Raw genomic sequence first — 67,499 nt, 5'->3', positions numbered from 1 at the left:
TAGATTTAAATCAATATGGTTTCTGGCAGCAGTTTCTCTCAGTTTTCTCTCAAACATGAACATGGTTTGGGGTCAACAATATAACAAACCTGAATAGTTAGTTTTCATTATAGTCGGCATTTTACAGTTATTACAGTTTTATTTATTTATTATTATTGTCACACTCAGTATTTTAGGATAAAACATGAAACTGAAACATTTTGGTGTCTAATAAAATACACACTTATGACCACGTGACTCTGACTGGCTCCTGAACCAGCACAGAGCTCAAACAGTTACCTCTCAGTAAAGCTGAAAAGCAAACGCAGATTTAAAGTCTGCTGCCCTCTACTGGTTAAACCTGGTGTTACAACAGAGCGGTTGCTTTAAAAATGACAGCACTTGAACCTCTACTAGAAGATGTCACATTTTAAATCAGTTATCTTATACTTTCAAATTAGGTACAACACATAGATAGAAAAAAATCAATGACAGTAAAAGGATCACCAGTGTGTGGATAGCAAATTTCCCACGTGTGGGACTAGTAAAGGTTTATCTAATCTAATCTAATCAGGAGGTTAGAGTCACTAACAGGTGAGATTTTACTGTTTATCTCACCTGGTCTTGGAATAACTGGGAGTTGCTGGAATAAAGCCCGTCTGTCCCTGATCAGCCTGCTGCACATCATTCTTTATAATAGAGTAGAATCTGCACATTTTTTCACCATCTGACTGTACAATGTAAATAGATCTAAATCTAAAGATATGAAAAGGATCACAGATATGTACACATCCAGGTCTTTAAGACATCCTTGTAACTAATTGATTAGCATCGTCTGGCTTCATCGATAAAGATAACTGGGTATCTCCATTGCAACGAAAATAGGTTTTCAATGCCTAAAGGAAGTGTGTATAACATAAAGCATATTGGCTGGAGCACAAAACCCTGTAATTAATTAGTTAATAGTTACTTCTTCAAAAAAGTAACTAACTGAGTTAGTCATTGAGTTAAAATATTCTTAAAGCAACTAATTACTAAGAAAAGTAACTATTGCGTTTGTTTAACCCTCGGATGTCCAGGGTATAATTGGCTTTTGATATTACCGCTACATTACCCCTTTAAAAACTTGCCTTGCCTTGTTTAGGTGTCATTCTTTTCAGCACAACCTCACATGTCTGAATTTGACATACTGTATTAAAGTAAAACTGCATTGCTCGCGTGCTGGTTTGGCCTATCAATGGCCTATCAACACAATCTAAAACTTGGTGTGTAGTTTGAAGTCAACACTTTTAACACAAAATTGGAGACTCAGGGTTGTCTTGGGTTGATGTAGCATCTTGTTGCTATGTCATCTTAAATTGGTCATGTGATTGGTTTACCATGGCTACTATATTCCTCAGCCAATCAGCAGCACTCATGTGCACTCGCGTAACTATAAAAGCAGTAAAAGTGTTTGTCTCTTAGTAAAAATGAGAGCAGCCCATGATGATAAAAACATGTCAGTTTCCAGCGAGACAGTAGGAAGCTAACAAAGCTGCTAGACATACAAAACATGAGGTAAATTATAGATTGTATATAAAAGAAGGACGGCATCGATGTGATATCAGCTTAATATTTGCATGATGGTAACTTTCATGTTGTTTTTTTTCCTTATAGACGGAATTGACCATTTTTGAACGAGATAATGAAGTGATGAAGTTATCAACTAATTCTGGTGACCAAGCTGCATCCATTAAAAATAATTATGAATAGAAGATTTAACCTGGGTAAAAAGCACACAAAGACAGCAACCATTATTTTGTGCTGTTGTGTTGTTTTCCACAAATGTGGTAAAAAGTACTAGAATATTTACTGGTATCAAAACATCATTAAAATCCAAAAACAAACAAACTAAATTATTGAAACTTCCTTGTGTTTTAATCAGTAACTGTGAACACACAACTCTTCAATCATCCATCAGGGGGTGCTGCAGCACCTTCAGTGCCTCCTGCTTCCCTGACCTTGTGACGTTTCAGTGTAAAAATGGCCGCAACATGCACAAAGCAGGATGCAGATGAGAAGATGAGGAGGGAAATGTGTGGCAGAAGAACAATAAAAAAGCAACAAAGGAAAGAGGAAGATTTGCACGTTCATAAACCAGAAAAGCTCATTTGGATTAATTAAGCAGGTTATGGAGATGACAACAATTTTACAGCTCAGTGTACATTTTAGTCTTTTTTTTTTTTTTTTTTTTTTAGCTGAAAGTGGATTCAAACATTATACTGAGGGGGGTGGGGCACCTTTTTTTCTTCATATGTAGTTATAGAGTTCCACAGGGTTCTGTGCTGAGACCGATGCTATTCATCTTGTTATTTTTCCTGGCAACTATTTCATACTTCATGCTGAGATTATATGAAATACAAAATCACTACAGTTGGTGGAGGTGGAGCAACCCTGTATGTGGAATTTTATCTGTTTAAAATGCAAAATAAAGTGGAGATGGAATTTTTATTGCTGATTTGAAATGGGACATTTAGCAGGTAGCATGTAAAAATGCAACCAAACCCTATTCCTGCCTTTAAATGGGGACGTGGTGGACATTAAAAGGTTAAATTGTTGCCATTGTTAAAGCTGCTCTGCTGTAACACCAAGTTTAACCAGTAGATGGCAGCAGACTTTAAATATGATTCATGTGCATTCCTAGTTTCACTGAGAGGTTTAACAGGAGCAGCTCTGAAACGGTTCAGGTGATGTGGCCCCGAAGGGTGTCTGGCATGAGTCACATGTTCATTTATAGTTCATAAAACATTTTTTTAAAAACGCACAGCTTACAAGGAAATACATTACTTGTACTTCCTACCTTTGCTTCCTGTTAGTAGTAGCAGCATTTTAAATTATGTTGAGGAAGCAATGAAAAGAAATGTTGCTCAGGAGAGGAAGAGGAAGGAGAGATGAGAGCGTTTGAGCAGTGTTGCCAAAGGTCAACGCCTAAAGGATGAAGCTCTTATAGGTGAGTAGTTTGTGTTTTTGTAAAGGTCTGAAACACTGTTACCACTTATATGTTGAATATTTGTAGTTATACTGTAATATATGTGTAATATATCTAGATGTTGGTCCACTGGAAAACATTTGTTGAATGACTATTACTATAAATGAGTGAACCTTTTTGGTAAGGTGGTACCCATCCGGTCCGTCTGTGAGGACCTGTGGTTAACGGGCTACTTTCTTTGTCCCATGCTTAAAAACAGCTGTCTTTATGTTACTTTAGCATGGTTGAATCTCTATGGTCTTATGCTAGCCTGGCTGAAGAAAATGCTATGAGTATTAGATTAGATACATGTGGCTGTTCCCCTGACCTTTAACCTTAGTTGTTGTCCATGGTGCTGATCAAAAGCTGGAATGATTCTATTGATATTATTGATAATTTTTTGAGTGACTAAGGAAAATAAGAATAAAAGCTCTTCAGTCTCAAACACAAACACATCCTACACTGCAGCTCTTCTTTTTAGTTTGCAGCTACTGAATGATGTCCCTGCTGTTTTTTAGCCCGTGGTTGTGTTTCTTTATGTTCTACTAAAGAGAAGCATGTATCGGTTAGCCACAGTCGAACTGACTCTTGGTGAAACCCACAACCACAAAACAAAAACAGGGTGCTCACTGTTACCCTCTGACTACAGAGGGTAACAGTGAGCAGTGGTGCACATGAGCCATTAGTAGATGGGTCCACTGTGGTTATAAAGGGATGGACATGGTCAGCAACAATACTCAGGTAGACTGTTGGGCCTGCATCCCTAAATGCGCTTGATTTCATAATTTAAAAAAAAAAAAAAAAAAAATCAGATCATAAAAACATTTGCAGGAGGACTCAGTTATTTGTAATAATAAAACAGAAATAATTTCCACATGCACAGTGCAAAGAGGACTCAATGATTGGGACTAAACAGCGGTGAAAACCATTGGTTGGAGATGCTAATCAAAAAAAGAGAAAGCTTTAGTTTGTTAAGGAGCTTGAAGATTGGACCGTGGACCAATGGAAAAAGGTCATGTGATCTGATAAGCCCAGATTTTCCTGTATGATGGGCGCATCAGATAAGAAGAGAGGCTGATGACGTGACCCCATCGTGTTTCCTGTCTACTGTGTGAGGTTTGGGGTTGCTTTGGTTGGTCAGGCTGATGTTGAGCAAAGTTATGTGGTCAAAATAATGAGGAATCAGGATTCACTGTCAAAACTAATGGTGGAAAGAGGATGAGAGATCATTTTTGCTCATGGATTGACCGCCTCTAGAAAGACCTTAAATACAAAAACCTAAAGACCTTGAATACACCGAGAATCTTTGAGTTTAGTTGTCCAACCCTCCCATCATCAGTACAATAGTTTAAAAACTACTTTGGTATGATATAAAAAATATACATGCTCTGTCATTTAGGTTATCAAAGTGAGCGTGGCATTTTTGCCCATGCTGTGTGTTTTCATGTTGATGTCTGTGTGTCTAACACTCTGGGCTACACTACAAAACAATGTTGTTATCTTTTGTTGTTGTTTTTTCCACACCATTATGAATAGAGTAAGTGATGTCTTTTATAAACCACAGAAACTTTTCTTTTTTTAAGTGCCTCTGCAGTCAAACACAGGGTGACCTCAAAGAACTGGGAGGAGTGACTGTGAAAAAGGGTGAGGACCACAAAGCTGCCATCTTCCTCCATTGCAGATTGAAGCACTTCACCACAGACAACAAAGCAAACATGTTCTCACAGCACAAACACTTTTCCGGCCCAACCAGGAGAAACTGTGGTTAGAAGTCTCATCATCTTCAGACTACAGTTAACTGTAGTCAACAACAGGACGTTGCTGCTCCGCTTTTACATACAGAACTTTCTGAGGAGATATAACAACTTCCACACATGAACAAATCTGGGTACAGACAGAAAATACAGAACTTATAAAAAGTTAAATGATTCATTTAACTAAATACTTGTCTGTTCAGTCTGCCTCTTTAGACGTCTCACAGTGATGACAAATATCTTGCTAATCCCGATCACAACGTGTTTGTTTAACAATACCAAAAAGCAGACACACCTGGATCTCATCTGAGGTACTTCTGGATTTATTGCTCAGTTACAATGCAGCTAAAAGTCACAGCACACCTGACTGTGTTTGAGCCAGATTGTGAGGTGGACATGTGTCTGAGCTAACGCGGAGCCTAAAAACTGTGATCTCGATGTGATATTTTTTAAATACCATCACTCCTATGTTGCATGTTCTCTGAATTGAGGAGGGGGCCTAAGGGTACATCTTTCACCATCTTAGAATGCTGAGATTGCAGCCATTCCCCATTCTCTGTGACTGGTACTCATGGCCATTGGTCATTAAACTTTTGCATATTAATGATCAAGGAACTAACCTCCCAGCCCATTGTTCCTTCAGTGGGCTGGTTTCAGTCATTATGCAAATGTGCTGTTTATAAGATTGGGGAAATCTGCAATCAGCTGAGACTGAAGAACGAAACGTTTCTTCCATTGAAAATGCTACGTCCAGATGAACAGAATCAACTTTTGGAAGAAGGAAGGAAGGAAAACAGTGAACAATACTGGAAGAACGTGCTCAACATGCATACTCCAATAGATATGTCTGAGATCAACATGGGGTTAGTATCTTCTGCAAGGATAGTTGGCATTCAGACTGGATCAAACCACCAACCTTAGTAGGTGACCTGCGCTTCCACCTGAACTACTCCACCTTCTATGCTTACGGCCATACCACCCTGAGCACTCCTGATCTCAATGTGATATTTTTTTAAATACCATCACTCTTATGTTGCATTAATGTTCCCACTGTTAAGACCTTAGAAGCTAATTTAACCATTCAGCAGCCAAACTGGCAACACCTGTCCTACATAATGGTGAAGTTCTGTGCTATAAAACTTTATCTTTTAGTACAAAGAAGCGGCTTGTTGCTGCAGCATGTTTGCCTGTGCTGGATTATGGAGATACTCTATATATGAATGCTTCTGCTCAATGTCTTTGGTTGATACTGTGTATCGTGCTTCACTGAGGTTCATCATTAACAGTAAATCTCAGACTCACCACTGTGAGTTATACTCTCAGGTAGGACGGCCTGCTTTGGAAAGTCAGAAGAACTCTCATTTATAAAGTTTTATATATAAGGCGATACTTGGGTTGATACCTTCTTATATATGTTCCCTGCTTGCAATGAAACATGCTGGTCGGATTCTCTTCGTCCGAATGGTTACTTGTTACTTTCTGTTCCATTTACCCGAACTGAATTTGGTAAAAGAGCTTTTGTCCATTTAGCACGCTCAGTGTGGAACAAACTGCAGAGCGAATGGAAAATGACTGAATTCATTTTATTAAGTGCTTTTAAATCTAAACTAAGAATCCTTGAGGCCAATTTCATAACATGCAATTGTTTCAATTAGATTGATTGTCATTTTAACTGATTTTTTTTATTTTTATTTGAATTTTATTGAGTGTTGTTGAACTTTATTGAATTTTACTTACTTTATTTTTCTCATTTATTTCTGCATGTGTGTTGTTGCTGTCTGTGGTAAATGGTAAATGGTCTGTATTTGTATAGCGCTTTACTAGTCCCTAAGGACCCCAAAGCGCTTTACACAACCAGTCATCCACCCATTCACACACACATTCACACACTGGTGATGGCAAGCTACATTGTAGCCACAGCCACCCTGGGGCGCACTGACAGAAACTGACTGTGTTTAATTAAGTAAATTCTGTAACTGTGAGACAACCGCTGCCTATCTTGGCCAGGTCTTCCTTGAAAAAGAGGTTTTTAATCTCAAAGGGACCTTCCTGATTAAATAAAGGTTAAATTAAAAAAAATTAATAAAAATATCAAACAAACCAAACAGAAACTTCCAGAGCTGAAAAATGAACTGACAAAAACTGCAATTCTTCCTCCAGTGTTTCAAGAGTGAATCCGTCCCCTCAGACAACCACATTTCCAATGCAGTAATCCAACAAAACAACAAGTACACTGACCAACATCTTTACTACGAACAGAGTGAAAATGTGTGAACCCCCCCCCCCAAAAAAAAAGAAAACACAAAATGACCTCCTCTTTGTCTGACTGGTTGTTGTTGATGATTGGATGTTTTGATGTTGTACATGACATGAGTGATGATGTCATCTTCTCCAGTTTCTTCTTGATCTGATGAAATGATCCAATATGGAAAATAGTTAAATTAAATACCTAAACAGATATTCGCTGCAATGTCGGCATTTACAGAGAGGTAAATAATCAGTAAAGTGAGCTCCATCCAGCATTAAGCATGACTGAATTAGAAGTCACCTGGATTTAAATGGCCTACCTAGAAAGGGGTTAAATGCAGTGCATGTGGGAACTATGGATGGACTGATCATTGTTCATTACTGACCGAATGTTTGTAGTAGCCTACACACTGAATTTTTGTATGTAACCATAGAAGTATTTAGGTGTTATCTCTGAGCATTCTCATTCCCAACACATAACATAACATGTTGAGGACACACACTAAAGCCATCTATTCCAGCCCTAAATGTTTAGATTCATTCCAAACGGCTCTCATACCTCCAAAGGCAAAGCATACAGACGATTTGTAGATTTGGTATGTTATGTCTTGGAATGAGAATTTGTCAGTTATATATCTTTATTTCTTTATTTAAAGTTTAATAGTTATCGCCATGGATGTAAATGGTAAAATAAAGAAATACTGCTGTCTGGGGTATAATCATAATGAATGTGAACTTTATTCTACTAAACAAACTCAGACATGAAAGATCAGGAAGTCTGAGTCTCACCTTCAGGTTTCCTGTGAACACATCGTCTCACCAGCAGAACCAGTAACACCAGTAGAAACACAACACAGACTAATCCAACAGAGATTAACACATGAAGAAGAACAGAAGAACCAGGGGGAATGGCTGATGTTGGGATAGAGGTGGATGTAGATACATGTGGAGTAGATGGAGATGTGGTTGTAGATTTCCCTTAAATAAACAACATGTAATCATTAGTTTATTGTGAATGTTGAAACCTGCAGAAACACAGACAGGTGAGTGTGTCACCTGTGACAGTGATCCAGCTGGATGGAGACTCTCCATGACCGCTGATGTCACACTTGTAGAGGCCTTCATCAGACCTGTTAACATGCTGGATGGTCATGTGACCTGTAGGCTGCTTCCTGATGAGGGAGCCATCTTTATAGAAAGCAGCTGGGAGGTTGGAGGAACCAGTCTTGTTTTTACAGAGCAGAGTGACGTCATCTCCCTCCATCACAGGGAGGACAGGACTCTGCAGGATCACTGATCCACCTCAACACAGAGACAAACTACAGCATTTCATCCATTTACACACAGCTTCATCAACACTAACTCCACACACTCAGCTTACCAGTGACTGTCAGGTTAACCATGTTACTGATGGGACCCTCTCTGGACTCACACCAGTAAACTCCACTGTCCCACATGAAGATGTAGCTCATGTTACAGGAAGAACCATCTGCTTCTCCCCACCCACCTGTACACTGAGTCCTATGTTCTGTGCTTGTGTTTCTCCTCAGAGTCCATCCAGCAGAGCTGTCGTCCTCCTCACAGCTCAGAGACACAAAGCCTTCTCTAAAGAACTGGGAGCTGCTGGGACTCACAGTCAGACGAGCTGTGAGGATGAAAAGAAACAATCTGCTAATCAGTTTTTCTTTAGATGAAACTGAGACAGAGAGAATTGTTTGACTAATCCTTCATTTCAGCAGTTTTACATGTGAGAGCTGTCAGATGAGCTGTGAGGGTTAAAATGAAAAACTGATGATCTGTTAGAGTTCACATTGTGAAACATGAACCCAATCAGGTCATATCAGTGAGCATTTCTCAGGTTTAAACTGTGACAGAAGAAGGTTACTGACCTTGGTTTGTTGTGCAGCTCAGCAGTGAGATCAGAACTAAAGAGAAATGACACTCAGGTTGATTTGAGGTGAACATAAAGAACAACTCCACACAAACAGCTGACAAACAAACATGTCTCACGCTCATTTTATATTTATGTGTTTAATTCTGTCGACATTTAGAAAACAAAAAGCTGAAAAAGGTGGTAAAGAAACTACCAGCCTTTTCACATCCTGCCTGCTTAGTATCACCACTTAACCTCATATGTCTCATGTCAAAAAACATTTTACACCACATTTTCTGGATCTTTATTTTTCCTCTATGATTGTTACTGAAGTATAGTACCGAGAGAACTGTTCATTCTCATCTCCTCCAATTTGAACTTTTTTTAATCTAAAAAGCAGATGTTAAAGCACTCATTATGCTTATATATACTGACTACACTGTGAGTCTACGCAAACTCTCCACTGCTTTTAACTACTCCAGTAAAGTAATTTTTCCACTGTGCAGCTGTGTTGATATTTTGAGTGAATGATTTGATCTTTTCACTGCCTGCTGTGTTTCCTCGACTCCTGAGCAAAGATAAAGAGTCAGTTCAGACCTGCAGTTGGTCCTCATGGTGTTTTGAACTTGAATTCAGCCTGATTTGTTTTTCATGTCTTCTCCTCCATCATCAGTTATCAGGAGAGCAGACAGTCAAAGTACAAGAATTCAAACAAACACAGAGATTCTACTTACAGAGCAGACACAGCACAGATGTTTCCTTCATCGTCCTTCTCACTCATTTGAGCTTTTTTTCATTTCTGTCACTGACACCAAGTAAAGCCCGCCCTCTTCCTCTGAGCACCAGCTTTCTATTGGTTCAAACACAGAGGTGGGTAATTCACTTGTTCAATTGTTCAATCAAACCAGGGACGCTGCTGTTATAGAGCTGAACTGGAACCATTCAGACACTGAGGCCCTCTGAACACATTTTAATTACAGCTGTGCAGAGACACATGCACAGGTCTGAACCCCAAGGGTTTTCTGGGGTTCCTGATGGAAAATGACATGCCCAAAATGAATTTCTCTGCAATTACAAACTCTGTGTGAACAAGCTTGCTGTCAAAATAAAGCTAACACTTGTGAGATTTTATCAGAGGTATAAATATTACAGCAGACATTACTATATCAAAGTTACTGAGGCTGGAACACCATTTTTAGATTTGACGCTAAATTTACAGCACATTTTCTCATCCAATCACATCTGTAGCCAGGCTGAAAATGATGATTGTTGAACGAAATGGTGCTGAAGCTTTATGTTACCACTGCCGTGTTCAGGAAAACAAGCGATAGATTCAAGATTCAAATTGTTTTTTGTCATGTGTCACAAGAGAAAAGACACGTCTTTGTGCAATGAAATTCTTTCTTTGCTGTCTACCCACAGATTCTGATTAATATATGCAATAGAATAGTACAAATAAATATATGACGACAGAAAATGAGACAAAATATGAAGATTTGAAACAGATGTGTGCAAAAGAGCTGAAGCTTAATATGCTGGCTTAATATGTAAGATGACCAGAGGTGCAAAAAACTTATTATTACTGTTCAAAAATAAGTCAGCAAGAGTCTGACAGCAGTGGAGAAGAAGGAGTTAGTGAGTCTGGATGTTCTGGATTTCACACTTCTAAACCTTCGTCTTGAGGGCAGACGTCTGAACAGTCCGTGTTGGGGGTGTGTGGGGTCACAGAGGATGGAGGCAGCTCTCCTCTGGACTCTGCGATGGTAGATGCTCTGCAGAGAGGGCAGCGGTGTCTTGGTGATCTTCTTCAGTTGTTATCACTCTCTGTAGGTGTTTGCAGTCCATAGCAGTAGTGTTGCCGTACCATGCAGTGATGCAGCTGGTCAGTGTGCTCTCCACAATGCAGCTGTAGAACCTGCTGAGGATCTTGGCCGACATACCAAATTTCCTCAGCCTCCTCAGGAAATACAGCTGCTGCTGAGCCTTCTTGACCAGCTGTGTGGTGTTCAGTGTCCAGGTGAGGTCCTCAGAGATGTAGACGCCCAGGTATCTAAAGCTGCTCACCCTCTCCACTTCAAGGCCCCGGATAGACAGCGGTGGGTAAGGCCTCTTCTTCTTCCTCATGTCCACTATCATCTCCTTTGTCTTCTCAGTGTTGAGGGTGAGGTTGTTGTCCTCACACCATGACACCAGACCAGCCACCTCTCTCCTATAAGCCTCTTCGTGCCCTCCAGTGATGCGACCAATCACTGCAGTGTCATCCGCGAACTTTAAAATGATGTTATCTTTGTTGGAGGTGACACAGTTGTGGGTGTACAGAGTGAAGAGGATGGGGCTGAGGACGCAATCTTGTGGGACGCCAGTGTTTGTAATAATGCTGGCTGAAGTCCTGTTGCCGATCCTGACAGACTGACGCCTGCCAGTCAAGAAGACCTGGGGTGCAGGCCAAGTGTAGACAGCTTGTGAGTGAGTTTGTGTGGGATGACAGTATTGAAAGCGGAGTTGTAATCAACAAAAAGTACCCTGATATATGGGTCTTTGTTTTCCAAGTGGGAGAGTGAATAGTGAAGGGCAGCAGCGATGGTGTCTGACGTGGACCTATTGGACCGTCAGACATACTGCAGGGGGTCCAGAGTGTCTGTCATGTTGCTCTGGATGTAGGCCAGCACCACTCTCTCAAAACACTTCGCAATAATTGGAGTGAGTGCAACTGGTCTATAGTCATTCAGGCAGGTGGCTGGGCTTTTCTTGGGGAGAGGGATGATGGTTGTGGTCTCGAAGCATGTGGGGACGGTGTTCTGGATGAGGGAGAGGTTGAAGACGGAGGTAAGAACCTCCACCAGCTCATTGGCACATGCTTTAAGAGCCCGTCAAACTCTGTATGTTGTCTGGTCCTATTTTTTTTCCCCCCGCCTGTCCCGTTTGGCTCTTTTGCCATCAGAATTATTGTCTAAAGGCGAAGAAAGATGCCCAACGGATTTACTTTACCAAATGGACCATCCCAGCCTTGCCGTATTGGTCTATTTGATTCACCTTTGCTTTTATTGTTTATTTTCTTTTATTTTCACTTTCTAAACACGGGACAGACTTGACTGGGGAAAAGAAACGGGAGAAAGAAAGAGGGTGAAAAAAACAGCGGGGAAGAGGAACGGTGATAAAGGGCATAAAACAAAAACCAACAAAACAAACAGACAAAAAAATACATATATAAATCTCCTGGATCGCCTGTTGAGAAAGAAAAAAGAGAAAACAAGCAAAAAAAAAAGAGAGCAATATAATAAACAGTTATCTGGTCCTGTTGCCTTGCGGGAGTTGATCCTCCTCAGGGCTTTGTGCACCTGGTCTATTGTGACCGTTGGCGGGGGTGGTGGTGGGCTCTTGGTGAGAGAAATAGAACACGTAACTCTGTTTCCATGTTATTGTTTATCAAGCATGAAAAATATTTGTAGTATCCTTTTCTGGCTGGTTCATTGAACCAGAGTGTGACAAAACTCTCAGTTTTGGAATCTGTGAGATGTCAGTTTTTAGAAAATGTGCAGTTTGCTTATTTACATCAAGTCGAGTGAATTTGTGGCAAGCATTTCTTAAAGACATAACTATATAGCTATAATTGTTTTTAAAATTCAGATAAAGCTGAAGTTATTTTATTAAACTATTACATTTTATTTCATTAAACGTGGGGTCTAATGAGATAGTTACTCTGGATAGCTGTACTTTGGCCTCAGTGTCAGTGCAATCAAGGTAATGGCGATAGATATTTAGGCAAATTAAACATCTCTTGCATCCACCATACTGTATCTCAGTCTTCATCCCCACTGTAAATCTAGTTGCAAAAGGCCATTTGTCACCGGCCCCCTCCTCGATTCAGAGATGGTCTTTCCCTTTTCACATAAATCGCCTCCTTGACTCTGCACTCAAACCAGCGTTCCTTCATGTCCAGGATGTGTACATCCATCCACTGGCCTGTAGGTGTGAATAGACTGTGGAGTCCTGGCCTGTGTTGTGCCATCAACACAGAAGACCGTGGGCCTAAGGGGACATCTTTCACAGTCTTGCAGTGATGTGATTGCGGACATTCCCCAACTCTCTGTGAATGGTACTCATGGCCATTGATCAATGGTTGCTGATCAACGGTCATGACAATTTGCATATTAATGGTCATGATACTGACCCTACTGCCAATTCTTAGTGAGTTATTTAGTGTCAGTCATTGTGCAAATGTCCTTTTCACTCACAAGGTAGGGAAACCTGCAGTCAGCTGAGACTGAAGAAGTAATTTGTGTGAGTGACGAAACGTTTCTCCCACTGAAAACGCTACGAACAGAATCAGTTCCTTACCTGGATGATTGAGCATGAACACATTACCAGTAGATTGCAGCAAACTTTAAAAGTATCTATTCCAAGCTACACTGAGTGTTTGACAGGAGGAACTCTGAGCTTGTTCAGGAGATGTGATCAAGAAGGAAGTCCACTCTGAATCACATGTTCATCAGTTTGTAGCTTAACACACTGAAATGCTTCAGTTGAGTATATTTGCATTAAACTGCTGAGTGAGATACTAGAAATGTCTTCCTTGGGGAGAAACAGTAATGCTTGGTAAAAATAAATAAATTTTATCTTCTGACTGAACCATATGTACTCTCTATACCAACATATTTTCACATAGTACAGCTGTAAAATGTCAGATATCAGTTTCAAACACACACATTGTGCACTGTAGCTTTTCAGTGTTGTTTGAAACCACTGAGTGACACTTCTGCTATCTTTAGTCTGGCACTTTTCTGCACTGAACAGAGGTGTGTGTCGGTTAGCCACAACCAAACTCAAACAAGTCAAATTTTCCATCTGACACCTTAGTGAAACCCACAGAACCACACGTGGAAAACAAGTGAGAACAAACATTTATTAATCTTGCAGAGGACCTAAACTGCTACTTTGGCAACAAGACCAGAGTATAGCAAACATGAATAAAATATAAATAACAGTGAGCTTACTGAGGACATAAAAAATTTACATTGTTTTTATCGCACTGCTGATTATACAGTAAAAATACACTTTGAAAACTCAAGTTAAAAAATAAGAGATGATGCAAAATACATACAAATCTTTTTAACATGTGCATATCGTCTGGTCTATGGTGCTGGGGGGACCAGTTAGAGACCAGGTGCTGGATGTCAGGGGTTGTCAGTCGTACTTTAGTGAAGAGTAGACGATGTCTGGCTCTGGTTTAAAGTCTGAACACAAACACACACAATTCAAACAACAGGGAAACTAAGGAAAACAAGAGAAATACTGAAAGGGATAATAAGCTAACAATCAATAACTGAAGCTAAGAACTAAAGACTCAAAATACTAAGGAAATACATGAAGATATAAATGTAAACAAAGATCCAAATAGAGACGACTTAATAATAATCAAAAATTCACAAGTTCATAAAGTCAAAACCATGGTACACTCAGGTATTTGGAAAACTTGTGATCCAGTCTGGGGTCCCATGGTTCAACCATCCCCACTACCCATGACACGATTTATGTACATGTTTGAGGCCATGGCAGTGGCATGCAATTGGCTTGAAGCACAATGAGTGGTGTGGCTACTTCCCTTGCAATCTGTGGAGGCCCAAACAACGTGTCTATTGGGGGTTCTGGGACACAGCGTTCAGCCAACACTCAGCATCTGTAGGAAATCCATAATGCTATTCCAGATCACTTGGGCTACTCCCCCCGAAAAAAACACTGTCACCACTTTTGCAGCTCTTGGCTGAAAGCAGGGAACTGCTGGTCCTGGAGCAGGTGGTAGAGTGGCTACTAATTAGAATGATGGAGTAGATACACTTCCACTGGCCAGTGAGCCTGAAGACAGCCAAGACCCTCATAAAAGACCATCTGTTGGAACGTCAAAAGGGACTGGGTATGTTCACAGGTGGGGAGCCTTTTATGAGGTGCCGTAAGGGACATTATTACTGAAACGCTCTCACACACACTACTGAAATTTTACCTCTCACACACACTACTGAAACGCTCTCACACACACTACTGAAATTTTACCTCTCACACACACTACTGAAAATCCAAGGCATTTCAGTTGAACAGGAAGGCCTTTCAGTTGAACAGGAAGGCATTTCAGTTAAACAGGAAGGCATTTCAGTTGAACAGGAAGGAGTTTCAGATGAACAGGAAGTTGTGTCCAGACCAGGAAAGTGAAGGAAAAAGTGGTACACTTCAAACCACTACACAGATGTCTACTCAGCAACCTGCTAGTAGCCTAAGTGAAGCAGCCGCATTACTCAACAGTATATTAGCCTCAGCAGAGACCATCAGAACTTTGTCAAATGCGACAGTCGTGGGGCAGCAACCTGTTGCAAGTACCAGTGTGGACGGACTGGATAGTCACTTAACATCCCTCTTTCCCTCACGTCAACGTAGCAGCTTGCCCATGCCAGCGACATCTACAGTCAGGAGAGAATGTGCACCTGCACCACGTTATCAAACTCGGCAATGCTTCGGCAGCTGGACATCAGGCACCAGAAGAAAAAGGTAGTTACAAAGTTTAATGAGTTTGTATTCACTTGCCTGAAATGGGGCCATATGTAATAGTCTGATATTTAAGAATATACTGCAGGGCTCGCAAAATCGCTAGCCCGACGTCCTGGCTAGCGATTTTTCCAGTCGGGCTACCAAAATCTATCTCTGCCCTGCCCGTCGGGCTGTCATAGGAAGGAAAAATATATGTCAATGCTTTTGCATTCTTTCGGAAATGTAGCTGGGTAATTATGTCATTGGCATCGGTGAGCCACTGTCAATATGTGACATATTGAAATCACGTTTGAATTTGCGCTTGTTTTTTGCTTTCACTTTGCAATCGCGCGAACTGTGTATAGAGAGCGACAGCACTGATTGGTGAGTGACGATAATTTGTGCACCAATTCCTCTGACATCGTCTTATCAATCGTTAGCTTACTATGCAAACATGACAAGTGAAATCTCCCGCAGCAAGCTTAAACATGTGAGAGGTTGATCGCGCAGAGAATCGCTGAGCGTTATGTGAGTGCGTGTGTAAAAGCAGCAGGATATATATTTTAGTTCTGCTGAGCCAAATAAGACAGGTCAGGGTGAAGAAGTGACAGCCAAAGAAAAGCTTACCACAAAACGGAAAAGTTATGACAAATCAGACTATAAGGCAAAAAGAAAGTGCAGCTTTGGTTTCATGGACAAAAGAATTTCTGTGGCTGCAATATGACAAGCTATATAACCAGGGATGCACATAAGTGGTCCGCAGGTGCGCATTCGCTGTCAAAAACAAAAGACGCGCACAAGATAAGAAGTTGCAATGCGTGTTTGCGTACATAGGATTTTCTGGAGGAGGACAGACATTTGTTTAGAACTCTTAAAGATGTCGAAGACGCTCCTTTAAGCAATTACTTTGGTTTTCCTCCACTTGCTGTTGTTTATGGTATCTAATAGTTATATTTATATTTCAGAGCTATGGCCCAGCAGCATGACCATTTCAACAAAGATGTTATACTACTTCCAACTCCATCATGGGGAGTAGTGTGCAAACAAGGTTCAAAATTATGGTTACACAAACATGGGCACATCCTCAGTGCTTTTGAATTCCAGAAGACCTGGGACAACCAAACTGTCGTGAAACACATCAAGGAAAGCTTTGGTGAACGCATTCCAGACGATGTCAGGTAAAACACTATTGTTTATTGTTACTGTGTGTATTCATGTAATGACTTGTACTTAAAGATAATATACCAAAGTAAAGAAGTTTAAAATATTATTCATCATTATAAAAACATATGGACTATACCAGTAGAATTTAAAAGTCATAAAAGCATACACACAAACAGAACAGTATATCATAAAATATTTAACTAATATTTAAAATATTTAACTAATTAGCAATTGCTGTTGTCCCTATTTATTTTTTGTAGCCTCGAGTTTCTAATGGCTTGTGGCAATAAGCTGGTGTCTCCAAAGCTCCAAGATGGTCAGGAGCTGAATGGGATGCTGATCCTAAAGGTTTTTAAAACCAAAGCCCTCTATGTAAGGCCATCAAAGACACTTTTAGTAAGTTCCTAAAAGAATGAAAAGTAATCATGATTTGGGAAAAAACATGTCAACAATTGGGCTTCTAGCAAAATAGAATATATTTATTTAAAACAAGTATTTGGGAGCAATCAATATGGATATTTCTTATTTTAATCTTTTTAAGATAAGCTATAATTACTTGCTTTTGATATATGTTTTTGGTCTTTCTCTGTTGAAGAGTGAATCAGATGAAGACAAAGATCCTTCCCACATCAGCTCCAAATCAGCATTAAGCAGTTGTGCAACTGATAAGGACAGTGACAATGATTGTTTTGAAGTTGATAGTTCAAAAATCCAACAAGACATGAGCAGCCAAGTCACTACAAGGTTAAGAAGTCATGTTAAAGGTGATAACCCTGGCACTAGCAGTGATGAAGAAGATGATACTGGGACCAACTGTATTGGAAGGAGTGTTGGTAAAAGGCAACGAGCAAAGCAAGGAAGTGATGGGAACAGCATTTGTGATGAAGGCTACATGGCAAGAAGTGATGACAAACCTAGCACAAGCAGTCACAGCAGAGATTTCAATGCAAGAAGTGAAGACATCCCTGCCATGAGCGTTAATGATGAAGATTATTCTTCATATTTAACTCTCGTGGCATCGCTTTCTGGCGATTCTTCAGATGATGAGGATTTAAATCAAGCTATAATTGCGAGCTTGGAGAATCAGATGTGAGTAACAAACATACAGAATTTGAGTTTGAGACATGATTATAGCTTTCCAGAATTGTTAAATCAATATAAAACTTTTAAGCTTTAAATCTCTATGATCAGTGTGACACATATTCTCAAATTCTGTAACATGACTACATGGCTGACATATTTTATTTTCTGTTTTATTTTCTTTTTTTAGTGCAGAAAAAGTCCCTGTTCAAGAGATACTGCTGGAACTATCAAGCAAAATTAGCACAAAACAGCAGTGCAAATTTAATATAAATCGCTCTGCTGTGTGGGAGGGAGCCTTGCGTGGTTTTCAAAGGCTATCTTATGATCCCAACTTGATGATCTGTGTGAAATTCTCAGATGATATGGGGAAAAATGAGGAAGGGGTTGATTTAGGTGGGCCAAGGAGGGAATTCTTGAGACTATTGATGGACACAATTGCCAGGTCAGCCATGTTTGAGGGGAAAGAAAACTGCAAGAACTTGGCTCTTGACAGTACTGGTAATTACCTATTTTTCTAAGATTAATAGTGGGAACTGTTTAACTGATATTTATTTTTACAGGCAACATTACTGACAATTTTGCTTTTCCTTTTATTCTGTTGCTTTGCAGCTCTCAGAGGGGACTGGTACTACATCTCTGGCAGAGCCATTGCAGTGAGCTTGGTACATGGTGGTCCACCACCTAACTTTCTGTCACCAACAGTATTTTCCCTTCTGGTTGGAAATTCAGCAAATCCAGCCCTGGAAGACATAGCTGACCTGGAACTCTTTGAAAAAGTCAAAAAGGTCTCTATATGTTTATTTTATAAATCTTATAGTGAATTGGAAATAGTTTGTGTTCCAGTTTTCTTTTGCAGGGAATGTTTATCCGGATCAGTTTGGCCATTGCTGAATGCCAAGTTTTTATATGTTGCTGCTGTATTAAACTAAGACTCAGCAGATAAGGGTAGACGAAAGAGTATATTTTCTCATTTTTTTAAGCACATTGTAAACATATTAAAAAAATTTGTGTAGTCATTTGACTTCCAATGTACGCTTGGGCATATTGTGATTGTGTAGACCACTGGTGGCTGGGTTCCTTCTAATAGGTTATAAGACTACTAAGTAACTTCCATAACAAGCCCTTCCTCTGCTCTTTGTGATGCTAGATATCTCAAAGTACAACCCTTGAGGACCTTGAAAAGTCAAAAGAACCTCTGCTTGATTACTTGGCCAATGCAGGATGCCTGAGGCCTATGCGTTCACTAAGAGACAGGGATCTGCTGGTACATGACATTGTCATGTTTCAGGTCATCCACAGGGTTCTGTTACGGATTCAAATATTGGGGATGGATACAAGAGGAAAAACCACAATAACAACACTGGTCCGGCCGGGTTGAGTCAAACGATGATTTTAATGATCACACGCGTGGGAGATGGACACCGTACGCAGACAGCATCAGATCTCAAAATGGTGGAGCATTGATCAAACTCTTATAGCCTCTAGTGGCCCCACCTAATCATAAAAGCCTAAACATTCACATTCTTTCTCTCACACAGCGCCTAAGCTACAACCTTGGCTCCCTGTTTATCTGCTCCTGCTGAGATGGGGCAGAAAACTCCAGTATGTTCTGTTCTCTTCTAATCAGACAAATAAGGCGATGACTTTCTGCAAACAGTATTTCTCATAACTCAGCAGTATAATGCATCATAAAACAATATAATTCATTCACAATAAACCAGCAGTCTAATGTAATGCAACTCAGCTTAACAAATGCAATAGTTATCACCTTCTTCTAATTCAGGAGAATAATGCAAACTAAAACTACATAATAATTCACCATCTTTAATTAAGGGTCTAACATGGCATAAAATAATATTATAATCTGACACTCCCCCTTTTGTGCTCTTTAGAATAAAGAGCACACCTACACCCTGTAGTCCAATGCGGCCGGGTTCATTTCTTCTTACGCCTGAGGCCCTTTGTCCCCCTGTTGGGCGAACCATATGTGAGATGACCTCTGTATTTGCGCAGTCCAGGTGCAAGAAGAACTATTATTCCAACAGTAGCAGGTACAGATGACACTCCCCAGTTCTCCCACAGCTTTATTTTGGTGCTACCTTATACCCTTCACACGTACTCAGACTAGAACCTCTGTCCGAGGAGCTTTTAGCCTTTATTTTATTGCTGCAGCCACCAGTGTCTTCCAGTTGGGTGATCCTCTGCTCTTCTTTCTTTAACCTCAGGGGTTAGACAACCCTTCAGTCGTTGCACAGATCAGGGGATTATTCTGCCCCGATGTCAAACAACGATCTGTGTATCCTCGGGTCCTGTGTATCCCGTGTATTCCCCAGAAAAAGGAACAGGAACGTGTCCCCCTTTTGCCCAAGAGCCTCTCGAACCTCGTTGGTCTGGTGTTCCTGGATCTCCGCCAACCCATTCATGGTTATTGCTGTGTTTATGGGATCCATCCTTTTGAGGTGACTAATCAGAGCCCAAATCGCAATGACACTTGGACCCAGTTGGTGTCTCGGCAGTCACTGTGTCTGCCTCTGCTGCGAAGGATCCTCATATATCTGTGACCTCGTCTGGTGTCTGTTCCTTTCTCTGTAAGAGACAGAAAACCAAAACACCTCTCTGCCTAGCCCTAATAATCTACTGTTGTTATCTACTGACCTTCTGGTGATTCAGAATTGGTTTAGGACATTCAGAATGTCCCAGGGACTTATTCTAATCATATCCTATGTGTGTGTAAGCGTGTTTGCATTTAGCCCTCTGCACTCAAAGTCAATACCTGCAATATATCAGTCCGGACCATCACGCCGGACGAAGCTTATGACCTTCAAAAGACCAAGTGCCAACTCCTTATAAGCACATTTGCAAGGTGTGTAAGAAATTATTAAAACCACTCATGTGTTTCCTCTCCAGTGTGGTACTCAGCTTCTCGTGAACACAGGCATTTTACCTTCTAAACGCTATTCAATTCATTTCAATGATTAATGCTTAAACATGGATTAAAAATGATTTATGCTTCTCACTGGTTCTCTAAAAAAGTCCGGAGACCTCTTGGGTCACTATTAGCTTAAGCTTTACCATACCTAAGTTCTTAAAACACAAGTCATAAAAATGTTCATATAACCTTTGTTTGATGTTAAAACCCAACTTCCCCCCTTTTTGACACATTCCAATGTGTCAAATCAACGGAGCTAGAAAATTAAAAGAAAAGGTTAGTGACCTCATCTCTCAGAAAGTATCAGACTTTCTCCTATCCAGTGTCGTAGCTCCAGTAGGCTCTGCCCGGAGCCAAGAAAAGCATGATATTTGTGTTGTGTAAGCGCGTGCGGCCTTCTATGCTCAAAGTCACTCCAGTCCATAGATCAGCCAGACATCGCGCTGACTGTAGCTCTTAACCCTTATTAACTTGAGCACAACTCTATAATGAGCAACAAACTGCAATATGTATAAAAATGATCATGGTTACACCTGCAATGAAAGATCATACGATTATCCTGACACCTGTAAATAGAAGATTAACCTGAGGTTATGACAATCACCGGAACACAAATGTTAATATAATGTCAAAAGCTTCAATAAATCATTAATGCAATGCTTGTTATATGATTCTGATGCAATAATAATGCTGATGCTAAAATAACAGTAAAACACCCCCTTTTATCCCGTTTACAAACTTCACAAATAAACGTTTATCCATGCCTCTTTTAATTTTATTTCCCCCTGTTTTTCCCTCACTGACCACAGCAGGGGAACCTATGTTTTGATTCAGCCATGAATCCAGCCCACCTGATTCATCACTGAGCCCCATCGCCACTGGCGTCTGACAGGGTGGCGCTGCATATTCTTCCTTTAATGTCTCTATTTTCAATCTGTTAATTAGAGTGCTTAAACATGAAGTAGACTACGTCCACAACAAGTCAATACAGCTGTAAATGTGGCCAATTATCAATCTATAACCAAGCAATAACGAAAAATAGCTTTTATTTTACGCATGTTTTTAGTCAACCACTCACCCAGAGGATCTTCAATCCCAGAAAATTCCTTCTCCTCATTTAATAAGTCTGTCCTCCTTCCATGCCCTGGTAACTGGTCCATCCAGAGCCATATCATCTCGAAATATACATACAACAAGCCAAACCACACCTTGGTCACACCAACCTTTTTCTGCCCTGAAGATGTCCAATGCCATCTTAGTCTGGATCAGGGTTCTAATAGATTTGCAATTTTCGTTAGTTTTTATTTTTATTTAGCTTCGACTTCAGATTTTCAATTTTATGTCAGTTGTAATTAGTTTTTACCAATTGTTTGCTAGTTCAGTCTAGTTTTTATTTTTTTTTGAAAATCCTTAGTTTCAGTTTAGTTTTGATCAGTTTCAGTTATAGTTTTACTTGTGTTTGCAATAATTAAGTGTAACAAAATCCCAGTTTCATCATATCAGTCATGCTCTTCTGCTTATCCTTGGGTATTGAGACTATTAACTCTTGCAGCACCGGGTGTTCGCAATTTTGGTTCAAGTGAATTGATAATCTTTTTGTAGGCAATTGACTCACACAGTTATGTAGATGTCCCAGTCCTGTTGTCTCGGGATGCATCACGCTGCCTTGCATGGGGTTAGCTTCTGTTTTCTGGGGATGAGGGTTGAGTGGGGGGAGCTCTCTGAGGAGGGGGAGTGTGCTCCCCCTTACCTTTTCAAGGTAAGCCAGGTCAGCCTTCTTGTGTGAGCTTCTCAAGTGCACTTTAAGGTTTGTAAAGTGGGATTTTTCCCCTTAGACGTGTCCCTCATAATTTGTCTCTTTCCACTACAAGACACTTGTTTTATACAAAACACAGTCATATTTAAAGTAATCCCAAATTGGACTCTGGCGCTTTCTCCCGACTTTTCCTGACATGATTCTGCGCGTGGACGGAGCAGCAACACAGACGACTCGCCTAACGTACTGGTCACCTGCTGGCATAATGAGACACAGCAAGAAAAAATCTGGAAACTAAACTTCATTTTCACCCTTGACTATTGTAGGACACGCACACCTCAATGAAAACTAAACACATTTTGCTATAAATTCAGTTAATTTTAGTTAGTTTTGTGAACACTCATTACAGTTTTAGTTAGTTTTCCTTTTTTGTTCTTATTTTTATTTCTGTTAATGAAAATGTTTTTTTTTTCTTTTCACTTCTAGTTTTCGATATTTCGTTTACATGTACTCTATTTGAACAGGGATTTATCAGTGTCAAATGGGATTTTTTTTAGTGTGTGTCTGTAAATGCAAATCAATTTATTTATTTATTTATTTTTCTGAAAGGCAAATGTTAAACGGGCTCTAACAAATCCACTTCATTGCGTGCTCATAGATTTTTCTTGTCAGGGTCGCTCACCCAATGTGCTTTATTTAAGCTTATTAATTCTGTCACGCTTACTAGTGGCTCATGATTGCTTAAGGCCTATGTCTGAACTTGACTACAGAGGCAGAGCATCACTTCATCCTTTCAGGGTGAAGGACTCCACTTTCTTTGTGTCAAGGCAGCTCATAATTATCTTAATAGCTTTACCTAATCAAGTTATGGCTTAAAATCACTTGTGTTATAAGTATGAAGTGTCCTAAATTCATTCAAATTTTGTTTCCAATTCACTTGCAGCAGTTTAGACCAAATTATTAACGATAATAACCTTGCTCTGGACTGTCAAAGGTGACTTTAACGCTGACTGTTCCGACAATTCATTTTATAACATTTCCTGGTCAGATTAGCCAATCTCTGCACTCTGGAATCAACATAATCAACATGGTCAATATTTTTCCTGTGTGTTATTTCACCATCTTATCGATTCCAACTCTCCATCCGCATGTGGTTTGGCACATTATATTTATCTAAAACTCCACTCTGTCTCTAAATGTTTTGAAGAATTTTTCAAGCCGGGGGTCAAATTTTGAGAATTTGACCATAAGTGAAAGTTATGGTGTTATCACCCCCTTTTGGGGCTTACCTTTCCCAGTTTTGATGATATTCCTCCCTATTCTTTGCAAGTACCCCCTTTGGGTGGCGAGAAACTGTTGGTGTGGTCAAGTGGGTGCTGTAAAAACAAAAGCTCAGGACAGAACAGTCACCAGTCATGTACTCACATGCAAAATTAGGATATATTTGATTTCATATTGAACCTCTGAGTGTAATGGTACATTTTAATTTGAATTTCTCAAAGCTAAACACAAAAATTTTCTTTATTTTGCTCTTGTTCCTGTGCAGCACCACCTCTCAGCACATGCCCCTGTCGGTTATATCTCTACTTTTCTGAATTATTGACTATTTCAATGAAAGGACCTAAAAGATGGGGACCAGTGTTTATCCTTACATATCTCCATTTTGAATGTGACAAGCCTATCATTCCCCTGTTATTCACAGACCTCAATAGAGTGTTTTTTTTGGCTTTTTCCTTTTCTTTTTTTCCTCTATAAAAGTTAATTGACTTTAACAGTGGGCTGCTATGGTTAATAATAACATGTTCAGTCATGAGTGAAATCCAACCTTTTCTTCAATTTAGCATTTAACCTTCCCAACAATATACAGGGAGTGCAGAATTATTAGGCAAATGAGTATTTTGTCCACATCATTCTCTTCATGCATGTTGTCTTACTCCAAGCTGTATAGGCTCGAAAGCCTACTACCAATTAAGCATATTAGGTGATGTGCATCTCTGTAATGAGAAGGGGTGTGGTCTAATGACATCAACACCCTATATCAGGTGTGCATAATTATTAGGCAACGTCCTTTCCTTTGGCAAAATGGGTCAAAAGAAGGACTTGACAGGCACAGAAAAGTCAAAAATAGTGAGATATCTTGCAGAGGGATGCAGCAGTTTCAAAATTGCAAAGCTTCTGAAGCGTGATCATCGAACAATCAAGCGTTTCATTCAAAGTAGTCAACAGGGTCGCAAGAAGCGTGTGGAAAAACCAAGGCGCAAAATAACTGCCCATGAACTGAGAAAAGTCAAGCGTGCAGCTGCCAACATGCCACTTGCCACCAGTTTGGCCATATTTCAGAGCTGCAACATCACTGGAGTGCCCAAAAGCACAAGGTGTGCAATACTCAGAGACATGGCCAAGGTAAGAAAGGCTGAAAGACGACCACCACTGAACAAGACACAAGCTGAAACGTCAAGACTGGGCCAAGAAATATCTCAAGACTGATTTTTCTAAGGTTTCATGGACTGATGAAATGAGAGTGAGTCTTGATGGGCCAGATGGATGGGCCCGTGGCTGGATTGGTAAAGGGCAGAGAGCTCCAGTCTGACTCAGACGCCAGCAAGGTGCAGGTGGAGTACTGGTTTGGGCTGGTATCATCAAAGATGAGCTTGTGGGGCCTTTTCGGGTTGAGGATGGAGTCAAGCTCAACTCCCAGTCCTACTGCCAGTTTCTGGAAGACACCTTCTTCAAGCAGTGGTACAGGAAGAAGTCTGCATCCTTCAAGAAAAACATGATTTTCATGCAGGACAATGCTCCATCACACGCGTCCAAGTACTCCACAGCGTGGCTGGCAAGAAAGGGTATAAAAGAAGAAAAACTAATGACATGGCCTCCTTGTTCACCTGATCTGAACCCCATTGAGAACCTGTGGTCCATCATCAAATGTGAGATTTACAAGGAGGGAAAACAGTACACCTCTCTGAACAGTGTCTGGGAGGCTGTGGTTGCTGCTGCACGCAATGTTGATGGTGAACAGATCAAAACACTGACAGAATCCATGGATGGCAGGCTTTTGAGTGTCCTTGCAAAGAAAGGTGGCTATATTGGTCGCTGATTTGTTTTTGTTTTCTTTTTGAATGTCAGAAATGTATATTTGTGAATGTGGAGATGTTATATTGGTGTCACTGGTAAAAATAAATAATTGAAATGGGTATATATTTGTTTTTTGTTAAGTTGCCTAATAATTATGCACAGTAATAGTCACCTGCACACACAGATATCCCCCTAAAATAGCTAAAACTAAAAACAAACTAAAAACTACTTCCAAAAACATTCAGCTTTGATATTAATGAGTTTTTGGGTTCATTGAGAACATGGTTGTTGTTCAATAATACAATTATTCCTCAAAAATACAACTTGCCTAATAATTCTGCACTCCCTGTAATGTGATACATTAATCGAAACACAGCTACTAAAACACAATTTTCTTAATGCAAACATCAGTAACTCAAAATTAGCCACCAAAGGGTTAAGTCTGCAGTTCACGCTCATGTGAAGCTACAGCCTCCCCCTTTAGTCTCTGTCATCCTTCTGTTCTTGTAAAAACAAATCAAAGCAAGACAAAACATCCACCTTTTTTTTTTTTTTTTTTTTACAGGCTGGGTGAATTGTTTGTGGACATTTACTAATCCTAAAGTCGGTACCGTTTTTGTCTCAGTATCAAATCAGTTAAAACTTTTAGTCGTCAGTCCATCACAGTCCAGCCACATGCATACATCCACACACATTCATACCAGAAGTTGCTGATAATGGAGTCTCAGGCGCAACCTATTCGAGCCTCCCTCACCAGCAAGATGACGTCATCATTTTAAAGGAAAACAGTTCCTTGTTTTTTGACTGGATTGACTCGCTGCAATCCTTTTAGGCTCAGGACTTCTCATGTGATCAGTGTCCCATATAAGTGAATTTCTCCCAAGCCCATTATAATCATGGAGAAAAACACTTTGCGACTGTTTTCAGTAAGAATATTTTATAGCGCTTTAAAGTTCAATCTCTCAGGCCTGGATTAAAGAGCTGATTTGTTAAATCAGGAACTCACAAAATACCAAAATATCACCACCGGTGGATCACACCTCTCAGATGTTCTTATTTCAGTGCACTGTAACAAAAGCAAAAACAAACGTAACCAATAAAATACTCATATAATAACAAATACTGGGGCCCATTGCAAACATGTCGAAGCATAAAACCATCTTTCTCTCTCTTAGAGAAAGAAAACAATCCAAACCTCACTGATGAAATCAACCTAGTGTTAAGCAAAACCCAAAAATCAACCAAAACTTCACCAGAAGGTTTTTCTCCCTCCTGGGACAATTATTGTGTAGGAATACAGGGACCGTAACTCCTTTTTGCCCTAACAAAAGCATGTTGGATTTACTTGATTTAACAGTGGACACTGGTTGCACACAAATGTTTTGCTTTGGCAGAAACTTAAACAACTGAGTTAAATCAACACAACCTTTTCATATTCAGCAAACCTGTGCATTTTGTGTTCATAAAACACGATTGAAACATGTTCAGATGGAGTAAGTTGAGCTCCTGGAATATTTTGATCCTTCAATTCTGTCAGTTTATTTCAACACTATTCAATAACTTTTATTCAAATTCTACTTGGTCACTTAAATACCACATGTTGTCTTCATATTGCATACGGCTCAACAAAGTCTAGATCCTGGTTACCATAAAATTGAATGGGTCTACAACAACTACCATCCTCCTATCTTTCTCCTGGTTGCACCAGGGCTGGGAAATATCCCTGAAGTAATAGGTTGCCAGGCAGGGTACACCCCGGACAGCTGACCAGTCTATCAGATAGAAACAAACAGCCATTCACACTCACATTCATGGATAATTTAGAATCATCAATTAACCTAGCTCTAATAGCTGCATGACTTTTCACTGTGGCAGGAAACCAGAATACCCAGAGAGAAACCACTGCAAACTAGCCAGACTGTGGACCTGCACCCAAGACCTTTTTAATGTGGAGCAACAGCACCAACCAGCATGCCAACAATGTAGGAAATACAGGGAACCTATGATTTCCGGTATTTGATGCAGAATTATTTTGTTCTTGCCCTTGACAGGTTAATTCACAATAAATAGCAATAGCATGCATGGAGTGTGTGTGTCGTTGTCTGCCTCTTATAACTCCAGTGATTTTCCTGTAGTTTGAAATCTTATGCGGTGTTGTGGATTCCGTGAGTTCAGCAGCTAACCACTCTTATTAGATTGTATCGTGTCATCTCAATGAGAACAAGTTGAGTTGTTGAATTTCGTAGAGCTTTAAAGCCTGAGGCAATTGTGTTAAACACACGCGAGATGCTTACGTAAATCCAAGGGCTGGCCCTTTTTTTTTCTCTATTTTTTTTATTTTATTTTATTTATTTTTTTCAGTGTGTTCCTCCTTCAATTAAATCTCAATCAAAAATGTGGCGCTCTGAAATAAAACTCACACCGTTAATTCATCATTTTCACTCTGTACCACTGCTCCTTATCAGGCTGTGTGGAGCACAGTAAACAATTCAGTCGAGGCCTTGAGCCATAAACAGACATCACGCACAGACATTGTTTTCATAACCAAACTGCTTTAGACCCTGTCCCCTAAATCTACACAAATGCCCTCTGGGTGACATGAAATGCATTTAACCAATAAACCATCAATGGCTTCTTGTTGTTGTAACAGATTCTGTATTTGGATGTTTGTGTGCAGCATTTTGCGTGTCAGCATAAGCATTTGTTAGTAAAGCATTCTTCATTGCAGCAGCGTGTGTGTGTGTGTGTATCACTCTTCATTGCACAAGCGTGTGCATGTGTGTGTGTGTGTGTGTGTGTGTGTGGATCACTTCTCAGTGAACTGAATCAGCATCTTGATTTGTGTGCATCATTTCTCACTCAATTGACTCAGCGCGTGTGTCAGTTCTCAGTGAATCAACGAGTGCATATGTGTTCATATGTGTGTTTCTCTTCATTCTGAGTCAGTGCATGTAGATGTGTGTGTGTTTGTGTGTGTTTGTGTGTGTTTGTGTTCATCACTTTCCTGTTCTGGTGTTCTGGGTAAACCACAGCCTGAGGCGTGCCCTGGGGTCCTGCCCTCCTCCATTTCAGTCTGTTTGCATCCATTGGTGCTGCTGCTCAAAGTTCTGTCCATACTGGTTCTGGCCCCAATTGAGGCAGTCCTTTTCTCCAGTGTCCTGCATCTTCTCCTTGTCCAGCTCCTCCTTAACTTGACCCTTTTGCTTCTGTAGCTCCTTCAGGGCTTGCTCCTGCTGTAGGAGCTTCTTGTCAGGTTTGGCGACCTCCTGCTCCAGCAAGCTCCGGCCTGATTTCAAGTCCTGTGTCTGGGACTCTAAGCCTGACTGATGGGTTCGATTATCAGCCAGCTCCTCCTGAGCCATGCTCAGTTTCTGCTCTGATGCCTTGAGCTCTTACTGAGGGCAGAAACCTCAGAGTCTTTTCCGTACACGTCAGATTAAAGTCCATTGATGTTTTCCTTGCTTTGCTCCACGGCCTTCTGCAGCTCTGCTGTTCGGCTCTTCTCAGAGGTCAGGTCCTGGCCGAGCCCCGACACCTTTGCCTTCAGCTTATTTTCTTCTGGTGCTTTTGTCCATTCTGAGGTGCCTCCTGACCTCAGTTACTCCTCCTGTCTCTGGCACGCCCTTTTTGCTGCCCGATCATCCGTGTTGGTCAGTCACTGTCCTGCACAGTTTTAATGCAGAGTTGTTAAGGTCAGCATTCTTTTGCTCGGCCTCACTTTTCCTCTGGTCTTAATGGGCGTCTCGTCAGAGCTCTGTTAGCTGAAGCTGTCTGGAGATCTCCCCCGTGTAGTGAAACGGGCCTTGGATTTAACGCTCTCCGTCTCCGCTGCATGAGATCGGTTTCCTGCAGCTCTGTTGACATTTTCAGGTTGTTGTTGTGGGTCCAGCTGCTGTAGCATTTGGTCAGGGTCACATCAAAGATGGTAGAGGAGTGAGCAAAGATGGTAGAGGGGAGAGCAGGAGTCCAGGTCAGCCTCGGCAAAGCAGCCTGTAATCAAGCATAAAGAGAAAAAACAAAAGCAAAACAAAAACAGACGAACAGGAAAATGATGTTGTGTTGGCTGTGTTATTCAGAGAGGGGAGAAACAACGGGGCCAGGCCCTGTGTCAGCCTTCTCTCCCCCTTTTTTTTGTTTTTTCTCACTATATAATCAACTCATAACCCACCAAGCTGACAGGACAACACAGGTACATGTTAAAATTGTTAAGATCATGTTTAAAAGCCCAAAAAAGGAATTTTCTTTCATTCAGTAATCACTTGTATTAATCAGCAGAAAACATGTCACAATTTGAATCTTTTAACCACTAAATTTGTCGTGTCATCACTGGTTGGTCAGACCAGTGTCTTTTTTTTTTTTTTTGAAGTTAACTTGTTGTCCTGCAACCCAGAGAGTTTATTTGTTAGTAGTGGATAAACTTTATCATTCAGCAACAGGTGTATGTTAAGTTTCGCTGCTTTAACCTTGCTGGAAAATCTTCACGTGTTCATGAATGTAAGCTGTTTCTTCATTGCGTGTGTGTGCGTTTGTGGGTGGGTTATTTTAAGTTTTTTCTCAAACAAGGCATTTCTCTAACACGTGCCTTTCTCATACATTTCTCTGGTTGTGTGTGTGTTTTTATTTTGTTTCCCAAATTTTGATTCCCCACCTTAAATAACAGCATTCCATGTCTTCAGCCAGGAGTTAGGGCTTGCTTGTGAGATTCAGGGACACATGGTGCCAACAACAATTCAGTCAAAAACTTGCCTGCAAATTTCCAGTGATGGTAACCGATAACTGGAGGAGAAGATGTCCTTTAAGCTTATTTTCCGGGTGGGGATAAAGTGAGGTCAAGCTGTAAACTTTTGAGCCAAAGCTTGGCCTGTCTGTCGTCCCAATTCTGTTTATGCTTTTGCCGCTGTACTCAGGTTTCCAGGTTGGGAGAAATCCACCTGTATTAACACACTAAAACATTTACTTAGTATTTCTTTTCTAAAAACCTTCACTTACTATTTCTTTTCTAAAAACCTTCACTTACTATTTCTTTTCTAAAAACCTTCACTTACTATTTCTTTTCTGAAAACCTCCTGATTCACTTCATCTGACTAGATTTCACTCTCTCTCTCTCTCGGTGCATACTTCTCACAGTCAGGCAGTTTGCCTTTTATGGGCATGCAGAGTTCCTGTCACACACACAGCTGAAATTCGTGCTTGATCACACCCTATATTATGATAAAACCAACAGTAAATCAAATGTAACCGCTTATATTATTGAGCTGAACCAAGGGACACTTTAAAAATCTTATAAATCCTGCTTCACACCATAAAACTGAAACAAATCACAGCTGTATTTCTCACTCAATCTTACTCTGCCGACTGAAGTGCCGGTCTAAATCATGCACGATTTGTCTTTTCTATATCAAAACTCAGCCAAACATCAAACATTCACCCTAGTCATTCAAAACCTTATTTGTAATATTATAATCAGCAAAATCAGCGTCTTATTTACAGGTCTTTAACAGTATTTGCAAATCATAATTATAAAACTCAAAAAACACGCTAAACCGGAAGCAAAAGTCCTCCGTGCGCTTTACAGCAGCCACTTCATTTGCATGTTCACACACCGTCTAAAAATAGCTCGCAGCGCTGCAGCGCGCTGTCGTCACACACAGTCTCATCTCACACACAGCTCTATTATTTTATATTACAAAGATGTCTTATATTTACAATCACTGTCAGGCCTGGCAAAATTTAGCCTACACAATTTTGACAAATTTAAGTTAACGGGTCCAACCGAAGAAAGTCCAACTTTTTTGTAATCAATTAACCAGTATCAGCCTCTAACTGTATCTGGCCTCATCTCTAAAGTCCCTAACTCAATTTAACAGTGTCCAAAAAAGCGCAGATACCGTTTAACACGGTAAGGAGCCTCGAACTCCTAGCTTATTCCAGGATGCCCTGTACCCCACAGTTAAGCCAAACTGAACTAACCCTGTTCACCGACAGGTCAAGGTCGCGCGTCCACGGCCAGGAGGGAGCGTAACCTCCGAGCTATGCGCTTCTTAGCAGCCTCTAACTGCCGTCCTATAATAATTTATAACACTTTGAAACAACAGTCAGCACCCCAAAACAAGAGTCTGACTGAGGCAGGTGCAACCTAGTGTTCAATGGAGCCTCTAACTCACAACATGACCAACTCAGGTCCACCATATAACCAACGGAGCCTCTAACTCACTAAATGACCAATTCCCTACCAAACTACTTGAGCCTCTAACTCAATTTCTTAGCAGCCTCTAACTGCATTAATTTCTTAGCAGCCTCTAACTGCATTTAATTTCTTAGCAGCCTCTAACTGCTTCAACTCATGAGATTTTTTCATCAAAATCAAAACAGACATTTACCAGTAATTTCAGTGAGTAGACTTCAATTTTGTCATGTCCAATTTGGCACACTTTGGAAATAATTCAACAGGTAGTGCCTTACCTTTGTATAAGCCGGCTTATGCCCACTCACGTCAGACCACTGGCTTGTGCCTGTCCGTTCGACAACCTCGGACCGTCCAAACCTCCAAAATTCCACCCCAATACCACAGGACGAGCCCCCAAACTGTTACGGATTCAAATATTGGGGATGGATACAAGAGGAAAAACCACAATAACAACACTGGTCCGGCCGGGTTGAGTCAAACGATGATTTTAATGATCACACGCGTGGGAGATGGACACCGTACGCAGACAGCATCAGATCTCAAAATGGTGGAGCATTGATCAAACTCTTATAGCCTCTAGTGGCCCCCACCTAATCATAAAAGCCTAAACATTCACATTCTTTCTCTCACACAGCGCCTAAGCTACAACCTTGGCTCCCTGTTTATCTGCTCCTGCTGAGATGGGGCAGAAAACTCCAGTATGTTCTGTTCTCTTCTAATCAGACAAATAAGGCGATGACTTTCTGCAAACAGTATTTCTCATAACTCAGCAGTATAATGCATCATAAAACAATATAATTCATTCACAATAAACCAGCAGTCTAATGTAATGCAACTCAGCTTAACAAATGCAATAGTTATCACCTTCTTCTAATTCAGGAGAATAATGCAAACTAAAACTACATAATAATTCACCATCTTTAATTAAGGGTCTAACATGGCATAAAATAATATTATAATCTGACAGTTCAAGGTCCATTTCAAAGGTATTTGGGTATTCTGTGTTTTTCAGATTAATTAAAATGGTGATAAAAATCTTACCTATTAATCAAAATGGTCAGTTAATAACCTAGTATAATTGATTGTGCCAAATTGATAATATACAATTAACTTAGAAGCATGAAATTGCAGAATTATTGAATAAAATTTCTTTGTGCTGTTTATCCAGATTTTGTGAAGGTCTGAAAACTCTTGGGGTTCTCGAGAAAATGAGGAGGCATCCAGACAGTTTTCGCCCTCTGTTCTGCTATGAGCCACATATGCTGACTGCTGACCAGGTGGATGATCTTTTCAACATTCATCTATCTCCAGAAGGAAGCAACAGAAGAGCTGCTGAGGAGATGGTTGTTACCTTCTGGAGAGACTATCTCCAAGATGCAGAAGGTAATTGTCACTTTAGTGCACAATAAATAGATGTAACGATTTATAGGTTAGCATTTCTGAAATCTTTATTTTAAATAACATACTCATATAACAATAACACCACATTACCCTCTTGGTTGTAGTAACATTTTTACATAGTTCTTTGAGACTATTGAAAGATGAAAAGCATGCTCTATAGTCATTGCAATAACAGTCATTAAGATTCTTGCTTTAGATTAATACTCACTGACAATTTATGTTGGCCAAATGAAATAACCTTTTAACACTTTTTTCCTTCTCTGTTTTATGCAGAAGAAGAAGGACCTTCCAAATTACAGAAGATATTGGCCTTTGCAACTGGAGCAACTGCAGTGCCACCTATTGGCTTTTCCCCAGCACCCTCGATTGAGTTCATTCATAGAGGAGACGATGACTTCTCTTCTACACCAATTTTCCCTCTTGCCAACACGTGTGTTAACTGCATAAGGCTGCCACTGCATGTTTCATACCAGCTGTTCAAGGAGAAGTTTGATTTTGCATTAGGTAACACTTACGGCTTTGGCAGGGTATGAACACATTATGCTGGAGGAGTTTGCGTGTTTCTCTTTTGTATTGGTCTCTCTATTGATTCAAAGTGAGTATTGAGTATTAACTTGTTAAGGTTTTAATATTTCCAAATTTACCTGCCTCAGTCAAATTGATGTTTTAAGACATCAATTTGACAAGAAGTGATTGTTCTTCAGGATTCATACAGGTAGATACCAATTGTTTAACAGCACTTCAGAAGTTAATTTAGATTGTTGAGTTTGAATATACAAAATTTGTGTCACTTTACTCATTTCATGTGTATGTCCATCGGTTTTTGATTTGCTTGTCTTTGTGTCTGTTTATTCTTCTGCCTGTGTCAGTTTCTGTTTGACAACAGAGCTGTCATTTTATCATTTTAAAGAAAAATGGTTTCAATATGTTAGTTTCGATCAGATATGTTTTCTGAAATGTTTGTTTTATATATTTTTTTTTAATTTTTGCAAAATATTTTATTTAATATAGAAGGTGTAAAAGTGAAGAAAACACATCTATTCCATGATTTCCATCATTTTCTAATGGATTCACTTGTTGAATTATGTTCATTGCAGTCTCATTTATGTTGATGTCAATATCTGGAATATTGACATTATTGTTTGTTTGAAGTTCTGGTAATGGCCCTTCTTCATCAACGCCATAATAGTTATCAACATGAAAAATGTCATTTATAAACGACAGGATTCCCACATTGTTTGTGACACCTGTATGCCACAGCTGAAGAGGGGTCTGTCCTCCTTGTGTAGAGAGAGCATGGTTGTTCCACTGATTGACAAATTCTGTTAATGCTCTTTCAATCCTTGGCAAATAAACATAATGCAGACAAAAAAGATGTAGCTCATTCAGTGAATCCAACATACCCTGTTCTTCCATAAAGTTAAAGATATTTATAAAGTGTCTTGATACAACTCTGTTGAGTTCTGCCCACAGTCTTTCAATTCTTTGGTTATGTACTGAAACACCTGTAATAACACTGCCTACTCCTCTTCTCTGTAACATAAAACGAGCAACCTGTATATTTTCCATACCATGATCACACCTGACCCTTAAGGGCAAACCAAAGTTTTGTATTCCTTCCAAAAATAATGACAAGACACTTGAGGCTCTGTTATTGGATAAGCAACGTAAGTATATGATAGTTCAGCTGAAGCCATCAACACAGCCATGCAGGACCAAGCGCCATCTAATCAACTTGTGGTTGCCGTCAAAATGCCTGTTGAGAGATCAGAAAGCATTACTACAGTTCCACATGTTTGTTCATATTATTTAGTAGTGAATTCCTGACCCTGTACTTAAACAAAAACTAGAGGTCTCATTTTGTACATTTACTTCAACAACACCACACCTCTCTCTCTCACACACACACACGTGCTTACACGTGCACACACATACACACAGTGGCATAAAATGTCTTTTTCCACACTACATTTACCTGGCACAATCGATGTTAGAGATTAAAATTGTGATGTGAAATAAAGGATTAAACAACTCAACAGTATATACATTAGACGACATCTAAATTGATGTACTATGAATCCCCCAAATATTTAACATACTTATATCAATTTCAGTTTTTTTGGTTATTGTTATTTTTTTTATTATTATTATTATCTTATGCTGATCATATAGATTAACTTCAGTAATGTTTTGAATGAAGGACCTTTAATTTTGATGTATTGTGTTAATACTTTTAAACACAAGGCCTGACCATTTGTTTCAAACCAGTGAACTTACCATAAGTGGTTGGGGGCCAGAACACTATAGATCCTTCGCCTTATCGCATGACGACGTCTAAATGCACGTCCAATAGGATCCACTTCCTGTAGACTTTGTCTGACCCTCCAACGTTGAACTCTTAAGCCACGAGATCTCAGACTTCCAAGAATGTATACTTCCCCTGCATTTGGAGTGTTCTGTAGGATATCCGTCACAGTTCTTGATTTGAAATATCCACATAGCTTAATGGCTCAACTCCCAAAGTTTGTCTGTGTCTGTACAGGGTTCTTCGACTTATTCCAAAGCATGATGCAATTCTCTGCCATGTCATACCAATGGAAACAAAGTGAGAAATCTGTTCAGCAGATATAGTGTATCGTGGCCGACCTGGATGACCACTCAAGGTGGTTGGGGGTAACAATCTGTGGGTCACATAAGCAGATCTCCGTCTAGCATCATATTCATGTAGCAAGCTGCAAAAGCATCTATACAAGGATCCTAGTAGGTTGGTGGCAACCCTATTATTGGGATCATATCGAGATACAGCAGCAAGAAATTCTGATAGAGTTCGTGTATGATCATCTAGCTCTCTATAAAGCCGCTCTTGTCTGATATTGTCCGAATTTTCATTTTGGAGCGCCCCAATACATTGCAGAGCACAACATCTTCTTCATTGGTTCTCACCTCAAACAACAAAGAATGTATGTAAAAAATGACAAGGATCCGATGTAATTTCATTGTAGATGAGGTACTGTCAGACACAGTCTTTCCAGATTATACGGGCAGCTAGCATAGCCAGGATGCCACGACTTGTTGCAATAGGCTTGTCACGATCTGAGGAGGCAGACCGTGCGGTGGTGTGTGTGGTGGACCCAGGTGCGAACACACGAGAGTAGACTGGAGTAAACTTAACTGGAAGCGAGCCTTTATTGTGGCTGGTGACAAGGAGTGCAGACAAGGCAGAAACGCAGTGACAAACTAAACTATGACTAAACTGGGAAAGTAAAACTAGGAAAAACTATGAAGACACAGGAAACCATAACTATGAATACTAAGACTGGCTGTGACAACATGGAGGGTGGGAACACAGACGACGCGACACAGACTACATGAAACACAGAGACTAAATACACATGAGGGATGATCAGGGGAAGTGGCCACACATGGGAGCACAGCTGACACACATGAACCTAACGACAGGAGAGGTGAAACTAAATACACTGACATTGAATACAGACTTTCAGAGTAAAACAGGAAACATGGATATTAGACATGACATGAACTACACATAACCACGCAGACATGACGCATGAACCAGGAAGACTTAGTACAGGGGGAGACAACAAGACTAAACAGCAACCTAGAAATTAACTAGGTGAACTAAGCTAAGGCACAAATAAATACAAAAGATACATAAAACTCAAACACTGGGTCACTCGACCCAGGACCATGACAAGGCTGCTACCCTACAACAATGTTTGGATAGTCACTGATGAAGGCAAAAGATTTTTCAATTATACCTCTAACAGACTGTTGTAGACGTCACCGCGGTGTTAGCTGTGCATTAATGTGTTATTTGTTTTTCCTCACCTTCCTGTTCAACTGAAACGCCTTCCTGTTCAATTGAAACGCCTTCCTGTTTAACTGAAATGCCTTCCTGTTCAACTGAAACGCCTTCCTGTTTAACTGAAATGCCTTCCTGTTCAACTGAAATGCCTTCCTGTTTAACTGAAATGCCTTCCTGTTCAACTGAAATGCCTTGGATTTTCAGTAGTGTGTGTGAGAGATAAAATTTCAGTAGTGTGTGTGAGAGCGTTTCCGTAGTGTGTGTGAGAGCGTTTCAGTAGTGTGTGTGAGAGCGTTTCAGTAGTGTGTGTGAGAGGTAAAATTTCAGTAGTGTTTGTGAGAGCGTTTCAGTAGTGTGTGTGAGAGGTAAAATTTCAGTAGTGTGTGTGAGAGCGTTTCAGTAGTGTGTGTGAGAGCATTTCAGTAGTGTGTGTGAGAGCATTTCAGTAGTGTGTGTGAGAGGTAAAATTTCAGTAGTGTGTGTGAGAGGTAAAATTTCAGTAGTGTGTGTGAGAGCGTTTCAGTAGTGTGTGTGAGAGCATTTCAGTAGTGTGTGTGAGAGCGTTTCAGTAGTGTGTGTGAGAGGTAAAATTTCAGTAGTGTGTGTGAGAGGTAAAATTTCAGTAGTGTGTGTGAGAGCGTTTCAGTAGTGTGTGTGAGAGCGTTTCAGTAGTGTGTGTGAGAGGTAAAATTTCAGTAGTGTGTGTGAGAGCATTTCAGTAGTGTGTGTGAGAGCGTTTCAGTAGTGTGTGTGAGAGGTAAAATTTCAGTAGTGTGTGTGAGAGCGTTTCAGTAGTGTGTGTGAGAGGTAAAATTTCAGTAGTGTGTGTGAGAGCGTTTCAGTAGTGTGTGTGAGAGGTAAAATTTCAGTAGTGTGTGTGAGAGTGTTTCAGTAGTGTGTGTGAGAGGTAAAATTTCAGTAGTGTGTGTGAGAGCGTTTCAGTAGTGTGTGTGAGAGGTAAAATTTCAGTAGTGTGTGAGAGAGCGTTTCAGTAGTGTGTGTGAGAGTGTTTCAGTAGTGTGTGAGAGAGCGTTTCAGTAGTGTGTGTGAGAGCGTTTCAGTAGTGTGTGAGAGAGCGTTTCAGTAGTGTGTGTGAGAGCGTTTCAGTAGTGTTTGTGAGAGCGTTTCAGTAGTGTGTGTGAGAGCGTTTCAGTAGTGTGTGTGAGAGGTAAAATTTCAGTAGTGTGTGTGAGAGCGTTTCAGTAGTGTGTGTGAGAGGTAAAATTTCAGTAGTGTGTGTGAGAGCGTTTCAGTAGTGTGTGTGAGAGGTAAAATTTCAGTAGTGTGTGTGAGAGCGTTTCAGTAGTGTGTGTGAGAGGTAAAATTTCAGTAGTGTGTGAGAGAGCGTTTCAGTAGTGTGTGTGAGAGGTAAAATTTCAGTAGTGTGTGTGAGAGCGTTTCAGTAGTGTGTGTGAGAGCGTTTCAGTAGTGTGTGTGAGAGCGTTTCAGTAGTGTGTGTGAGAGGTAAAATTTCAGTAGTGTGTGTGAGAGCGTTTCAGTAGTGTGTGTGAGAGGTAAAATTTCAGTAGTGTGTGTGAGAGCATTTCAGTAGTGTGTGTGAGAGGTAAAATTTCAGTAGTGTGTGTGAGAGCGTTTCAGTAGTGTGTGTGAGAGGTAAAATTTCAGTAGTGTGTGTGAGAGCGTTTCAGTAGTGTGTGTGAGAGGTAAAATTTCAGTAGTGTGTGTGAGAGCGTTTCAGTAGTGTGTGTGAGAGGTAAAATTTCAGTAGTGTGTATGAGAGCGTTTCAGTAGTGTGTGTGAGAGCGTTTCAGTAGTGTTTGTGAGAGCGTTTCAGTAGTGTGTGTGAGAGCGTTTCAGTAGTGTGTGTGAGAGGTAAAATTTCAGTAGTGTGTGTGAGAGCGTTTCAGTAGTGTGTGTGAGAGCGTTTCAGTAGTGTGTGTGAGAGGTAAAATTTCAGTAGTGTGTGTGAGAGCGTTTCAGTAGTGTGTGTGAGAGGTAAAATTTCAGTAGTGTGTGAGAGAGCGTTTCAGTAGTGTGTGTGAGAGGTAAAATTTCAGTAGTGTGTGTGAGAGCATTTCAGTAGTGTGTGTGAGAGCGTTTCAGTAGTGTGTGTGAGAGGTAAAATTTCAGTAGTGTGTGTGAGAGCGTTTCAGTAGTGTGTGTGAGAGGTAAAATTTCAGTAGTGTGTGTGAGAGCGTTTCAGTAGTGTGTGTGAGAGGTAAAATTTCAGTAGTGTGTGAGAGAGCGTTTCAGTAGTGTGTGTGAGAGCGTTTCAGTAGTGTGTGAGAGAGCGTTTCAGTAGTGTGTGTGAGAGCGTTTCAGTAGTGTGTGAGAGAGCGTTTCAGTAGTGTGTGTGAGAGCGTTTCAGTAGTGTGTGTGAGAGTGTTTCAGTAGTGTGTGTGAGAGGTAAAATTTCAGTAGTGTGTGTGAGAGCGTTTCAGTAGTGTGTGTGAGAGGTAAAATTTCAGTAGTGTGTGAGAGAGCGTTTCAGTAGTGTGTGTGAGAGCGTTTCAGTAGTGTGTGAGAGAGCGTTTCAGTAGTGTGTGTGAGAGCGTTTCAGTAGTGTGTGAGAGAGCGTTTCAGTAGTGTGTGTGAGAGCGTTTCAGTAGTGTTTGTGAGAGCGTTTCAGTAGTGTGTGTGAGAGCGTTTCAGTAGTGTGTGTGAGAGGTAAAATTTCAGTAGTGTGTGTGAGAGCGTTTCAGTAGTGTGTGTGAGAGCGTTTCAGTAGTGTGTGTGAGAGGTAAAATTTCAGTAGTGTGTGTGAGAGCGTTTCAGTAGTGTGTGTGAGAGGTAAAATTTCAGTAGTGTGTGTGAGAGCGTTTCAGTAGTGTGTGTGAGAGGTAAAATTTCAGTAGTGTGTGTGAGAGCGTTTCAGTAGTGTGTGTGAGAGGTAAAATTTCAGTAGTGTGTGAGAGAGCGTTTCAGTAGTGTGTGTGAGAGGTAAAATTTCAGTAGTGTGTGTGAGAGCGTTTCAGTAGTGTGTGTGAGAGCGTTTCAGTAGTGTGTGTGAGAGCGTTTCAGTAGTGTGTGTGAGAGGTAAAATTTCAGTAGTGTGTGTGAGAGCGTTTCAGTAGTGTGTGTGAGAGCGTTTCAGTAGTGTGTGTGAGAGGTAAAATTTCAGTAGTGTGTGTGAGAGCATTTCAGTAGTGTGTGTGAGAGGTAAAATTTCAGTAGTGTGTGTGAGAGCGTTTCAGTAGTGTGTGTGAGAGGTAAAATTTCAGTAGTGTGTGTGAGAGCGTTTCAGTAGTGTGTGTGAGAGGTAAAATTTCAGTAGTGTGTGTGAGAGCGTTTCAGTAGTGTGTGTGAGAGGTAAAATTTCAGTAGTGTGTATGAGAGCGTTTCAGTAGTGTGTGTGAGAGCGTTTCAGTAGTGTTTGTGAGAGCGTTTCAGTAGTGTGTGTGAGAGCGTTTCAGTAGTGTGTGTGAGAGGTAAAATTTCAGTAGTGTGTGTGAGAGCGTTTCAGTAGTGTGTGTGAGAGCGTTTCAGTAGTGTGTGTGAGAGGTAAAATTTCAGTAGTGTGTGTGAGAGCGTTTCAGTAGTGTGTGTGAGAGGTAAAATTTCAGTAGTGTGTGAGAGAGCGTTTCAGTAGTGTGTGTGAGAGGTAAAATTTCAGTAGTGTGTGTGAGAGCGTTTCAGTAGTGTGTGTGAGAGCGTTTCAGTAGTGTGTGTGAGAGCGTTTCAGTAGTGTGTGTGAGAGGTAAAATTTCAGTAGTGTGTGTGAGAGCGTTTCAGTAGTGTGTGTGAGAGGTAAAATTTCAGTAGTGTGTGTGAGAGAGCGTTTCAGTAGTGTGTGTGAGAGGTAAAATTTCAGTAGTGTGTGAGAGAGCGTTTCAGTAGTGTGTGTGAGAGCGTTTCAGTAGTGTGTGAGAGAGCGTTTCAGTAGTGTGTGTGAGAGCGTTTCAGTAGTGTGTGTGAGAGCGTTTCAGTAGTGTGTGTGAGAGCGTTTCAGTAGTGTGTGAGAGAGCGTTTCAGTAGTGTGTGTGAGAGCGTTTCAGTAGTGTGTGTGAGAGGTAAAATTTCAGTAGTGTGTGTGAGAGCGTTTCAGTAGTGTGTGTGAGAGGTAAAATTTCAGTAGTGTGTGTGAGAGCGTTTCAGTAGTGTGTGTGAGAGGTAAAATTTCAGTAGTGTGTGTGAGAGCGTTTCAGTAGTGTGTGTGAGAGGTAAAATTTCAGTAGTGTGTGTGAGAGCGTTTCAGTAGTGTGTGTGAGAGGTAAAATTTCAGTAGTGTGTGTGAGAGCGTTTCAGTAGTGTGTGTGAGAGCGTTTCAGTAGTGTTTGTGAGAGCGTTTCAGTAGTGTGTGTGAGAGCGTTTCAGTAGTGTGTGTGAGAGGTAAAATTTCAGTAGTGTGTGTGAGAGCGTTTCAGTAGTGTGTGTGAGAGCGTTTCAGTAGTGTGTGTGAGAGGTAAAATTTCAGTAGTGTGTGTGAGAGCGTTTCAGTAGTGTGTGTGAGAGGTAAAATTTCAGTAGTGTGTGTGAGAGCGTTTCAGTAGTGTGTGTGAGAGGTAAAATTTCAGTAGTGTGTGAGAGAGCGTTTCAGTAGTGTGTGTGAGAGCGTTTCAGTAGTGTGTGAGAGAGGTAAAATTTCAGTAGTGTGTGAGAGAGCGTTTCAGTAGTGTGTGTGAGAGCGTTTCAGTAGTGTGTGTGAGAGGTAAAATTTCAGTAGTGTGTGAGAGAGCGTTTCAGTAGTGTGTGTGAGAGCGTTTCAGTAGTGTGTGTGAGAGGTAAAATTTCAGTAGTGTGTGTGAGAGTGTTTCAGTAGTGTGTGTGAGAGGTAAAATTTCAGTAGTGTGTGAGAGAGCGTTTCAGTAGTGTGTGTGAGAGCGTTTCAGTAGTGTGTGTGAGAGCGTTTCAGTAGTGTGTGTGAGAGCGTTTCAGTAGTGTGTGAGAGAGCGTTTCAGTAGTGTGTGAGAGAGCGTTTCAGTAGTGTGTGTGAGAGCGTTTCAGTAGTGTGTGTGAGAGCGTTTCAGTAGTGTGTGTGAGAGGTAAAATTTCAGTAGTGTGTGTGAGAGCGTTTCAGTAGTGTGTGTGAGAGTGTTTCAGTAGTGTGTGTGAGAGCGTTTCAGTAGTGTGTGAGAGAGCGTTTCAGTAGTGTGTGTGAGAGCGTTTCAGTAGTGTTTGTGAGAGCGTTTCAGTAGTGTGTGTGAGAGCGTTTCAGTAGTGTGTGTGAGAGGTAAAATTTCAGTAGTGTGTGTGAGAGCGTTTCAGTAGTGTGTGTGAGAGCGTTTCAGTAGTGTGTGTGAGAGGTAAAATTTCAGTAGTGTGTGTGAGAGCGTTTCAGTAGTGTGTGTGAGAGCGTTTCAGTAGTGTGTGTGAGAGGTAAAATTTCAGTAGTGTGTGTGAGAGCGTTTCAGTAATAATGTCCCTTACGGCACCTCATAGCCTTTTGTCCCTCCACTGGCATATCCATTTCAGTTCAATCCAGAATCTAATTTGAAATCCTGTTCTTCAAGGTCTTAAATAATCAGGCCCCATCTTATCTTAATGCCCTTGCAGTACCATATCACCCCATTAGAGCACTTCACTCTCACACTGCAGGCTTACTTGTTGTTCCTAGAGTATTAAAAAGTAGAATGGGAGGCAGAGCCTTCAGTTTTCAAATAATCTTAATAGGCTTTTCTTTTGGTAAAGTACATAGGGATAATTCTGTGGGGAGAAGAATACACTTGAGAAGAGTTTTTTCTGGACAATACCACCCTATTCCAGCTGACCTAAAGATGTGTTTTCATGGTTGCTGTGCTGGTACAAAAGTGAAGGTTCAGCAGTGGAGATATAAGCCCTTTCTGCTGTGATTGAACCCATATCTCAACTCTCCATGAAAGGTAGCCATGGCCATTGATCAATTGTCATGACAATTTGCATATTAATGATCATGAAACTGACCTTATGGCCCATTTTTAGACTGTGGTGCTAGTTTCAGTAATTATGCAATATACTGTTCATAAAGTTGGAGAAACCTGCAGTCATCTTAGACTGAAGAAGTCACTTGGATAAGTGATGAAATGTTTCCACCACTGAAAACACTACGTCCAGATGAACAGTATCAACTGTTTTCAGGCTTTCTGCCAACAGTCATCATAGGAAATGTCAACGCTCTCCCCAACAAAAGTGATGAGCTGGAGATATTAGTGACTCTATAGCAGTTTCATGTGTTTTACTGAAACATGGTTGGATCAAAACATCTTAGACTCCAATGTGGATGTACCTGGTTTCACTCTCATACAGTCTGACAGAGATGCAAAAGCTGGTGGCAAGAAAAAAGTGGGGGTCTGGCTTTATATGTGAACCAAAGATGGATTAATCCTGCAACTATAACTATTAAGGAGAAGATGTATGGTCCTGACATTGAATTATAGCATACAGATTAAACATCCAGAGGCCCGCTTCATAATATAAAGAGACTTCAGTCAGGGTTCCCTCTCGACCCACCTTACTAGATTTACGCAATTTGTTGACTGTCGTACAAGAGAAAATGGGACTCTGAACTTTTTGTACACCAATGTTAAAGAAGTTTACAGAGCTTCATAGCATCACTTGGCAGATCAGACAACAACTTGGTTTTTCTGTAAGCATGTTACCATCCCTGTGTGCAGAGACAGCCTACAACTGAACTCACTGTCAGGAAATGGACACCTGATACTCCCAATGCTCTAAGGGACTGCTTTGAATAAACAGATTGGGCTGCAAACAGACGAGATCAGTATGGACATTGACAGAAAGGTTAACAGTTTTACTGAGGACATGAATGCCTGTAGAGACACAATCATACCGAGAAAGATTGTATGCTGGTTCCACAATAAGAAATCATGGATCACAGGTGACAAAGGGAATCCTCAACCAGAAAAAGGTAGCTTTTAGTGATGTGACAAGAAATGCCTTAAACAGGTGTAACATGAACTGAAGAGGAAATTGAAAATGGTAAATGGACTTGTTCTCATACAGCACTTTTCTACTCTATCTGAGCACTCATAAGGCTTTACACAACTGGCCTACAAGAAGTACAACTCCTCTGGTTTCATACGCAAAAAAAATTATGTGGTTCCAGTTCTACAGGGATTTAAAAGTAGTTAAGCAAAACAGAGCATGCCCGCTCCGATCGGTTTTAAAGGGTTAAACAAAACACTTTAATCACTGCAGATACAATAGTAATGGTAATGTAATAGTATTAGACAGTGTCTATGGAAAAATGTTTTTAATTCTTGTTTATGAAGCAAGTAAGTCTTAACTTTTACAAACAGCAGTTTAGTAACTTTACTAACAGCAGTTAGCTTTTCACAGTTTTTTTCCCCACTTCTTAACACCTCTGCAGAGAAACGCTAACGGATGACAAAGACCTGCGTGGTGTTTGTGTGAAAACTGAAGGTGAACAACCACAAAGCTGCCATCTTCTTTCAATACAAGGTAACACATTTCACCACAGGGGACTAAGCAAACATTTTCTCACAACAATAAGACTATTCTTAGCCAAACCAGAAAACATGGCTTCTAACTGTAGTTAAGTAAAATCAACATGGTGGCTTATTCACAATGACAAGCCGCATCTTGTCTAATCATTCTTTTCCTGCTCATAGGACACATGTATAGTTGTCAATGGGTGCTACCTGTTACCTGTAGCAGTGACACATTCTAATAACTTGATTTAGAATAAATAAAAACTTGTGTCCAACCACTTACTGTAAGGTGCACATAAGTAGCTGGTGAATGTAAAATGGAATCCTTTACGTGTCAGGCCATGTTTTAGGTCTTTCAAGTATCAGGAATATTTATTTTTTACTATTTTTTGGCACCAAATCTTTTAATTCTTCTGAAGTACAATTTAAAAGGTTAGTTACCTAAAGCTGTTTCATTGTGTTTCAGTTCTAATTCAACGGAATCACTTTTAACTGAGTTTTCTAACTTCTTGACTCCTAATATTACAAACTGGATTGCAAAAAAGTTGGGACATTAAACAAATTGTGAATAAAAACTGAATGCAATGATGTGGAGATGGCAAATGTCAATATTTTATTCAGAATAGAACATAGATGACAGATCAAAAGTTTAATCCGAGAAAATGTATCATTTCAAAGGAAAAATATGTTGATTCAAAATTTCACGGTGTCAACAAATCCCAAAAAGTTGGGACAAGTAGCAATAAGAGGCTGGAAAAAGTAAATTTGAGCATAACGAAGAGCTAGAAGACCAATTAACACTAATTAGGTTAATTGGCAACATGATTGGGTATAAAAAGAGCTTCTCAGAGTGGCAGTGTCTCTCAGAAGCCAAGATGGGTAGAGGATCACCAATTCCCACAATGTTGCACAGAAAGATAGTGGAGCAATATCAGAAAAGTGTTACCCAGCGAAAAATTGCAAAGACTTTGCAGTTATCATCATCAACTGTGCATAACATCATCCGAAGATTCAGAGAATCTGGAACAATCTCTGTGCGTAAGGGTCAAGGGCGTAAACCGATACTGGATGCCTGTGATCTCCGCACCACAAACAGGAATGCTACTGTAAAGGAAATCACAGAATGGGCTCAGGAATACTTCCAGAAACCATTGTCAGTGAACACAATCCACCGTGCCATCCGCCGTTGCCGGCTGAAACTCTACAGTGCAAAGAAGAAGCCATTTCTAAGCGGTATATGAGGGCACACAGCAAAGGGGCAGCAGAATTCAGGTGTAACTCAAACAGCTGGAGTTCAAAACTAGAAAATGAGTCGTGCTGTAATGTTTGATGGCAATGAAATCGAGCGTTGAACACGGTGGCTAAGCCTCCCTCCCTACCAGAGGACCGAGGGAGGCTGAAGAATGAGAAATTAGGAGGAACCAGTTCCGAAAAAGCTACAGACTCACCAGGTTGAAGCCATGTTACATGGCTTCAACCTGGTGAGTCTGTAGCTTTTTCCTAAAGTCCAACTGTTGTGACTTTAGGAAGTCGTTTAATACAAACGTCTTGTTTGCTAATGATCTTACATTTAGTAAAGCCATTTGGAGTGTGTAGATCCTAACATCAGATGTTCCAGCTCGGTTAAGTATGCGAAGATTTCCGTGGTCCACACCGCATCCACGGGTCCGAGGCCGCTTAGGGAAATAAAATGCTGAGAGCGGGGGATCAAGTGTCGTGGGAGCTCCAGGGACAACAGGCAGGATCCATCTAAAGATGCACTCTGCTGGTCCAGTAGTTCCACGAGAAGCACGGAGAAGAGCTCAGACTTTGATGAGTGTACCAGCCCGCTTTCCTCGTTTCCTCGGGCGCTTCTTCCAGGAAGTGGTGTAGGAGTGTTGGCACAGATAAACCGGGATACAGGGCTCAAAAAGTGGTGGAGGAGGCCCATAATCATCTCCTGTCTCCGTTTGCTTAAGAGCCAGGTCATACGATGCTTTGATTTCTAAGAGTAACTGGCGATTGTACACACGCAGAGCGAGGGCATTTTGGGATAAAATAGAAAAGGATAAGGCTAGCCAAAGCCAAAGCAAAGCTAGCAGAGTTGACGGACATGTCGCCGTGCATACTGCTGGCGCCATGTGCACATTGTTGTTACCTGCAGGTTTCCTCAGAGGAAAATTCGATTTCTGTAGTAGCTCATAAATCTAGCTGTTTCATTCAGAGCTGCTTTCACAGGTCAGGGCATCACACAAACAGCTTTGACTGCACAACGACACACTCCACACCTCTGAATGAGCTTCATTTATATAATGAAGTGTCCTACATCTGTCTGTGAAACAGCTGTGATAGAAATGTGTGATTACCTCGAGTCTGTGGAAAAGGTGGGAGGAGAAAACAGCTGAAGCATTAAAAACTGCTTCACTGTGTAAGAATATGTGAACTGAATTTGATTCTTTTAAACTCTTCAAAATGTTTCTTTGAGTTTCTTTTATCACAGTCCTGTACTAATAACAAAACGCTTCAATAAAACCATAAATAATTATCGCTAATAAAAGTCATTTTATTTTAATAAAAAACTGATCCAGGAAGCAGCTCACCTGTGTGTCTGTATCAGTGTCCAGGTGTGGAGTGGAGCTTGTTGGTGTCTCTGGCTGTGTCCCAATTAAGAGACCGCACGCTTGAAGTACGCATTTTGAGTGTGATTACGTCACCGCCACGCGACGACGGCTGTCCCAATTTGAAGTGTACTTCAAATGCATACTCCAAATGCGCCGTCAATTTCCCCAAATATCAAGTGTGGTCCGGTGCACGCTTCGTGGTCCCATATATCCCACAATTCATAGTTCAGAATAGGTAGGCTCGCCCAAACTTCTCGCTGAGAAAGGGGTGTCAATTTCATTCAGAGACCAGTTGATCAAATCCATAATTTTCTTTTAGGTTTTAGAGAACAGACTGTGAGAGAGTGTTCCAGGGAAAAGTAATACAAAAAAACACGAGACTAGACAAGGACATAAGAGGTTAAGCAGGGAAGCTAAGGGAGAGGAGAGGAGAAAAATGCGACCGCCTTCGTCAAAAGCAAGAGCAGTAATCACAGGAGTCACACATGTGTCCACTGTACCATCTGGGAACTCTTCTTGTTTAGCACTCGTAAAAACACAAACACTAAATCCTCCTTCTCTTGTGCTGTTTTGTAGCAGTGTATACACCTGAGACTGTCACCTGTCTGTCTGTCCTGCACTCTCTCTCTGTTTCTTTCTCTCTGATTGTGGAATAAAAGTATGAACATGTATTTGTAAGTTACACTTGTGTTTGATTTTCTCACCCAATAAAGGAATATTTAATATATCAGTCTACTCTTCATTCTATCAGAAACAGTTATCACAGCTCGTACATTTTCTTTTTACACATATATGTAAGCATTGAGCCAAATGTAATAATGCCAACATATTAAACGAACAATATTTGTCTCTTATATATAATACATCTGTATATACACTGTCAAAAGTACTTGTCATTGAGTGAAGATTTCATGTAATAGGAAATATAAATAACTGCAACTTGAATCTTTGACCCTTGAATCTGACAATACATATAATATTGGCCATATTATATTTACATTACCACAGTGAGATGATTTTAGTCTCATGAACAACATTAGCTAATTGTTATTTACTAACTAATCTTGAAATGACTGTTCATACAGAAATGAAGCCCAACAATCATGTTTTACAGTCCCGTGGTCTCAGTCTCAGATACTCAACTAATCAAAGTGATGTCATAAAACATGAATGACCAACAAAACATTTTTTCTCCTTCATTTCTGTCACACAAAGCTGTATGAAACGTTTCTCGCGGTTAGTATCATGGTTGCTAGGCAACCTGAACAGCGCGACGAAGGCTAGACCGTCCCATTTCACAAGCCTCTCACTTCCGCACTGTACGTAGTACTACTTCAAGCGTGCAGACCCTGAATTGGAACACACAGCCTCTGTTTGAAGAAACTGTAAGTTTGCTTTGTTTCCTCCTTTAACAATTTGTCTTTAGGAACTTTACTGTTTGTTCATCTCATGTTTGATTTCTTCACACAACAAACTGTGTGTGTTTTTTATTTCCGGTCTCTCCATTAAAGTCAGTGTGTAATGTTTTGCAATGAGGCTGAGTGTGTCCGCCATTTTCTTTTAGGGTGTGTTCAGAGCAGTGTTGCCAACTTAGCGACTTTGTCGCTATATTTAGCGAGTTTTCAGACCCCTTAGCGACTTTTTTTTTTTTCTAAATAGCGACTAGCGACAAATCTGGCGACTTTTTCTGGTGTTATTGGAGACTTATTTATGACGACTTTTTGACGTAAAAGGGCGTGTTGCTCTTACTCTCACCAAGCAGAGGTGCTGCCGTGGGCACCTCACCCGTGCTAAACCGCTCACGGGTGGAGGATAGTCCTCCCCCAGCTGCTATCAGGGCAGAAGATGTTCACACCTGTGCGTCCAAACTGCAAATGAACCGCGCATGAGCGAAGCCGCTGCTCCCGCATCGACTGTAACGCAGTCAATTCTTCTTTTACTGTTATGCTGTTTTGTGGATCACAAGGTTTAAAACTACTTATAAACACACACACATAAAGAAACTCCACCAGAGTGCCTATTTCGGGCCACTTTTGCCGGTCGAAGCCCGGATAAAGGAGCAGGGTTGGAATTGTGACATTAAAAAACAATAATTGCTAAAATAAATTTAATTTGTAGTTCTAAATAAATTCTAAATGCATTTAGGACGTTTTTTGCTCACTTTATGTCTCTTCCACGATGTTATTTCTCTCTCCAACAGCTTAGGTTACAATTAGATTAGCATGACCAATTATGCAAATTAGGTGATGACATCATTTAGCGACTTTTAGGACAGCCAATAGCGATTTTCCTTACTGAGGAGTTGGCAACACTGGTTCAGAGTCCGGGAATCAGACTAAACATACTGAATGTGTCCTGAGCTCAACTGGAGAAACTCTGAGCTCAAGGTGTTTATATTCACAGGGACATCAGAAGAGAGAGAGCAGACTTTGTAAATTAATATTTTGTATAGATGTATAAATAGATGTGTGTTAGAGATGGATTCAACATGTCGGTCTTAATGGCCTGTATACAAATGTATAGCGCTTTACTAGTCTTAAAAATACTTTGCGACAAACTGTGGGCTCTGTTCCAACAGGAACAAAACAAAGAATGAAAATGAAAAAACTGCCTTATTATTCTTTGACAGACATATTTATTTAGATGTTGGATTTCTCCATGACTGTGAGTCACGGCTTTCATGGGGGTCAGTGTTTTTATTATAAAATCTGCATTGATATAAACCAGTCCAACCAAAATTAAACTGAATTAAGGCAAGGCAAGGCATATTTATATAGCATAATTCAACAACAAGGCGATTCAAAGTGCTTTACAGAGACATTAAAAAACAAAAACAAATAAAAGGCATGATTTAAAATTGATTTAAAAAAACAGTAGATAAAATCAGAACAGAAGATAAAATCAGTAGTTAAAATGTAAGTTTTGAAATTTAAGCTTATCTGTGTGGATTTGGTGTTTTATTCAAATGCAGCTGAGAATAGGTGAGTCTTCAACCTGGATTTAAATAAACTGAGTGTTTCAGCTGATCTCAGGCTTTCTGGGAGTTTGTTCCAGATATATGGAGCATGAAAGCTGAATGCAGCTTCTCCATGTCTGGTTCTGACTCTAAAAACGGATCCAAATGACCTGAGGGATCTGGAAGGTACATAATGGGTCAGGAGTAGGGATGGGTATTATTTAGGTTTTAATCGATACCAGTACCAAACGGGTACTTCTGAAACGGTGCCGGTGCTTAAACGGTACTCAAACCGGTGCTTAAAGAATGGAGAACACAAACTTTGTCCAAAAACCTCTCATGTTTAGCTGTTTTTTTGTAAAAAGATAACAATGTTAGCCTTTTCTGCAGCTATAGGGCATATATGGTATCACTCTTGGCTGAAAGCAATGCTTAATCAATGGAAAAAACACAAACTTTGTCCAAAAACCTCTCATGTTTAACTGTTTTCCACTTTTTCTTTGGTCATTTTAGCCTTTTTGGTCAGGGTGAAGGGAGTATCTGCCATCAAACAAGAAGACAGCTGCATGTAACTATGACGGTGTTTGCTAGTTCACCTTACATGCATTAATGTAATAACGTGGTTAGCCTACTCAACGTAAATTACACACGAACAACATTAAGCTACTCACGCAGAGAAGAACAGCTGCTGCTGCTGCCATCATCATCCGTCATCATTTCTGCTACACTGGCAGGGCTAGGGGCCAGGACTCTCCTCTTTGGGTTCTTGGGGGATGTTGCAAACTCCGGGTCCGATAACAGGCACCACACCCGCAGCAGATGTGCACGGTGTGAGGTCTCGCAGCAAGCTATCAAATATGGTGCATTTCTCGGCTTTTAAAAAAAAAAACGCTATGCGTCGCCAGGTGTTTCATCGGATTTGAGGTGTTACCTCCTTTGACAGTATCACAGTATCAGCTTAAAGCACTTGTTGCAGGCGTCTGAGTTTGCATCTTTTGCTGTGAAGTACAGCCAGACTTTGACCCTTTGCCTTGGGCATTTTTAATCTGTAGCTCTGCTCTAAAAGAACATACGTACCTGGACCCGCCTACTATCCTCGGACACGTAAAATGATTGGCTAGAATCTAAAGTGTATCACAGCTCAGGAAAAAAAAAAAGCACCGAAATAAAGCACCGAAATGTGCGCTGCTTTTCGGTCTGGTTACTACCGTTTATCTCAGACCGGTGCCATCATGGCACCAGATACCGGTACCCATCCCTAGTCAGGAGGTCACTGATGTATTTTGGTCCTAAACCATTCAGAGCTTTATAGACCAGCATCAGAACTTTAAAGTCTATCCTCTGACGGACAGGCAGCCAGTGTAAAGACCTCAGAGCTGGACTGATGTGGTCCACTTTTTTGGTCTTAGTGAGGACTCGAGCAGCAGAGTTCTGAATGAGCTGTAGTTGTCTGACTGTTTTTTTTAGGTAGACTTGTAAAGATGCTGTTACAGTAATCAAGCCTACTAAAGTTGAGACATCAGATCTTTTATCCTTGATATATTCTTGAGGTGATAGTAAGATGATTTTGTTATTGTCTTAATGTGTTTTTCTAAGTTTAGGTCTGCATCCATCACTACACCCAAATTTCTCGCCTGGTTTGTGGTTTTTAGGTGTATAGATTGAAGTTCTCTGGTGACCCGTAATCGTTTTTCTTTGGCACCAAAGACTATTACTTCAGTTTTGTTTTTGTTTAGCTGGAGAAAATTGTGGCACAACCAGTCATTAATTTCCTCAATGCATTTACCAAGAGCCTGTACAGGGCCTCAGTCTCCTGGTGACATTGTGATATATATTTGTGTGTCATCTGCATAGCTATGATAGTTTATTTTGTTGTTCTTTATAATCTGTGCCAGTGAGAGCATGTAAATGTTAAACAGAAGGGGTCCCAAGATGGAACCTTGGGGAACTCCACATGTGATACTTGTCTGCTCAGATGTGAAGTTACCTATTGATACAAAGTATTTCCTGTTTTCTAAGTATATTTTGAACCAGTTTAGTACAGTTCCTGAAAGACCTGTCCAGTTCTCCAGTCGTTTGAGTAATATGTTGTGGTCAACTGTATCAAATGCTGCACTGAGATCCAGTAAAACTAAGACTGACATTTTTCCACTGTCTGTATTCAGACATATGTCATTAAACACTTTGGTCAGAGCGGTTTCAGTGCTGTGGTTCTGTCTAAAACCTGACTGGAAGGCATCATAGCAGTTATTGTGTTTTAAGAAGTAATTGAGCTGTTGAGAAACTGCTTTTTCAATGATCTTACTTAAAAATGGGAGATTTGAGATCAGGTTGTAGTTGTTCATTTATGTCTTGTCAAGATCGTCCTTTTTCAGTATAGGTTTAATTACAGCAGTTTTTAGTGGTTCTGGAAATACACCTGACATTAAAGAAAAGTTGACGATCTGTAACAGGTGTGACTCCAAAGTCTTTGAGACCTTTTTGAAAAAACTTGTTGGCAGGACATCTAAACAGTAGGGGTGGAGGAAAAAAATCGATACTGTGTAGTATCGTGATATTTTGTTTGCTAATAATGTATCGATACAGGGACAGCAAAAATCGATATTTGACTTCAGAGCATGTTGATCAGCTCCTTTTTCTGAGCAAGAATCCTGACATTTCTTCACTGTCCAAATGTGTTTAACTTTTTTTATGGCAGCAATAAACATGACAGTTTGCTTATTTTAATTTAAGACATGTTTTATTTTAATTAAGTTTAAAACTTTTTTATTTAATGTAAAATTATATTTTGTTTTAATTTACTTTCAAATTCTTCAGTTGCTGAAGGGGCTGCATAGTTTTCACAAATTGCATAGTTTAGAATAGCTATAATTGTACCAGATGGTTGCATTCAGTTAAGTTGGACTAGACTGTAATACAAACCGTTCAAGTTTGTCAACAATAAAACTGACTGAAATGAGAGAAAGACTGAGTGTGAGACTTTGATATTAGATAAAATGAATATTGATAAAGTTTACCTTTATGTACAGAATCTGAATATCGCAAAATATTAAAAAAAAAAACCCAATAATATCGTATCGTGTGTTAAGTATTGTGATAATATCGTATCGTGGGATGTATGGTGATTCCCACCTCTACTAAACAGCAAGAGGAGGAGTTCAGTTGACCTAAGATGTCCTCCAGGTCTTTGCTGTTAATAGGGTGAAACTGTTTGATGGTGTTTAAACGGTTTTTTGGTGGACACAGTACATATCCTGAATCTGCTGTTGATGTACCAATTGTTTGTCTAATCTTTTGGATTTTTTCTGTGAAGAATTTGGCAAAGTCATTGCAGGTGTAGCCAGATGGGCTACTAGCCTCTCTCTCTCTATATATGTATGTATGTATGTATGTATGTATGTATGTGTGTATATATATATATATATATATATATATATATATATATATATAATATATATATATATATAATATATATATACACAAATTTTGTGTATATATATATACACAAAATTCACGGTTCGGTTCGATACTTTGGTGTCACGGTTCGATATTTTTTCGATACAAAAAAATGTTCATGCCTTTTTAATTTGTCATTTATTAAAATTATAAATATATATATTTAACTCAAAAGTACAGTTTTTAAATTTAATGATGCTGAAACACAAAGTAATAAAAAAAATAAATATATCTGATCAAGAAATCACTCATCTTTTCGTCCTTACCCCAGGTTTCTCAGGTCAGTTGACAAGCTGCTCCTGGAGGCACCCAGGTCCAAGAGTAAGCTAAGAGGGGATGGGGCCTTCTCTATTGCTGCTCCAAATCTCTGGAAAATTCTGCCTCAGCACATTAGAAAAGCCCCTTCATTGTCCACTTTTAAAACCCATCTTGAAATCCCTTTTTCCTCCTTGGCTTATGACACAGCTTGACCCTGATTTTATTGTTTTTGTTTAATCTGATCTGCTAATTTTATTGTTTTAAATTGTATTCTAATTACCATTTTATACTATTTTATTTTTTGCTATTTGTGCTGATATTATTTTAAATGTCATCATAATTTTTATTATATTTCTTTTTTTTTTTTAATTTATTAAGTGTGCCTATGCCAAGAGGCACACTTATTACTATTCATCAGATTTATTAATCTTCCGCCTAAAATTTCACCACGTAACTCGCCCCACAGTTTTGAGACAAGGTTCACATATGTTATATCATTTTGTGTGGCTGGATCTGGAATGGTGTGCTATGACTTTTTTATAACTTTTATAGTTTTTTAAATATTTATATTTTATATATATATTTGGCCCATTGACATGAATGGGAAAGATTCATTTGTGGTGTGTTGGCTCTCTCTAGTGGTATGCCAGGAGTGGTACGGCCTGTCTACCCTTATTTGGATTACCGTAATGACGACAATATCAACGGCGCGCACAGCGTTGCTGCTTTCAGGAACCATTGGAAGTTTTAAGGTTGCGCGAACCATTGAATACTTACGGTAAGCGAAAGGGTGTATGCTTGGTGGAAAACTCCATATCCCACAATTCATAGCACACCTCTACCGAGTCAAACAATGGCGGCCACCACTTCGATTTTATATTGCTCTTATTTGTGTTTCTAGGTCACAAAATAAACTTTTAAGATATTTTCAGGCGAGAATGTAGCTGTGTAAACTTCAAATATCTGCTCGTTTTATCAAGACATCCCATATTAGCAACAGTGTTCTGACGATGTCGTTTCCGCCTGACAGCTAGCCGGCTAGCTAGCTCGCTTGGCTGAAAGGCGACCCGGGCTGCTTTACAGTGACGGCGGGTCACTCTCGTTTCACTCCCCAATCTGCCGCAAGGACTCGGTGTCTCAGCTGGACTTATTTTTCATTTATATGGGCTGATTATTAATTTATTCATTTTAGTAACGGTACAAACAGTGAAAGGTGGTGGATTGTCCAGATGCTGGTCGATGTGGAAAAAATAACTCGGTTGTTTGGTGGTGGCTAACGCGGAGCTACAACAGAGGGCAGCTAGCCACCGGTGTATGACAGAAAGGACATGTGGGAAAAAGAGAGATACGAGGCGGCCGCCGATCGCCGGTACGAGAGTCCGGTGAACTGAATTTCAGGTAGGACGTTGTGACTGCAGTGGTGAGATATAAACCAAATATATAGTTATTTTCGTTGTGCTGACTGTTTACAATAACAGTTACAATAACTCGTACTGCGCGCTAGCTAGCATGACAGACTTTCTATACAGCTGGGTGGGTGCTGTGTTACTGATGGTGAACTTTATTGTATTCATAAGGTTAGTTAGTAGAGTTGCCAACCGTCCCGTGCAAACGGAATCGATCCGCATTCAGAGAAAATATTACGCGTTTCGTATTGGATGTCGCGCTAAACAACAGCAGCACGTTTAAGCTTGATCAGCTGTTGTTAGAATTCATTTGATTATAATTTCTAGTATCAGCTGATGTTTGCTGGAACCAGGAGATGTCCTTACTGAATCATCAGAGCTAAAAAGGGTGATGGAGAAACAGGTGACATGAATGAGTTGAAGGGAAGTTATGAACTGTTTCTGAGAGACAAATAACACCAAACTCCTTTTCTATGTAGCTGACAGCTGGTAACTGTCCAGGGGCGGATCTAGCAAAGCTTTTGCCAGGGGGCCAGGTAGGGCATTGACAGGGAAAGGGGGTCACAAAGATATACTTTTCTTTCTTACTCTCATATAAAATATTTAGCTTTTATTAAATAGTTATCTGAATCTTACAACCAAAGGTTGGTATAATAACACACAAGATTGGCTGTAGACCATTGTTAATCATTCAGAACACTGTGTAAAAATAACAAAAAGTGAATGCAAAAGTGCATAAATATTTATTTTACGTGTTTGATGTGTGTGGCGGGGCGTGGTCTGCAGTGCCGCTGCAGGGGAGGTGGAGCCACCTGAGCGGCATCTGCAATCACGCCTCTCAGGCGTAAAGTCTGTGCTCTCTCGGCTGTTTTTTTTTTTTTTTGGTGTGTGTCGGGCTGTGAGATGAAAAGCTACAGCTGGCTGTGTGGGTACACCAACCATGTGTGAAAAGTGGTCAATAAAGTAATGCTACAAAGCGTGTTCATGCAAACATTGTCGGGTCTGCCGTGGTACAATGGGACTTCTGGTCATGAACCTCTGTGCACAGCGTCTGCAAATCGGGGCTGTACGAAGTCACCTCATCTTTACACAAAACTGTGAGCTGTCATCTGTGAGGCGCGAGCAGTGTTTGTTTTTACCATAGTTCATGGTGGAGAATGGCTGCTCTGCGGAGTTTTGCTCTCTGTAGCCGTATGAATGGCAAACTAAACTGATTAGCAGCGGCATAGGCACACTTAAAATTTCTTCTGAAATTTTCGCTTTCTAGTTCAACATATCATTTTTTGGCATGTCAAGTGTACAGTATTTTGTTTTCAGCTGGGAGTTGTTTTGAAAGTGCTATATAAATTGCTTGCTTGCTTGCTCTAAAACCAATGTGTGGGGAACATTAGAGCCAGACCAAGGCTCAGAGGTGAGATGACCATCTCTAACTGTTCATGAATCTTCTCCATGTCACAGCTCAGCACTCACATCACTGGTCCATCATTATTCACAGGAACCAACCTGGACCTCCACCCAGCTGTGTGTCCTTACAGAGTGACCGGTCCAAAGGTGACCCCTTGGGTTTTATAATCATGTGTGCTGCAGAGAGGTGAGCTGTTTGTAACATGAACTCTTTGATTTAACTGCTTGATGTTGTTGAATATAAAGTGCAGTACAAACACATTCCCTCAATCCCATTTAAACTGTCTCCTTAAAACAAGCGTCTAAAGTCTAAGGAGCTTTGAAAGAAAAGCGTCTGGACTTGAAGCTCCTCCAAGAAGCTTCTTCAGTTCTAAGGTCAAATGGTGGAGAGACCCAGATTTTATGCCTGATGGGAGGGTTCCCCAAATTCAGTCTTTTCTGCTCAGCATTATTTAGAATCTGTATTACATTAATGAATTAATGGCTAAAGTTTATAAAATTGTCAGGTGCCTTTTATTTGCCTTCGGTTTGATTATTTAACTGAATTACTTTCGGTGAAGACCTTCATAAGAGTGCTACTGTTGCAACAAAAGATTATTTCACAGTCAAATTAATCCTTCATTGGCAATCTACCAATTTTTCTTTAATTAGTTGAGTAGTCAACAATTATTTCAATAGCTCTTATCCGCTTCCTGTGGGCAACATCCTGTTCTAGGGTCTAGTACCTCCGCCTACCTGTTTTTTTTGGTCCCACTGCAAATTAAAATAATGACTCAGGAAACATGAATTTGAAAATAATCAAATGTATTTTTGACATTACTCAATAGGACTGTCAGAGGAAAAAAATGAAATAAAAATATTAGGTAATACAGATACAAATACAAGTGCTAGTAGTAGTTTTGAAAAAAATGTTCAAATAGGAAACTAAAAATCGCTTCCATCCTTAAGTCCAAATAAAGCTTCAAATTAAATTAAAAAGATTTTGTTTTCCAGTCCAAAATGACACGTTTCCAAAGTTCAGTTCATGATTTTCCAATTACAGTGAACATGCTCTGGAATGAGGCCTGCTCTTATCTTTGAAATTATATTCCCAGCTGCTGACCAGGTATCAACATGATGCACTTCTTATCTCTGTAAATGTGACCAATTCAATTTTGACATGACAGCTCTAGGGTGCTGACGCTTTCAATCCTTGATCAAAGCAGTATTGCTGTCGTGGAAGGAAACTCGGCCTGCAAAATTCTTTCACATTTTTTTAAAGTCTGTATTTAAATTTTTTTCTATTTTGCCATTTGCACTATCTTGTTTGTTAGGTCTAATGTCAGACCTTGCTGGCGCAGAGGTTCATCACTGTGAACAAAAGCAAGACACTCGTATGGTTCTCCCTTGCTAGCAAGGGAAGTCCGGCAAGATGTTCAGCCGACCTCAAACTAACTCCCCTTGCAGGCTCTTTTATTGACAACCGTGGGATACACAAACACAGTCAGACTGGTTTAAACTGGTTAAACAATGTAAATCCCATATAGTGTGCCATAAAAGCTAAGGCACTGTGTATGCGTGTGTGTGTGGTGTGTGTCTGTGTGTATGGGTCCTGTGTGTATGTCCACATGAGTGAGTGTGTGTATGGGACTTCCTGCCACACGATATATGCTTACAACTGTTTAACCACATTTCCTAGTTATCCAAAGGTCATATACCCACACCGTATATGGCTTAACTTTAATGGTTCACCATATACAAGCCTAGGTGAGGCCATAAATAGCAGGAAGTTTTTTCAAAACCTTGACATAGGATGTGCCTGCAGTTAAACACTATAGCTAATTGCCTCCCCCACCTAGATGTAGGGGAGAAACAGAAAAACATCTAATCATGCAGTTTATTACAAGGTTTACAAATTTAAGTACAACAATGACACACACAACAAATCTATTGACTACACTGCACACTAACTACACAAGATTTGCGCTAAACGTCTCAAATCTCTCACATCTCAAAACACCGCCGTCACTCCTAAAACTTCCCCCCGTTTCTTAACAAGTAGATGCCACGTTGCCATACCATTTTTTTGATTGGTCGACATGGTACTTTTTTGGACGAATAGGAAAGAGAGAGGGGGTGGGGGGTTGTCTTTGCTCACAGGTGGAGAGTGCTTTTGAGCCTTTTTTCTTATAAAACGCCGTTTTTACCGTTTCTTCCCGCAGTAAATATAAACAACGATAGTATTCAGGAAGAAAACCAAACATTGCAGATATTTTTATCATAACTCTGGTTTTACGTGGCCGATCAACACAATATAAAAACTGGTATAAAGTCCACACTTTTCCCGTCAATTGTTCCGTCTGTCCTGCTCACATCTCCAATGGTTGTACACGTTGTCATTAACGTGGCTTCACTTCACATCAGCCACGCCGCTTTGCTAGCTAAAACACCGGTGTCGGCACATAAGGACGCTGTCATAGCCTGTCAACGACGTTGATTGGCTGCGTATATACGAATGTGAATCGCATTATTGGCTGGACTATGGGATAAGGTGGCATCGTTCTAATCCTATACGGGAGCAGCCAGTCACTTACTGACTAACACTGCAAAACAGAGTTGTTAAAGTTTTAATTTTAATTTCAATTCAGGTTAGATTTTTTTTTTGTGCGCAACGCAGATTTTCTGTGCGCAGAGACCGTGCCAGCAGTGCGCAATTGTGCACATGGGCAGCTCAGAGGGAACATTGCTCACAAGGGTGTTTTCCTACACTGGGCTCTATAAAACAATATAAACAGAAAATAAGCATTATGAATATATATTTATATCGTAACAGAAGGTCACAGTTTGAGTCAGTCAAATTTAATTCAATACAGTAGTGCACTGACAGATCCAGGATCCAAATCATCAGCAGTTTGAACCACGTATGGACTGAATTGTATTTGTGAAAATGTTGGACTGTTCCTTTATCAGTGTCTTAACAGTATGTGTATAAGTGCGATGTAATGTCCACGTGTGCATGCTGAAAGAGACTGTGCTGGTCTGACCCCTCTCCTCCTTTCAGGGAGGATCCTGTTATAGCGTTGAGACCAGATCTGATGGAATGTAAGTGTGTTTTTCATGTGATTTATGAAAACAAAGCAGCACATATTCAACCATCTTTAAACTGTCACATCACTCATTCACATCTCTGATGTCCTGAGTCATCATCAAAGTGTCAATCAATGAACAGATGATTGATCAATAACTGCAGCTGGATTGTGTTTGTTCTGTCCATCAGATTATCGTCAACTCCATATCAGCAGAAGGACAGTGCACAATAACCTCAAACTGTCTGACAACAACAGGAAGGTGACACATGTGGAGAAGGAGCAGTCATATCCTGATCATCCAGAAAGATTTGATTACTGGGCTCAGCTGCTGTGTAGAAATCGTTTGACTGGCCGCCATTACTGGGAGGTCAAGTGGAGTGGAGAGGTTTTTATATCAGTGAGTTCTCATGGAATTGAAAGGCAAGGAAACAGTGAAAACTGTTGGTTTGGAGGGAATGATCATTCCTGGAGTCTGTGCTGCTCTTATGATGGTTCTGATTATATTTTTGCTCATTATCATGATGATGAAAAAATACTCATCTCATGCTCTTCCCCCTCTGTCGACTCCAACGCCTTTTCCTCCTCCGACGACTCCGACTCCAACTCCTCCTCCTCCTCCTCCTCCTCTTCTATCTTTAACAGAGTAGCAGTGGATTTGAACCTTCCTGCTCGCACTCTGTCTTTCTACAGATCCTCCCCTCATGGTCTGATCTACCTCCACACCTTCGACGACATCACATACACTGATGCTCTTTATCCTGGGTTTTGGGTCAATTCTGGTTCCTCAGTGCGTCTGTGCCAAGTTGAGTGTCCTCCTGTTAGAGAAATACTCTGACTCTTGAACAGATAGTTCAGTCTGTACATGTCTGTCTCTTTCACTCAGAAACACGTTTTCAAATTCCTGGATTCAATCAGTTTTAAACTGTTCTAAATGATTCCTTGTAAACATATTCTGCTTCAGTCCTTTAAAGATGGAAGCTGTGATTATTCCAGGATCCACATGTTGTTTTTCAGTCTTTTTCTACTCAAAGCTTCACAGTACATATATGTATGTTGTGTTTCTCTGAAGCTCAGTTCACAACCAGCTCCTCTGCATTTTCAACAAGTCTGAGCTTATTAAAATTAATCCAAATGTTTGATGACTCTTTCTTAATGTGATTTTTCCAAACTCTCCACATGCTCTTACTGTTTAACTCATTGTTGGAAGCTCATCATTTGAAAATGTTTCAGGCATATAAGTTGAAAATATTGGCTCAATAGTTTTGAATGCATATTTAGTAAATATGATAACAGTCTCTGATCTGTCTGAGTTTACAGAAATGCTCTTACAAATAACTCACATGTGTTTCTTCCTCTATTTAAAATTAACACCTCTGTGTTCAAACACCAGGAGATGAAGCTTCTTTTTTTTTTTCTCAGAAACAGTCGCAGACTCGTTAGTGTTAACCACACACGACAAACTCACAGTTCAGCACACACAGAACTTAACATGGTGTGAAAATCTACAGGCAGACTAATATATAGTTGACTGATACCATCATGCTGTTAAATGTAAAATCATTTACTCATAATCCAAACTGGGTTTATTTTACACATCATCACAGGCTTCCAGTTTCTTAAATTCAGCTACTTTTGCTTCTATGACATAATTAATCTTAATCTAATTTAATGTTAACCTAATTTAACATTAAATCTTAATTCCGTCCAACTCAGTGTCTCTGACTACAACACTGAACAAACCAAGAGCACGAAATGCTGCAGTTCCTCTAATGTCCACTTGAGATTTGTAAAGTCAGTCACTCTCCATAGACACTCATGTGAACATGTTCAACTTTACAGCAGAAATAAAAATTTATACAACCTGCTATTAAAAATATATTTGGTCTCTATAGCTAACACTCCCCTTAATACGAAGTATGCATGAGTTGAATGCCTTTATAACTCACCTGTTCAAATGTTAATGAGGCTGAAAGTTTGCATTATTAGGGGCGTGGCCTCTTTGACTGAGAGGTGGATGGACACAGGCTGCTGTAACTGCCAACTGTCTGTTAGGCTTCACCTCAGCCAATTGGACCTCTGGGCCATCTTTGTGCTTCGGGGGTATTTTTAATGCAAATGTGTAACCAATACTATGTGGCTTATTGCATAAACAAACATTACCAGTTCTGGTAAGTTTAAATCTAGGATCTTGTTTTTATGTTACAAAGCTCTATTTAGCGGCTATCAGTGCCTTTCTGTTGACTCCTTACAGTCTATGGAAGCAGCTTGATAACCAAGCTATCTGACACTAGCTAATAAATTAGCACTGCACCCTTTCATCAAAACTAAATCGCTCTTGGCAATAAAGACAAACATGATGTTGCTAAAAATGTTGAGGCTGGAAAAAGCAGTGGAGATTTAAAACGGAGAGATTCAAATCTCCATGTTTGAATGAAGAGAACATACGGTTCACCCTGGGGTCCCACCAAATTACTTCTGCTTTGTTTGACTGTCTGCTGTTGGTATGTGATACTTTTAATATAGTATGTGAATCATCTTCAGCAGCTTTGTCTGAATATGCTGAAATTTGACAGTGATATAATCATAATTAAACCATAATTAAACCAGATATATCAGGAAGCATCAACGTTTAAAACAAGTGAGAACAAACCCTCAGAAGCAAGGCGTTTTCCATGGGAATAAGTGCTAAGAAATTAAAATGGAAATACAAATCACATTTTTATTTTCCTACTGCAGATTTGCTGCAAAATGCTTTTTTTTAATTCCATGTGTTGTATGTATTTTTTTTGAGTTGTTTAACTCATTTCACTTCTACAAAAGAGGCACATAAAAAACACATAAAAAGCATATTTTTTAAGACATGAAACATTTTTATAAAACCATGAAGCTGTGATTCCTTATTAAAGGACACTTTAAAAAAAATCCATGATGCAATTTTTGAGTCCTATGGGTCTATGGGTTTTCTCAGTGAGAAAAAAAAGATTTAAGACATTTAAAAATCTGTGATGTCCTCTGGTCTGAAGTGCTGGGGAGACCAGTTAAAGACCAGCAACTGGACGTCAGTGGTTGGACTGGTGGACTACTTCAGTGAAGAGTAGACGACGTCTGGCTCTGGTTTAAAGTCTGAACACAAACACAGACAGTTCAAACATCAGAAAACATGATTACAAGCTTTGTAGTTCAATCAAGACCTCCAATCTCCACCTCTCTGCATCACACATAGTCCCAGTTCAGACATTACTGGGAACCAGCTAGGATACAAATCACAGAGCTTCGATATAAATAACATTGTAGTCTAATTCAGATGTTGGTTGGGGTTGACCTTCTGATATAAGATATTCACAGCAATTCACCTTATTTTTACCAACTCAGAGACCTTGTTGTACGACCTTCTCTACTCCGTTAGTACATTTCCCCCAGAAAAGGCCAAGAAAGTCATTAATATCATTTATGGAGGCTTTTGGCTCTTGTGCAGGTTGTCTTCAGACTGTTGATGGCCTACCTCACTTGTACTGATTCCTAAACAATGAATGCAATAGTAAAGTTGAAAGTTTGCACTTCAATCACATCTTGATTAATTGATTTTAAACCTGCTGTGTTGGTGCATCGATGCAAAACTACAAAAATTATATCCAATAAATTTTGAACATCACTGTAAGTTTGGGTATCTTTAATCTGATATTACATAACATGCTGTATTTCTACATTTGAAGTGGACCTTTTCTGCCAATTTCCAGCTGCATGTTTTTCTTTTCTACTACAGTAGCTTTGTATGATTCACAGTTCAGTATAATCCTTCTTTACATGGGGCCTTTGTGCAGCCTCTGTCTGATGCCAGCTGTGTTCCCTCCTGTCCCTTTAATCAAAACTCTCTTCTGATTGGTTGATTAAACAGCATGTGGGTGGGGCTTTAATGGTTGAGATGGACATATTGATACCCTGCCTCTGTGACATCATTCACACACAACAACAAATAAAAATAGACTGTGGTAGAGTGTTTGTCTGCTTTCTGAGCTTTTGGCTCACAGAGATTATCATCATTATCATCATTATTACTGTGATGATATTTGTTGTATAAAAATGTATTAAAACTTAATAAAAATGTAATATCATAGTTGTTGTTCAGCATTGTTTCAAGACCAACTGGGGTGAATTTAATGAAGCTCACATCTTGCTGCTCATGGTTCTTTAAATGAACTAGACAACTTAACAGGAAATCATTTGTCACGGAGAGCTCACAAGTCTGAGCTCGAAGACTGCACAATGATGTGGTTAGCTTAGCTTAGCATGATGTGTGGAAACAGGTTGTCCGGTTGAGTTGTCTCTGTTAAAGAGCAGTTGTACCTTGGACTCCTCTTTCTGATGGTTTTGTCTCCAATACTGACGTCTTCAGCTCTCACTGCTGAGTAAACCACAGTTGTATAAATCTCTGCAAAATAAAACATTTAAATTACAGCAGGTATGAAATCTGCACATTTTCTTTATTATTTGTAGGGATGGGTATCGTTTAGGTTTTATCCGATACCGGTGCCAAACCGGTACTTTTGAAATGGTGCCGGTGCTTAAACGGTGCTCAAACCGGTGCTTAAAGAATAGAGAACACAAAATTGGTCCAGAAACCTCTCATGTTCAGCTGTTTTTTTGTAAAAAGATAACAATGTTAGCCTTTTCTGCAGCTATGGGGCATATATGGTATCGCTCTTGGCTGGAAGCAGTGCTTAAACAATGGAAAAAACACAAACTTTGTCCAAAAACCTCTCATGTTTAGCTGTTTTCCACTGGTCATTTTAGCCTTTTTGGCCAGGGTGAAGGGAGTATCTGCCATCAAACAAGAAGACAGCCGCATGTAGCTATGATGATGTTTGCTAGTTCACCTTACATGCATTAATGTAATAACGTGGTTAGCCTACTCAACGTAAATTACACACGAACAACATTAAGCTACTCACGCAGAGAAGAACGGCTGCTGCTGCCATCAAATACGGTGCATTTCTCGGCTTTTAAAAAAAACGCTATGCATCGCCAGGTGTTTCATCAGATTCGAGGTGTTAGCTACTTTGCACAGTATCAGCTTAAAGCACTTGTTGCAGGCTGCTGAGTTTGCATCTTTTGCTGTGAAGTACAGCTGTGAAGTTGACCGCTTCGCCTTGGGCATTTTTAATCTGTTGCTCTGCTCTAAAAGAACGTACGTACCTGGACCCGCCTACTATCCTCGGAAACGTAAAATGATTGGCTAGAATCTAAAGTGTATCACAGCTCAGGAAAAAAAAGCACCGAAATAAAGCACCGAAACGTGCGCTGCTTTTTGGTCTGGTTACTACCGTTTATGTCAGAACCGGTGCCATCATGGCACCGGATACCGGTACCCATCCCTAATTATTTGTAATGTCTAAAAAAAATAAAAATAAAAAAAACCCACATTTTTTTACAGAGAGCAGCAGTTTTTTGCTTTTTTTCCCCTCTTTTTAACACCTCTGAATAAGAGGAACCGCTGGCTTTTGTGTGAAAAAGGAAGCTGGTGTCCACAAAGCTGCCATCTTCTTTCAATACAATCAGACACACTTCATCATGAAGCAAATATGTTGTCCCAACATGAAAACTGTTATTAGCCAAAGTAGCACACGCGGCAGTGACAAGTCTAACCAGAACAACAAAACTCTCCAGCTGAGACTGGAAACCACCTAAGATCCCAGATACAGTGTTTCCAGTTAATGTATGTTACATTTTTTCCTGTGTTGCAAGTGTCACTCTACATTTAACTTTCACCAACAGGAAGTTGCTGCTGTGGTTTTACACGCAGGAGGTAATAAAAATATATATTTAATGAAGACAAATCATCACATTAAGACCCAGTCTGAGAGAATGAAAGAAAAACACATAATGATATTTTTTCTCTCCATACCTTTAACATTACAATTTCTTGACAACTTGTGTTCACCAAAACCAAACACATCTGAGCAGTTACAGCTTTGACACCTGTTTTCTAGGCCAGATGAAATACAGACGAGCCACATTTGAATCAAACTATTCAAATGAGCTTTTTTTTTTTTTTTAATTCAAAACAACTGGCTGCCATCTCAATGCAGTGCAGGTAATACAAACTGACAACAACCCACCTTCAGGTTTCAGGTCAACATCTCTTCTCACCAGTAGAGCCAGTAACACCAGTAGAACCACAACACAAACTGACCCAACAGAGATTAACACAGGAAGAACAAGATGCGGGGCAGGGGCTGATGTAGGGATAGAGGTGGATGTATATATAGGTGTGGGAGTAGATGGAGATGTTTTTGTAGGTTTTCCTTAACCATACAACATGTAATCATTAGTTTATTGTGAATGTTGAAACCTGCAGAAACACAGACAGGTGAGTGTGTCACCTGTGACAGTGATCCAGCTGGATGGAGACTCTCCATGACCGCTGATGTCACACTTGTAGAGGCCTTCATCAGACCTGGAAACATGCTGGATGGTCATGTGACCTGTAGGCTGCTTCCTGATGAGGGAGCCATCTTTATAGAAAGCAGCTGGGAGGTTGGAGGGAGTGGTCTTTGTTTTACAGAGCAGAGTGACGTCATCTCCCTCCATCACAGGGAGGACAGGACTCTGCAGGATCACTGATCCACCTCAACACAGAGACAAACTACAGCATTTCATCCATTTACACACAGCTTCATCAACACTAACTCCACACACTCAGCTTACCAGCGACTGTCAGGTTAACCATGTTACTGATGGGACCCTCTCTGGACTCACACCAGTAAACTCCACTGTCTGACAGGAAAAGTGTGATCTTACAGGAGCGACCAGCTGGTTGCCCAAATCCATCTGTTCCACACTGAGTCCTCTGTTGTTCACTTGTGTTTCTCCTCAGAGTCCATCCAGCAGAGCTGTCGTCCTCCTCACAGCTCAGAGTCACAGAGTCTCTTATAAAGAACTGAGAGCTGCTGGGACTCACAGTCAGACGAGCTGTGAGGGTTAAAATGAAAAATTGATGATCTGTTTAATTTTACATTGTGAAACATGAACCCAATCAGGTCATATCAGTGAACATTTCTCAGGTTTAAACTGTGACAGAAGAAGGTTACTGACCTTGGTTTGTTGTGCAGCTCAGCAGTGAGATCAGAACTAAAGAGAAATGACACTCAGGTTGATTTGAGGCGAACATAAAGAACAACTCCACACAAACAGCTGACAAACACACAAACTAGTCTCCCCTTTTTATATTTAATGCCAGCAACAATATTCGATAACTCCCTTAGAGGACAAGCGAACCCAAACAAAGTCAGCAAACTCTCAGACGCAGTATAGAATAGCAGAGGCTTCATAATTTAAATGAATTCTAAAATAAAACTGATCTCATCATTTCATATTTCATGCTCTAATGTAGTTACTGTTACACAAGGAATCACATACAGTTATGTTATAATAATACGTAACTGTATGTATTAGTAAATACAAAAGACTAGCACTAAAGGTCCACGTAAGGGTGCACCACTCTGCTCTGTTCACACAAACACCAACATTTTATTTCAGCTTTTCACTCATAAATTCATCAGTAACTCTGTGAAACTTCAGACCTGCAGTTGGTCCTCATGGTGTTTTGAACTTGAATTCAGCCTGATTTGTTTTTCATGTCTTCTCCTCCATCATCAGTTATCAGGAGAGCAGACAGTCAAAGTACAAGAATTCAAACAAACACAGAGATTCTACTTACAGAGCAGACACAGCACAGATGTTTCCTTCATCATCCTTCTCACTCATTTGAGCTTTTTTTCATTTCTGTCACTGACACCAAGTAAAGCCCGCCCTCTTCCTCTGAGTCAGTTTCTTCCTCTATTTGTACAGAGTTATTGGTGGATTTCTAACCTCTTAATGATTCATGTGATAAATTTATTCCAGAATATGAACTTAGACACTCTGCAGTTCCTCTTTTGTTGCAAAACATTTAAAATTAAGTTGTTTTTTTAAGTGTAACACACGAAACCTTTTGTGCTTTCAAAAGTTAAGAAACCAGCAACATTGTTTTGACACAATTTGAGGTTAACTGAGATGATTACATGATATTTGAGTTTCTCTGTGATAATCGATAAAGCACATCCTGACATTATGACTTCATTCACAACAAATCAATTCAAAAATATAATTTAAAACATCGACTCCACTTCAGTCTGCTGTCAGTGTTGTAGCTTAGTTAATGAAACA

General features: G+C 40.1%; 4 protein-coding genes and 1 pseudogene across 7 annotated transcripts; 2 read left to right on the top strand and 3 right to left on the bottom strand.

Annotated features, from left to right (window-relative positions):
• Positions 1-7,756: 7,756 nt before the first annotated feature.
• On the bottom strand, positions 7,757-9,713 carry LOC146389827 (low affinity immunoglobulin gamma Fc region receptor II-like). Its single transcript, XM_084913689.1, has 5 exons — positions 9,595-9,713; positions 8,877-8,912; positions 8,369-8,632; positions 8,044-8,289; positions 7,757-7,965 (listed from the first exon to the last, which is right to left on the bottom strand). The coding sequence occupies exons 1-5, from the start codon at positions 9,623-9,625 to the stop codon at positions 7,757-7,759; spliced, it is 786 nt and encodes a 261-aa protein (XP_084769815.1). The 5' UTR covers positions 9,626-9,713.
• A 5,316-nt stretch (positions 9,714-15,029) lies between these two features.
• Positions 15,030-33,614, top strand: LOC146389826 (uncharacterized). The gene is made up of 11 exons (XM_084913931.1): positions 15,030-15,397; positions 16,342-16,554; positions 16,801-16,936; positions 17,136-17,629; positions 17,811-18,121; positions 18,233-18,408; positions 18,771-18,923; position 19,457; positions 32,538-32,556; positions 32,739-32,953; positions 33,245-33,614. The coding sequence occupies exons 1-11, from the start codon at positions 15,030-15,032 to the stop codon at positions 33,502-33,504; spliced, it is 2,346 nt and encodes a 781-aa protein (XP_084770057.1). The 3' UTR covers positions 33,505-33,614.
• Positions 33,615-33,973: 359 nt separating this feature from the next.
• LOC146389825 (uncharacterized) lies at positions 33,974-46,076 on the bottom strand (annotated as a pseudogene).
• A 1,974-nt stretch (positions 46,077-48,050) lies between these two features.
• LOC146389824 (vespryn-like) lies at positions 48,051-63,277 on the top strand. 4 transcript variants are annotated; one of them, XM_084913769.1, is made up of 5 exons: positions 48,051-48,131; positions 56,318-56,413; positions 59,267-59,307; positions 59,483-59,691; positions 59,937-63,277. In XM_084913769.1, exons 2-5 carry the CDS (start codon positions 56,397-56,399, stop codon positions 60,039-60,041), a joined length of 372 nt encoding a protein of 123 aa, XP_084769895.1. In that variant the 5' UTR covers positions 48,051-48,131; positions 56,318-56,396; the 3' UTR covers positions 60,042-63,277. The 4 variants fall into 4 exon arrangements, with proteins under 4 accessions (XP_084769895.1, XP_084769891.1, XP_084769893.1 ...); XM_084913765.1 differs by having other exon boundaries at positions 59,483-63,277; XM_084913767.1 differs by lacking the exon at positions 48,051-48,131 and adding an exon at positions 54,055-54,814 and having other exon boundaries at positions 59,483-63,277.
• A 2,347-nt stretch (positions 63,278-65,624) lies between these two features.
• Positions 65,625-67,156, bottom strand: LOC146389823 (Fc receptor-like protein 5). Its single transcript, XM_084919743.1, has 4 exons — positions 67,012-67,156; positions 66,387-66,422; positions 66,000-66,263; positions 65,625-65,920 (listed from the first exon to the last, which is right to left on the bottom strand). The coding sequence occupies exons 1-4, from the start codon at positions 67,043-67,045 to the stop codon at positions 65,625-65,627; spliced, it is 630 nt and encodes a 209-aa protein (XP_084775869.1). The 5' UTR covers positions 67,046-67,156.
• Between the last annotated feature and the right edge of the window lie 343 nt (positions 67,157-67,499).

This window comes from Perissodus microlepis, chromosome 3 (genome assembly GCF_051167445.1).
Source record: "Perissodus microlepis isolate ML-2025 ecotype Zambia chromosome 3, ASM5116744v1, whole genome shotgun sequence".
NCBI classification, from domain to species: Eukaryota; Metazoa; Chordata; class Actinopteri; order Cichliformes; family Cichlidae; genus Perissodus; species Perissodus microlepis.
Note: the sequence above shows the minus strand (reverse complement) of the source record. Positions and strands in the feature narration are given on the sequence as shown.

Bases quoted from the DNA above. Each gene is read 5' to 3' on its own strand.
- LOC146389827 (XM_084913689.1), bottom strand. From the start codon at position 9,625: ATGAAGGAAACATCTGTGCTGTGTCTGCTCT. The intron at 8,913-9,594 runs GTAAGTAGAATC...ATTTCTCTTTAG, and splicing joins ATCTGTGCTGTGTCTGCTCT to TTCTGATCTCACTGCTGAGC. The intron at 8,290-8,368 runs GTAAGCTGAGTG...CTCTGTGTTGAG, and splicing joins GGTTAACCTGACAGTCACTG to GTGGATCAGTGATCCTGCAG.
- LOC146389826 (XM_084913931.1), top strand. From the start codon at position 15,030: ATGAACAGGAAGTTGTGTCCAGACCAGGAAAGTGAAGGAAAAAGTGGT. The intron at 15,398-16,341 runs GTAGTTACAAAG...TTTATATTTCAG, and splicing joins TCAGGCACCAGAAGAAAAAG to AGCTATGGCCCAGCAGCATG. The intron at 32,954-33,244 runs GTAATTGTCACT...TGTTTTATGCAG, and splicing joins CTATCTCCAAGATGCAGAAG to AAGAAGAAGGACCTTCCAAA.
- LOC146389824 (XM_084913765.1), top strand. The intron at 59,308-59,482 runs GTAAGTGTGTTT...TCTGTCCATCAG, and splicing joins GAGACCAGATCTGATGGAAT to ATTATCGTCAACTCCATATC.
- LOC146389823 (XM_084919743.1), bottom strand. From the start codon at position 67,045: ATGATGAAGGAAACATCTGTGCTGTGTCTGCTCT. The intron at 66,264-66,386 runs GTCAGTAACCTT...TAACCCTCACAG, and splicing joins GAGCTGCACAACAAACCAAG to CTCGTCTGACTGTGAGTCCC. The intron at 65,921-65,999 runs GTAAGCTGAGTG...CTCTGTGTTGAG, and splicing joins GGTTAACCTGACAGTCGCTG to GTGGATCAGTGATCCTGCAG.